General features: G+C 41.2%; 10 protein-coding genes and 1 long non-coding RNA gene across 18 annotated transcripts; 6 read left to right on the forward strand and 5 right to left on the reverse strand.

Annotated features, from left to right (window-relative positions):
• The first annotated feature begins 10704 nt into the window (after window positions 1–10704).
• skilb (SKI-like proto-oncogene b) lies at window positions 10705–19710 on the forward strand. 3 transcript variants are annotated; one of them, XM_058377093.1, is made up of 8 exons: window positions 10709–10956; window positions 12690–13963; window positions 16801–16878; window positions 16977–17074; window positions 17509–17669; window positions 17764–17966; window positions 18361–18546; window positions 19091–19710. In XM_058377093.1, exons 2-8 carry the CDS (start codon window positions 12833–12835, stop codon window positions 19298–19300), a joined length of 2067 nt encoding a protein of 688 aa, XP_058233076.1. In that variant the 5' UTR covers window positions 10709–10956; window positions 12690–12832; the 3' UTR covers window positions 19301–19710. The 3 variants fall into 3 exon arrangements, with proteins under 3 accessions (XP_058233079.1, XP_058233076.1, XP_058233077.1); XM_058377094.1 differs by having other exon boundaries at window positions 17509–17648; XM_058377096.1 differs by lacking the exon at window positions 16801–16878 and having other exon boundaries at window positions 10705–10956.
• A 1117-nt stretch (window positions 19711–20827) lies between these two features.
• LOC131344653 (uncharacterized) lies at window positions 20828–24582 on the reverse strand. Its single transcript, XR_009203351.1, has 3 exons — window positions 24447–24582; window positions 21931–21962; window positions 20828–21602 (listed from the first exon to the last, which is right to left on the reverse strand). It is a non-coding gene; the product is annotated as an uncharacterized LOC131344653 (long non-coding RNA).
• Window positions 21510–26510, forward strand: lrrc31 (leucine rich repeat containing 31). 3 transcript variants are annotated; one of them, XM_058377099.1, is made up of 11 exons: window positions 21510–21604; window positions 21883–21919; window positions 22194–22412; window positions 22515–22658; window positions 22741–22908; window positions 23567–23737; window positions 23817–23984; window positions 24468–24635; window positions 24980–25144; window positions 25285–25452; window positions 26167–26510. In XM_058377099.1, exons 2-11 carry the CDS (start codon window positions 21910–21912, stop codon window positions 26508–26510), a joined length of 1725 nt encoding a protein of 574 aa, XP_058233082.1. In that variant the 5' UTR covers window positions 21510–21604; window positions 21883–21909. The 3 variants fall into 3 exon arrangements, with proteins under 3 accessions (XP_058233082.1, XP_058233080.1, XP_058233081.1); XM_058377097.1 differs by lacking the exon at window positions 21510–21604 and having other exon boundaries at window positions 21616–21919; window positions 22267–22412; XM_058377098.1 differs by lacking the exon at window positions 21510–21604 and having other exon boundaries at window positions 21799–21919; window positions 22176–22412.
• A 557-nt stretch (window positions 26511–27067) lies between these two features.
• Window positions 27068–32606, reverse strand: lrrc34 (leucine rich repeat containing 34). Of its 2 annotated transcripts, XM_058377101.1 has the most exons (10): window positions 31923–32606; window positions 31727–31839; window positions 31406–31470; window positions 31228–31311; window positions 30415–30543; window positions 30018–30113; window positions 28481–28635; window positions 27896–28051; window positions 27688–27814; window positions 27068–27286 (listed from the first exon to the last, which is right to left on the reverse strand). In XM_058377101.1, exons 1-10 carry the CDS (start codon window positions 32192–32194, stop codon window positions 27068–27070), a joined length of 1416 nt encoding a protein of 471 aa, XP_058233084.1. In that variant the 5' UTR covers window positions 32195–32606. The 2 variants fall into 2 exon arrangements, with proteins under 2 accessions (XP_058233084.1, XP_058233083.1); XM_058377100.1 differs by having other exon boundaries at window positions 27688–28051.
• A 146-nt stretch (window positions 32607–32752) lies between these two features.
• mynn (myoneurin) lies at window positions 32753–38269 on the reverse strand. Of its 2 annotated transcripts, none has more exons than XM_058377092.1 (8): window positions 38174–38269; window positions 36868–37158; window positions 35288–36627; window positions 35043–35202; window positions 34559–34737; window positions 34377–34460; window positions 34186–34272; window positions 32753–34000 (listed from the first exon to the last, which is right to left on the reverse strand). In XM_058377092.1, exons 2-8 carry the CDS (start codon window positions 37137–37139, stop codon window positions 33258–33260), a joined length of 2865 nt encoding a protein of 954 aa, XP_058233075.1. In that variant the 5' UTR covers window positions 37140–37158; window positions 38174–38269; the 3' UTR covers window positions 32753–33257. The 2 variants fall into 2 exon arrangements, with proteins under 2 accessions (XP_058233075.1, XP_058233074.1); XM_058377091.1 differs by lacking the exon at window positions 38174–38269 and adding an exon at window positions 37552–37932.
• Window positions 38270–38591: 322 nt separating this feature from the next.
• On the reverse strand, window positions 38592–43040 carry LOC131344490 (interaptin-like). 2 transcript variants are annotated; one of them, XM_058376827.1, is made up of 12 exons: window positions 42939–43040; window positions 42463–42536; window positions 42219–42374; window positions 41777–41894; window positions 41620–41670; window positions 41456–41533; window positions 40993–41049; window positions 40324–40383; window positions 40190–40242; window positions 39997–40099; window positions 39106–39188; window positions 38592–39012 (listed from the first exon to the last, which is right to left on the reverse strand). In XM_058376827.1, the coding sequence occupies exons 2-12, from the start codon at window positions 42516–42518 to the stop codon at window positions 38841–38843; spliced, it is 987 nt and encodes a 328-aa protein (XP_058232810.1). In that variant the 5' UTR covers window positions 42519–42536; window positions 42939–43040; the 3' UTR covers window positions 38592–38840. The 2 variants fall into 2 exon arrangements, with proteins under 2 accessions (XP_058232810.1, XP_058232809.1); XM_058376826.1 differs by having other exon boundaries at window positions 39997–40242.
• Window positions 43041–43597: 557 nt separating this feature from the next.
• apodb (apolipoprotein Db) lies at window positions 43598–45507 on the forward strand. The gene is made up of 4 exons (XM_058376005.1): window positions 43598–43757; window positions 43847–43968; window positions 44062–44147; window positions 45055–45507. The coding sequence occupies exons 1-4, from the start codon at window positions 43599–43601 to the stop codon at window positions 45288–45290; spliced, it is 603 nt and encodes a 200-aa protein (XP_058231988.1). The 5' UTR covers window position 43598; the 3' UTR covers window positions 45291–45507.
• Window positions 45508–46075: 568 nt separating this feature from the next.
• Window positions 46076–47680, forward strand: otos (otospiralin). The gene is made up of 4 exons (XM_058376006.1): window positions 46076–46163; window positions 46349–46415; window positions 46764–46787; window positions 47264–47680. Exons 2-4 carry the CDS (start codon window positions 46355–46357, stop codon window positions 47449–47451), a joined length of 273 nt encoding a protein of 90 aa, XP_058231989.1. The 5' UTR covers window positions 46076–46163; window positions 46349–46354; the 3' UTR covers window positions 47452–47680.
• A 223-nt stretch (window positions 47681–47903) lies between these two features.
• Window positions 47904–49514, forward strand: cops9 (COP9 signalosome subunit 9). The gene is made up of 3 exons (XM_058375968.1): window positions 47904–48062; window positions 48322–48394; window positions 49351–49514. Exons 1-3 carry the CDS (start codon window positions 48000–48002, stop codon window positions 49386–49388), a joined length of 174 nt encoding a protein of 57 aa, XP_058231951.1. The 5' UTR covers window positions 47904–47999; the 3' UTR covers window positions 49389–49514.
• Window positions 49515–50814: 1300 nt separating this feature from the next.
• On the forward strand, window positions 50815–55891 carry and1 (actinodin1). Its single transcript, XM_058376016.1, has 5 exons — window positions 50815–50955; window positions 51706–51795; window positions 53274–53318; window positions 53402–53535; window positions 53899–55891. The coding sequence occupies exons 2-5, from the start codon at window positions 51723–51725 to the stop codon at window positions 55387–55389; spliced, it is 1743 nt and encodes a 580-aa protein (XP_058231999.1). The 5' UTR covers window positions 50815–50955; window positions 51706–51722; the 3' UTR covers window positions 55390–55891.
• A 2905-nt stretch (window positions 55892–58796) lies between these two features.
• tmtopsb (teleost multiple tissue opsin b) lies at window positions 58797–67105 on the reverse strand. The gene is made up of 4 exons (XM_058376738.1): window positions 66565–67105; window positions 64768–65096; window positions 60822–61055; window positions 58797–59248 (listed from the first exon to the last, which is right to left on the reverse strand). Exons 1-4 carry the CDS (start codon window positions 66920–66922, stop codon window positions 58997–58999), a joined length of 1173 nt encoding a protein of 390 aa, XP_058232721.1. The 5' UTR covers window positions 66923–67105; the 3' UTR covers window positions 58797–58996.
• Window positions 67106–68108: the final 1003 nt, after the last annotated feature.

Raw genomic sequence — 68108 nt, forward strand, 5'->3', positions numbered from 1 at the left:
GTGTATATAGAGTAATAGCGTATGTATATAGTGTATATAGAGTAATAGTGTATGTATATAGTGCATATAGAGTAATAGCGTATGTATATAGTGTATATAGAGTAATAGCGTATGTATATAGTGTATATAGAGTAATAGTGTATATAGAGTAATAGTGTATGTATATAGCGTATATAGCGTACGTATATAGTGTATATAGAATAATAGTGTATATAGAGTAATAGCGTATATAGAGTAATAGTGTATGTATATAGTGTATATAGAGTAATAGCGTATATAGAGTAACAGTGTCTGTATATAGTGTATATAGAATAGTAGTGTATATAGAATAATAGTGTATATAGAGTAATAGTGTATGTATATAGTGTATATAGAATAATAGTGTATGTATGTAGTGTATATAGAGTAATAGTGTATGTATATTACTCTATATATATATATATATATTACTCTACATAGAACCTTTATGGGTTATAAACACGACATCACTATTGTGTTGATATGATGATGTTTATGTGTAAAGAAACAAGATAATTATGATCAGTTTGAGGAGGAGGAATAAAGCTATGCTCCACACAGAGCTGTTATTACTGTGTTATAACAACTGCGCAATCTGCCTTTCATTCATTCCATTATATCATTCTGATCACTCACACTGTTGTGTTTCATCCGTTCCCTAGCAACAACATCTCCGTCTCCCACTTTGTTTAGTCCTCAGCGTGTATTCTGAGACCAGACAACTTTCCAAAAATACAGAGAGAGAGAGAGAGAGAGAGAGAGACAGAGAGAGAGAGAAAGAGGGCGAGAGAGAGAGAGAGAGAGAGAGAGAGAGAGAGAAAGTGTGTGTGTGTGTGTGAGGGAACACAGTATGATGGTCAGTTCCATTTTTCCTGTGTGTGGTTTGGACAGTTTCTCCGTTTCCATTCCCGCTGTTGGAGTTCTGCAGCTCTGTGGATGAGGAGGTTCTAACCATGAGTTTAGAGAAACATTTAGATGAATCACACGTCGCTTCTTACTGAGAAATCTCTCATTTATCACTATAAAAGTCACAGCTGGAAAAATCAAAGGACTCAGAGATCCAGAGGGAGAACTGAAGGGTTCTAGATGAACCTCGTTACCTGCACTTAGAGAGCAAGGGTTGTTTAAAGGTTCTTCTAATAAATTAAACACTGTTCACATCTATTGAGTCAGGATTAAACACTCTATACTACACTCTACTCTACACTACACTACACTCTACTCTACTCTACACTACACTCTATACTACACTACACTACACTCTACTCTACACTACACTACACTACACTCTATACTACACTACACTACACTCTACTCTACACTACACTACACTACACTCTATACTACACTACACTACACTCTACTCTACACTACACTACACTACACTCTATACTACACTACACTACACTCTACTCTACACTACACTACACTACACTACACTCTACACTACACTACACTACACTCTACTCTACACTACACTACACTACACTCTATACTACACTACACTACACTCTACTCTACTCTACACTACACTACACTACACTACACTACACTCTATACTACACTACACTACACTCTATACTACACTACACTACACTACACTCTACACTACACTACACTACACTACACTCTACACTACACTACACTACACTCTACTCTACACTACACTACACTACACTCTACTCTACACTACACTACACTACACTCTACTCTACACTACACTACACTACACTCTATACTACACTACACTACACTCTACTCTACACTACACTACACTACACTCTATACTACACTACACTACACTCTACTCTACACTACACTACACTACACTACACTACACTCTACACTACACTACACTACACTCTATACTACACTACACTACACTCTACTCTACACTACACTACACTACACTCTACTCTACACTACACTACACTACACTCTATACTACACTACACTACACTCTACTCTACACTATACTACACTACACTACACTCTACTCTACACTACACTACACTACACTACACTCTATACTACACTACAGTCTACACTACACTACACTACACTCTACTCTACACTATACTACACTACACTACACTCTACTCTACACTACACTACACTACACTCTACTCTACACTACACTACACTACACTCTATACTACACTACACTACACTCTACTCTACACTACACTACACTACACTACACTCGATACTACACTACACTACACTCTACTCTACACTATACTACACTACACTACACTCTACTCTACACTACACTACACTACACTCTATACTACACTACACTACACTCTACTCTACACTATACTACACTACACTACACTCTACTCTACACTACACTACACTACACTACACTCTATACTACACTACACTACACTCTACTCTACACTATACTACACTACACTACACTCTACTCTACACTACACTACACTACACTCTATACTACACTACACTACACTCTACTCTACACTACACTACACTACACTACACTACACTACACTCTATACTACACTACACTACACTCTACTCTACACTATACTACACTACACTACACTCTATACTACACTACACTACACTCTACTCTACACTATACTACACTACACTACACTCTACTCTACACTACACTACACTACACTACACTCTATACTACACTACACTACACTCTACTCTACACTACACTACACTACACTACACTCTATACTACACTACACTACACTCTACTCTACACTACACTACACTACACTACACTACACTCTATACTACACTACACTACACTCTATACTACACTACACTCTACACTACACTACACTACACTCTACTCTACACTATACTACACTACACTACACTCTACTCTACACTACACTACACTACACTCTACTCTACACTACACTACACTACACTCTATACTACACTACACTACACTCTACTCTACACTACACTACACTACACTACACTCTATACTACACTACACTACACTCTACTCTACACTACACTACACTACACTCTACACTACACTCTATACTACACTACACTACACTCTACTCTACACTACACTACACTACACTCTATACTACACTACACTCTACTCTACACTACACTACACTACACTCTATACTACACTACACTCTACTCTATACTACACTACACTACACTCTACTCTACACTACACTACACTACACTACACTCTACTCTACACTACACTCTACTCTACACTACACTCTACTCTACTCTACTCTACACTACACTACACTCTATACTACACTACACTACACTCTACTCTACACTACACTACACTACACTCTATACTACACTACACTACACTCTACTCTACACTACACTACACTACACTACACTACACTCGATACTACACTACACTACACTCTACTCTACACTATACTACACTACACTACACTCTACTCTACACTAGACTACACTACACTACACTACACTCTATACTACACTACACTACACTCTATTCTACACTACACTCTATACTACACTACACTCTACACTACACTCTATACTACACTACACTACACTCTACTCTACACTATACTACACTCTACTCTACACTACACTACACTCTATACTACACTACACTCTATACTACACTACACTACACTCTATACTACACTACACTACATTCTACTCTACACTATACTACACTCTACTCTACACTACACTACACTCTACTCTACACTATACTACACTCTACTCTACACTACACTACACTCTACTCTACACTACACTACACTCTACTCTACACTACACTACACTCTACTCTACTCTACTCTACTCTACTCTACTCTACTCTACTCTACTCTACACTACACTACACTACACTCTACTCTACACTACACTACACTAAACTCTACTCTACACTACACTACACTACACTACACTACACTACACTACACTCTACACTACACTACACTCTACTCTACTCTACACTACACTACACTACACTACACTCTACTCTACTCTACACTACACTACACTCTACTCTACACTACACTAAACTCTACTCTACACTACACTACACTACACTACACTCTACACTACACTACACTCTACTCTACTCTACTCTACACTACACTACACTACACTCTACTCTACTCTACACTACACTACACTCTACTCTACTCTACACTACACTACACTACACTACACTCTACTCTACTCTACACTACACTACACTACACTCTACTCTACCCTACACTCTACTCTACTCTACTCTACACTACACTACACTCTACTCTACTCTACACTACACTACACTACACTACACTCTACTCTACTCTACTCTACACTACACTACACTCTACTCTACACTACACTACACTACACTACACTCTATACTACTCTACACTACACTACACTCTACCTTACACTACACTACACTCTACTCTACACTACACTACACTCTACACTACACTACACTACACTACACTCTACTCTACACTACACTACACTCTACTCTACACTACAATACACTCTACTCTACACTACACTCTATACTACACTACACTACACTCCAAACTACACTCTACACTACACTACACTACACTCTACTCTACACTACACTACACTCTATACTACACTACACTCTACACTACACTACACTACACTCTACACTACAGTCTACACTACACTACACTCTACACTACACTCTACACTACACTACACTCTACACTACACTACACTACACTCTATACTACACTACACTCTATACTACACTACACTACACTCTACACTACAGTCTACACTACACTACACTCTACACTACACTCTACACTACACTACACTCTACACTACACTACACTACACTCTATACTACACTACACTCTATACTACACTACACTACACTCTACACTACACTCTACACTACACTACACTCTACACTACACTACACTACACTCTACACTACACTACACTCTATACTACACTACACTACACTCTACACTACACACTACACTACATTCTACACTACAGTCTACACTACACTACACTCTACACTACACTACATTCTACACTACAGTCTACATTACAGTACACTACACTACACTACATTCTACACTACAGTCTACACTACACTACACTACATTCTACACTACACTCTACACTACACTACATTCTACACTACAGTCTACACTACACTACATTCTACACTACAGTCTACACTACACTACACTACATTCTACACTACACACTACACTACATTCTACACTACAGTCTACACTACACTACACTACATTCTACACTACAGTCTACACTACACTACACTACATTCTACACTACAGTCTACACTACACTACATTCTACACTACAGTCTACAGTACACTACACTCTACACTACACTACACTACACTCTACACTACACTCTACTCTACACTACACTACACTCTATACTACACTACACTACAGTCTACACTACACAACACTCTATACTACACTCTACACTACACTACACTACACTCTACACTACACTACATTCTACACTACAGTCTACACTACACTACACTCTACACTACACTCTACACTACACTACACTCTATACTACACTACACTACACTACATTCTACACTACAGTCTACACTACACTACACTCTATACTACACTCTACACTACACTCTACACTACACTACACTATACTCTACACTACACTACATTACATTCTACACTACAGTCTACACTACACTACACTCTATACTACACTCTACAGTACACTCTATACTGCACTCTACACTACAGTCTACTCTACACTACACTCTACACTACACTCTACACTACACTACACTACATTCTACACTACAGTCTACACTACACTACACTCTATACTACACTCTACACCTCACTCTACACTACACTACATTACATTCTACACTACAGTCTACACTACACTACACTCTATAGTACACTCTATACTGCACTCTACACTACACTCTATACTACACTCTACAGTACACTCTACACTACACTACACTCTATACTACACTCTACACTACACTCGACAGTACACTCTATACTGCACTCTACACTACACTCTACAGTACACTCTACACTACACTCTATACTACACTCCACACTACACTACACTCGACAGTACACTCTATACTACACTCTACACTACACTCTACACTACACTACCCTCTATGCTACACTCTACACTAAACTACACTCTACACTACACTCTATACTACACTACACTCTACACTACACTACACTCTACACTACACTACACTTTACACTACCCTCTATACTACACTCTACACTACACTACACTCTACACTATACACTACACTCTATACTACACTACACTCTACACTACACTACACTACACTCTACACTACACTACATTCTACACTACACTCTACACTACACTCTACACTACACTCTATACTGCACTCTATACTACACTACACTCTATACTACACTCTATACTACACTACACTCTATACTACACTACACTCTACACTACACTCTACACTACACTACACTTTACACTACAATACCCTCTATACTACACTCTACACTACACTACACTGTACACTACACTGTACACTACACTCTACACTACACTACACTACACTCTACACTACACTCTACACTACACTACACTCTACACTACACTCTACACTACACTACACTACACTCTACACTACACTACAGTCTACACTACACTCTACACTACACTCTATACTAGACTCTACACTACACTCTATACTGCACTCTACACTACACTCTATACTACACTACACTATATACTACACTCTATACTACACTACACTCTATACTACACTCTACAATACACTCTACACTACACACCACACTCTATACTGCACTCTATAGTACACTACACTCTAAACTACACTCTGCAGTACACTCTACACTACCCTCTATACTACACTCTACACTACACTCTACACTATACACTATACTCTACACTACACTCTATACTACACTACACTCTACACTACACTCTATACTACACTACACTACACTCTACACTACACTACACTACACTCTACACTACACTCTATACTACACTACACTACACTCTACACTACACTACACTACACTCTACACTACACTCTATACTGCACTCTACACTACACTCTATACTACACTACACTCTATACTACACTCTACAATACACTCTACACTACACACTACACTCTATACTGCACTCTATACTACACTACACTCTATACTACACTCTGCAGTACACTCTACACTACCCTCTATACTACACTCTACACTATACTCTACACTACACTCTATACTACACTACACTCTACACTACACTCTACACTACACTCTATACTACACTACACTACACTCTACACTACACTCTACACTACACTACATTCTACACTACACTCTACACTACACTCTATACTACACTACACTCTACACTACACTCTACACTACACTCTATACTACACTACACTCTACGCTACACTACATTCTATACTACACTCTACAGTACACTCTACACTCCACTCTATACTACACTACACTCTATACTACACTCTACACTACACTCTACACTACACTCTATACTACACTCTACACTACACTCTATACTGCACTCTATACTACACTCTACACTACACTCTATACTGCACTCTACTCTACTCTCTACACTACACTACACTCTATACTACACTCTACACTACACTACACTCTACACTACACTCTATACTGCACTCTACTCTACACTCTATACCTCACTCTACAGTACACTCTACACTACACTCTATACTGCACTCTATACTGCACTCTACACTACACTCTATACTACATTCTACACTACACTCTACACTACACTCTATACTGCACTCTACTCTACACTCTATACTACACTCTACAGTACACCCTACACTACACTCTATACTACACTCTACACTACACTACACTCGACAGTACACTCTACACTACACTCTACAGTACACCCTACACTACACTCTATACTACACTCTACACTACACTACACTCGACAGTACACTCTACACTACACTCTATACTACTCTCTACACTACACTCTATACTACACTCTACACTACACGCTACACTACTCTCTATACTACACTCTATACTACACTACACTCTACACTACACTCTACAGTACACTGTACACTACACTCTACACTACACTACACTCTATACTACACTCTACACTACATTCTACACTACACTTTACACTACACTCTATACTAAACTCTATACTACACTCTACTACAGTTTCAGAAAAATTGTTTTGCAGTGGAATTAAAGGTTCTTGATCTCATATTTTCTCCTAAGTGTTTATATTATTGATTTAAATTATTGATGATTAGTTGATTTTTTTAATTATCTGTAAAATGATGATGGTGAAATAGACAGAACACACAGCTCGCTCCTGAACTTTCAGCTTCTCCTGCTCCTCTCTGTAAACCCTGTGTAATGTCCTACAGTAGAGGTGTGGTGTTTCCTCCTGAACCTCTCAAACTCTGCAGAGACTCTGTCACGACTGAGGCCTTTATTAGACGTGCGGCAGAGAAATGCAAAGTCTAATGCAAATGGCTGCTATTTGCACGATGCTAACAGCGAGATAGGATGAGGAGAACCAGACAATAAAGAATGCAAATGGATCGAGTTCAGGAGGCTGATACACACAGAGAGACTGAAAGAGAGAAAGACAAAGAGAGAGACAGAGTGAGAGAGAGAGAGAGAGAGAGAGAGAAAGAGGTGGGGGGGTACAAAAAACACTCAACACAATCTCCAACATGAAAAAGGAAGCTGGAGCTCTCCTGATCTCTGGAGCTCTCCTGATCTCTGGAGCTCTCCTGGTCTCTGGAGCTCTCCTGGTCTCTGGAGCTCTCCTGGTCTCTGTTTCTTCTCATATAAACATTGGTACCAAACCTTCTGAACAGTTTGAAAATCTTACTTGCTTCAGTCTGACTCACTCACGTGATCTGACTCGCTCACGTGAGAGAGTTGGACCACGTCACATTAGTCAAATTATCGCTACAAAAGCAGGCCAGTGTACAGGAAGTACCTTTATAAACACAGCAGGAGCTTTAACAGATTTAAATCACTGTCCAGTCTTCAGTGACTACTTTAGTTTAAACTTACGATAATTACCTGCTCTAAAGTCTGTGAATTGATCAATTAATATTAATATTAATAGTAATAATATTATTAATATGAATGAATAATATTAATATTAATATTTATAGTACATTCTTTCTAAATACACACTGCTCCTTAAAGTGCTGCTGAAATGAGTTTTTATACCTGGATCTGTTACACACCAGTACAACAGTGTAACTACAAAACATACAAAAAATATTTTGGCGATTTTAATTAAATGCATTTTAGACTGCACATGCCCCGCCCCTAGGGGTGTGTCCTTATATATAGTAATAGCTTTTTAGCAGTAAATGTGTTTCACCAGCACCATGTGTCCTCACACACACACACACACCACTTCCTTTTCCAACTGAGAATAAATGTTTGTTTACTCCTTTGGAAGTGGGTGGAGTTTGTCTGAGTTTTGGCACTTTTGTTTTCAGGTGAGAGTTTTACTGAAATGTACTGAGACTGATGAAGAAGTCCATCTTTCCCTGTGTCTCTTCATCACCATCAGCCACACTGACTCTTGACCTTGACTTTGACACGTACGCAATAACTCTAAACACACTGCACCTCGCTGTCCAGGGTCAGTGGTGTCCTGGCGAAAGTGGACACGCAGGGATGAGGTCAGCAATGAGAAATCATCCACAGTTGAAAAAACTCTCACATGAAAAACATTCTTCATGTTTAGCTAGCTCGCTAAGATCCGGTCAGCTGTGATTAGATTAGATTTATGTTCCTGAAACAGTGAGCTGGATGGTCAGTGCTCCAGGTTTAACAAACTAATGTGTCTGTGTTGATTGTCCTGAGGTGAAGATGACCACTGTAATGAAGTGATAGTTTATTTCATGTTGTTCCATGATGATATGAACTTGAGGTGGGGGAGAACCTCCTGACTTTTCAAGTAGGAATCCCTTGTAGGAAATAGGAAGCTTCCTATTTAGGTCAAATGCAACAAAATACATAAATGCAACATAAATACAGATACAGATTCAGATGGTGGTTATTACATGTTAATTACAGGTCTGATTTTTTTTCTTGGTTATAATAAAGTGAGAAGTGCAGAGAGTAAAAACATAAGAGTCATCTACATCATTTCAACTGTCTACTTTATTTATTCATGGTTTTATTTTATTTGAATGTTATTTAAGCCAGACTTGTAAAGGATCAGTATCTTCCCTCTGTCCACCCTCGCAGACTGACCGGGGAGATGTGTGTGTGAGGGTTGGTGGAGGTACATCCGGGGATGTTTCGCATTCTCTAACTCGGAGTGTTGGTTGACATGGCGACCGAAAGTGGAGCGCGAGGTGCCTACGCGTTTAGAAAAATAAGCAATTAAAAAACAGAGAAATGCAACATTAATGTTTAATAAAGGTTTCGATTTCAGATGTAAACTGAGTAAATAGATATTATTCAGTATTATGAAGCGGAGAGGAGAAGAGGAGGAAAAGAAAATCAAGGGGAGCTAAAAAAAAGGAAAGGAAAAAAAGAAGAAAAAAATCCTAGTCTAGTCTCGCGTCGGGGGGAAGCGCGCGCTGTCGTCGCCGGTGACGTATGCAGTCGGGTTGTGTGAGTGACGTCACCGGTCTATCACCATGAAGCTCGAGGCTCGGTAATTAGCAGAGAGAGAGAGAGAGAGAGAGAGAGAGAGACTGCGTCGCACAGTAAACACCCTGAGATCTGTGATATTTTTCGTGACTAAATCCGTTTAATCAGAGAGTATTTTTCACTCACAGATGAAGAACTGTGGTCCAGATTAAAACTCGGACTGGGTCCAGAGGCTTTCAGGCTCCGTTTGAACGGAAGGTAAGATACAATTTAAAGTCTTGAGGCTTTTCCTCACACGATAAAGGTAACGATTGTAATGTAAAGCTTATTTGTCAACACTGTGTAAAGATTCAGCCGTTCTGTGCATTTACTGTGGGATTTTTAACGGGGAATGTCGAACGTCAGTGGCAGAGAATAATGCCGTTTGATTTTAAAGCGTCTGATTTGTAAAACTAAGGTGTATAAACGGTGGTGTAAGATGGAAGATGGTTTTGTGTGGAGAATTTACAGCTAATGGAGTCGCTAATGGAGCCATTACGCTATCTGCCCTCAGCAAGTCATGTTTTAATAGCTGCAGTAACCGAGTAGAAAGGGGAAAAAACGAGCCTTCGTTCATATACGAAATACCAATCGATAGATTTATTTGTATTATCGAACCAGGATTGTGTTTTTTTCCCACAAAAGATTGTAGTCGACGGTGTTTTCCTGATTTGTTGTGAAATGCAGAAACGGGGGGGAGTCCCGCAGCGCGCGCGCCTCACTGCTGAATGTCATTACCACAGAACAGCACAGCGCGAGGAGGGGGGGGGGGTTCGTTCGCGGGAAAGGGGGAGGGGGCGCGAGCGAGCGGCTTTACTGACTGACTGTGAGAGGGAGTGAGTAAGATCCACTCGGCGGAGGAGGACGGGGGTGGCGTGTCTGTCACTTCCAGCTACGTTTCTCTGTGTGACTCATTTTAAAACGTTTGTAGGGAAACAGACACGTGAGAAATGTCGAAAGAAGACATGCTGACCTTTATGGTCCTAGATTACTGACACGACTTGGCGGCGTGTTTCCGTGTTCACCCCCTTGTTTCCCCCCGAAACTAATGGGTCGGCCTCGCTCGAAATCAGGTCTTCAGGGCGTTAAAGCGACTTCCGTTCTTCTGCTGGGCTTAATCCTTTTAAAATGTCTTCTTAGTTTAGAAATACTCATGTATAATGATCTTTTATTCCAAATACATTGCATATATATATATATATAGAGAGAGAGAGAGAGAGAGAGAGAGATAGGTCCAGGTTCTACAGGAATATAATAAAGCAGCCATGGAGGAAGAGTTGTGGGTGGTGGAGGGGCAGGATCTACACACACACACACACACACACACACACACTTTTCAGATTCCATCACTTTCATTTTAGTATCATTTCATCCAGACATCAGATAGACTTTAATCTTCACTCACATTTATCTAAATGTAAAGGAATGAAAACAGGCCATGACATGTTGAGGTTTATTTTTTGTTTTATTTGGAATGATGGAGTTTGTGACTAACGTGTTCTATTTAAACAATAACAGCAGGCTTTTGTGCATCACTATAAAGACAGAAATCTGTGTATTTTGCACTTTCCTTTTATTTTTCTATCAAATCTGCTAGGATGTATTATATAAGCTGTTATAGATAATTAATCAACACCTCCTGACCAATCAGAAGGTTGGGGGTGGGGGTCTGTCTGTGCAGTGTCAGGGTAAAGGTCATAGGTCACGTGTTGGAGAAATTCTGCAGTCACTGCACTAGTGAGGGTTTTATTCAGCAGCACTTCCGGGAACTCTGCTGTGATGTAGGTACAGGTAACATCACGGGTGGGGCGGTGTTGTAGTTACATAAGTATTAGCACCCTGTTACATGGCGTTTATTGGGAAATATGAGCAAAACAACACAGGTCCTAGAAAATCTATTTTTATTGGAGTAGATAAGTTTGATTTACACGCTGTTCCTCATTTATTTACAGTTTTCCAAGAAGCCGTGAAGTTGAGCACCAGTTACTACACAATGGTTCTTTAACACGTCTGTGATAAAAACACCTCTGAGTAGCTGTTAGTTCACCTGGAGTTACTGAAGATCACTCGTTATCACAATCACAGTCCTGGCAAGATGGCCATGGTGCAGAACAACCGTCCTCACCCTGAGAAGGATCAGGCTCTGCTCAGAGTCCCGGTGAAGAGGCTAATGCGAGAGAGGCAGATAGAAGCAGCGCCCATAAAGAAGCGCGTCATGGCGGCTCTTAATTTGTCATGCAAAAAGGCCTCAGAGTTGTCGTTATCATCGTCAAGGACTCCTGTTATAAAGACCGAACACGTAGAGAAGGACTCTGAGTTTTTTAACTATCAGCACGTCTCGAAGGGACAGGACGGACGAGATGGCGCTCTGGACCTAAGCCCGGCTTTGAGACACACTCTGGCCCAGTTTACTCTGAGCAGCCAGTGTTCTTTAGGAGGCCCTGCTGCTTTTTCTGGTCAGTACAGCCAGGAGAAGGTGGCTCCGTCTCACAGCCAGGCCAACGTGGCAGTTGGGCCCTTACTGGTGCCTCCCGACAGCTCCACAGAGCTTGTGTTGTGCACGCTGGAGGGCGAATCCATTTCCTGCTTCTCAGTGGGTGGTGAACTGCGCCTCTGCTTGCCTCAGGTGCTCAACACGGTGCTGCGAGACTTCTCCCTGCAGCAGATCAACTCTGTTTGCGATCAGCTCTACGTCTACTGCTCACGCTGCAACGCTTCCCAGCTGCACGTCCTTAAGGTGCTGGGCGTCCTTCCTGCTGGCGCGCCGTCCTGCGGCCTCATCACGCTCACTGACGCCCAGCGGCTCTGCAACACTTTGCTTCACCCAGGGGACAACGTCCCCGCCGGCCCGCATAAGGACCACCGGCTCGCCGAAGAAGAGGAGCGAGAGGCCGAGGAAGCCGGAGGGTTCTGGGTGGAGCATCAGTGTCTGGGCAAGTGCCAAGGCCTGTTCGTTCCTCGCCTCTACGCCACTCCGGGTGCTCAATGCATCAGATGCTCGCAGTGCCGGCGCCTTTTTTGTCCCGAACGCTTCGTAATGCACTCGCACCGGCAGCCAGACAAGCGGACGTGTCACTGGGGCTTCGACTCCGCCAAATGGGCATGTTACCTCCAACTGGGCCGACGGTACCAAGGCACGGCAGATGAGGGGAAACTGGAGCAGGTCCTGGAGACCATGAAACTGAAGTTCAGTGGGATTCGTCTGGACACGAAGACGTCACATTTGGTAAGAGTCACAACATGTTTATTCAGTAAATGTTTCAGCTTTGTTTTCAGTAACTACAGTGAAAATAATTTATAGTAATAAAAATAAGGACCTATGTGAGATTATTAACAACAATGCTTACTGAAAATAAACATTACATCCATAACTGTTTAGCTTAATATTCAGTCATTAGTATGAAGTGCTAGCTCTGTAAGGTTTTAAGAGAAGAACGTATGTATGTATATGTATACAAAACTCTGTATATATGTAGATAGATAGTAATAATCATGTTTTCGAGCTGATGCATGATGGAGATGTTTCGGAGGACAACATGTCCCTGTGGTAAGCTGTAAATATTTCAACACTGAAGTAAACAGTGAGCTGGAGTGGTGTTAGGAGAGCTGTGGGCTCGAGCAGGCGTTTCCCCTCTCCGGAGGAAGCTGTAGGACACTGACGGTTCGGTCAGGGTCGCCTGGCTTTCCTCAACGAGTCTGCACAAACAGCAGGAACCACGGCAACAGGGCAGAGAAACAGAGCGCGAGTAGGAGGGGAGTGGGCGAGAGAGAGAGAGAGAGAGAGAGAGAGTGGAAAAAGAGACAGTGAAAAAAAGAGGAAAGAGCTGGAGACACATACAGAGTGAGAGAGAGAGAGAGAGACGAGGATGGTCACATATGTCTCCAGCCTGCTGCTTTCCCCACCACGGCCCCTGCATTCAGCCTCACTTCCAGCCAATAGAAACACAGACCCCCAGCCCCGGCCTCCTTCACAGCCAATCAGCTTTCAAAACTCCCAGTCGATTCCAGACTCATTATATAACACTTATCCGGAGACTAAACAACACTGTCAGGCGACTGGAGTTCTGGGAAAAGCAGCCTCGGCTCTGCGAAGACACAGCGCTGTAATGAAAGTAGACAGACTCTGTGAGACAGACATAACACGTGTTACAGACATAACAGACGAAAGACACACAAAAGACACGGCAGTCGTCCGAGAGACGAGTGAAGCAGATTCTTCTTACAGTTGCACTTAAATCTCAGAGTTAAATCTCAGTGTAACAAACGATAAAGAGCAGACCACTGACCTTTGGACTTGGCCGGCTGCCGCGGCGTAGAAGGAACGGCCGAGCGGGCTTATTTCTGTCTGAGGCGTTATTAATGTTGTGATAGATAAGAAACACTATCGGCTCTGTTTGTCTGTTTCTGAAAGATAACGCTGTCGCAACTGTAATCGGGTTCTGTCCTGTTAGACACAACAAGGCAGTAAATATTTTTTAAAAAAGCTTTAAAAAATGTTCAGAAACGTTCACAGCTGGACCGTGACTGGTCAGAAAGTGTTGTTTGGTTTTCTGGAGTGCAGGTGTCCAGTTTGTTTGTGTAGTAACAGCTCATTCGCAGGGACTGAGGAAGTCTCCATGGTCAGAATGGTCATTACAGCACTTTTACATTTCTGCAATCATAAACTTCCAGAACCAGCTGAAGAAGTAAGACTGGTATGAAGAAATTCTGTGGAAGCCATTTTAAGAATGAAACAAACCAGTCAGACCAGATGTCCAGTCAGATTTTTGTAGATCTTTTTATAACGGATGAATTAAATAGGAATCAGTTGTTAGATGTTAATTATCGGGTTTATTATCCGAGCGTGACTTCAGTGTTGGTGCAATAATGATGACGTCTGGATTTTAAAAAAAAATTTGTTACTTTTTTATCCGTCTCGACATTTTAGACAGGGTTAAATCAGATAACCCAAACCGAGAAACAGATCTTTCATTAACGTCCGTGTGAGTCGGCTTTGGGTTCCTGATAAACGTCTGACCCGTGAGCAGGTCTGAGGTCAGTGATAAACCCCCGGCGTGGTTTTTAATGCTTGCTGAATGACTGGACTGCTTGCGTCAGATGTTGTCTGGAGCCTGCATGCCGCCAAGGGCCACGTGATGCGTCCCACACACACACACACACACACACACACACTCACAGAGCCAGACACGGGCAGGTTCATGCAGAGTCGTCTGGAGCTCTCATGCATGACTTCATGTCAGACCTGTTACGGCTGTGAGATATAAAAAGTAAATGGTCCTGTTTGTCTGTGAATGATAATCATCTGATTATCTGTGAGATCAGACAGACAGATAAAAACATCTTAAGGGCAAAACGTCAGCTGTTTTCATTCAGAGGAATTTTTCGTTTTAGGATCCGTCTCTGTGTGTGTGTGTGTGTATTTGTGTGGGAAAAAGAAATGATTATTGTGTAAGACATGTCTCAAGTTAAACAGCAGGACCACCAGGAAGCTAGACAGACAGAGAGAGACAGAGAGGAAAAAAAGAGAAAATGAGAGGGTGAAAAAGAGAGACAAAAATAGACCAAGAAAAGAGTGAGACAAACAGCAAGATTGAGACAGAGATAGAAAAGAAGAGAGAAAAAAAGATAAACGGAAGACAGAAAGACAGTGAGATCGAGAGAGAGATAGACAAAAATAGACACAGAGATAGAGAGAGAGAGAGAGAGAGAGAGAGAGAGAGAGACAGTAAGGGAGAAAAGGAATGTAAGACAAAGAGAGAACTAGACAGAGAGACGGCAACACAGTGAGAGAGACAGAGAGTGAGACAGCAGGGCCTCCTGGAACTTCAGTTGTCCAGAGAGAAAAATGATAGAGAAAGTGACAGAGAGAGAGAGCAAGACACAGAGTGAGACAGCAAGACACAGAGTGAGACAGCAAGACACAGAGTGAGACAGCAAGACACAGAGTGAGACAGCAGGGCCTCCTGGAACTCAGTGGCCCATAAAGAAGCATACAGAGTAAGTGAGTAAGTGTTAATCCATACTGATATACAATCTCTCTCTCTCTCTCCCTCTCTCCTGTAGGAGACTGCCCGAGTGGAGGTGGGGTTAAATCTGTGTTCTGGGAAAGAGAAAGTGTGTGAGAATGGTTCAGAGGGAAAGGTAAAACACTCAGTCTCTTGGAATCAACCTTTTCACTTCATTTCCTGTCACACACAAAGCCACACCCACACTCCTTTATGTCTGTCTTTCTCACACAGGTGGCAGCGGGGGCAGCGTTCCCAGCATATGTGTTTGACCCGTGTGTCCTCACCAACCTGAAGGAGGATCCCAGACACCTTGACTTCATGTGGCAAAGGTACACTATCAACACATTCAGTCTGTATTCTCTCTCTCTCTCTCTCTCTCTCTCTCTCATTCATTCACACACTCTCACCTTCTCTGTTTCACTCAAACTCTCACACACTGTCTCTCTCTCTGTCTCTTTCTCTCTCTTTTTTCTCATTCACACACTCTCATCTTCTCTCTCTCTCTCTCTCTCTCTCTCTCTCTTTCTCTCACATCCACTCAATTTATTCATGTACACACTTGCACATGGTGTGTGTTTGGGTTGAAAGTGTACAGGGTGTGTGTGAGGGGTCTTGAGTTTTTTTTTTATCATACAGTATATGTCATATTATAATGTAAATAAATTATAGTTTATAAATAAAAAAAGTAGAGAAGTCTCGTGTTTGTCCCGTGTGTGTATGTGTGTGTGTGTGAGGTGTTTAATACGCCCTGTTCTTCTTCCAGCTGGTATCTTTACATGCACGATAAGCTGACCGTCTCTGGCACGGCCCTGGACTCTGCACGAGCTGCTGATAAAGATGACGACACGCTGAGATCAGAGACGCTTAAGCCTGTGAGAAAGGCGCCTGAGGAAACGGAGGAAGGTGAGCGTAAAGCATCCGCAGGTATGACCCCTCCTCGGTGTCTGAGAGCAAAGCGTCATGACCGTGTGAGCAACACGACTTATTCTTCAAACACCGCTGTGCTCTGATTCCACAGGGGGCAAAAAAACAAGTCGCCTGGTGAGCCAATCGCAGCGCAGCGATCCAGACGAGCGGCCCAGGGTTTCCATAGAAACGCCGGCATGTGAGAAGGCTTCGGAGGAGAACAAGGACAGCATGGTGGTGGAGGTGCTTCAGATGTACAATGCTCAGCAGGAAAAGCTGCAGTCCACGCTACGCAAGCAGCAGCAGCTTGAAAAGGTTCTTACTCTTCATCTGTGTCACGTGTCTTGAGTCCCACAGGGGGATAAAAATTAGGGCTGATACCATTTCTTTCCACAGAAGATTAGAAATTAGATTATACCAGAGAATATATGTATTAAAATAGACAACACAAAATATAAACACACACACACCTGGGTGATAAAGAATGGGTGGGAATGGGTTGTCGTTAAATATAAATATTTTTTTAATCTGTAATTAAATAAACAGCAAATAAGGGGTTAAATCTGCACTGCATCGTGTGTGTGTGTGTGTGTGTGTGTGTGTGTGTGTGTGTGTGTGTCACTACCATGCTAACACACACCTCCTCTCGGCCATAATGCACCAAAGTTTGTCCTGACCTTCTCCTCTGCTTCTGGTCCTCGGGGATAAGGAGCTGCAGGCTCTGCGCAAGGCTGATGCAGACGAGCTGGGGGAGGTGCAGACGCAGCTGCAGACGGAGCATGCTCAGAAGAAGGAGGTGGAGCAGGAGGAGCAGAAGAGGCTTCAGTGCAGTGTGGAGCAGCAGCAGCAGAGCTGTAGGTGCCGAGAACAGCAGGAGAACCGTTACGCTGCACAGGTAGAACATGAGCACATGACCACACGCTACTCATTTAACCAATTAACCATCCTGAACAGATTAATAAAAAAAACGGAGCTGTAAAAAAAAAAAAAGGAGCTGAAGATACCTCGCTCTGTGAATATGAGCTGTTGCTATAGAAACGGTAACCTATTAAAACAAGCATTAATATAAAGAGCTGCTGTTCCAGAGAAAAAATCAATACCTTCTGACCAATCACAGTCCAGAGCGCAGCAGCTGAGTCTGGTTTAAGGCAAACTGGACAAACACAGACGCCATTATTTTAAAAGTAGCTTTATGATGATGATGTTTCACATACAGGATAATTTTCACGTATAAACCCTTTAAAAACCTTTAATTCCAAAATTAAAGCCTTCAGCAGCACCCAAGGAACATTACTACCCCCGTTCCCCCACCCACAGCTACCTTCCCCCCCACACTCCTGCCCCTGACACGCACACTGATGCCCCCTGCTGGTGTATTTCTCTCATTACCAGGAGATTATTATTAGTAAGTGTTCTGACTTCATCTTTCTTTGTGGTAGTTGTTGGAGCTGCGCCAGAGGCTGGACCGTGCTGAGGAGGACCGCGAGGAGCTGCAGGAGGAGCTGAGGCGTGAGCGAGAGGCTCGGGAGAAGCTGGAGAGGATCATCTCAGAGCTCAGACAGCAGATGAAGGAGTCGGTTCCTCCGTCTGCACTGGACAGCCCGCTCTCCAACTCGTCCGGCGATGTTCTGATGTCCCCTGCACCGTAACTCCGCTTTTCCTTCATTTCATATAACCTTTAGTTTTTTCCCACGGACAATGTTACGTTTTCATCTGCGCACTTCATTATTTCATCTGGACAAATGAAAACAAAACCAAACAAACAAACATATAAATATATATATATATCTCCTTTTTGTGATAAAGAGCATTACCTGCTTTTTTATGTCACTTTTTTTTGAGTATGCAAATTTTCATGCATGTGTATGAACCCTGAGTGTGTGTGTGTGTGTGTGTGTGTGTGTATGTGTGTGTGTGTGTATGTGTGTGTGAATCTCACGGTTTAATTCTCAGCGTTGATTATCCCGTGCGCTGACTACTGTTAGAAAAAAAAAGATTTCATTTTTTTAAAAAGTTGTAACGTGCTAATGTTTATTAAAATAAAGTATTTATTACATTGTTTTATTGCTAGATGTTATTGTGAGCAAACCTTTATTAAGAAAAAAAAATGACATGCTTATAGGTATAGGTACGCTAACGTTTAATTTCATCATGTTATCAGATCTTTTGTGCCATTTTTCACATTTAAAATTTTCCTGGGAATTTAACTCCAGTCTGACATTCCACATCCCGAGCCCACATCCCGAGCCCACGTCCCGAGCGCTAGCTCCTTCTCTTTACATCAACTTTTACATTTTTATCATTGCACCTCCTCCTGTAAGCCATGGATGCACAGTCTGAATGTAAGATATCGTATGTATGCATGTGTGCTGAAATATATCTGGATTATATTCACTGAGTTTACACCATCCTATACGATTTTAACAATAATTCTGTATAGAAATGTTTTGTAAAATGGTTCTATCTCTCTCTCTCTCTCTCTCTCTCTCTCACTCTCTCTCTCACTCTCTCTCTCGCTCTCTATAACTTTCTGTTTTGATATTTTTAACAAATTTCTGAAGTTGAAAACATTAAAGATATAAAAAATGGTTCTTTATTATTGTCAGATGACAGGAAGCGATATTAATGCCTGTGTGTTATCAGTTTAGATGAACAGGGTTTAATCTACAGAGATAAATATCTGAATAAAGAGGCGGGGCGGCGAGAGCGAGGGGCGGGGCGGACGTCCTTCTGCTCTCGGACCCGCGACTCGACACGACAATCAGACGGAATGGTGAATTCCCGGAAGAGAAAGACTTAATGACTGAGCTGATGACGTTGTTCCTACCTCAGATGAAAGGTGTATAAGCTGTGTGTGTATCTGTGTGTGTTCATGCAGTGTGTGGACTGATGATGGAGCTCTGAAATTACCTCTGTGCTGTTTCTATGCTGCTTTACAAGCGAAGTGTTACGGGCTTTTTCACGTGGCCTCACGCTGACTGGTGCATGTGGAATATAAAGAGATTTCTTTCCCTGCAGAGTATTTCTTCATTTCTTCTCTCTTTTTTTCATTTCTTTACTGTCATGTGTGCGGATGTTTTTCTTTGTGTCACTCTCACACACGAGAATCCATTAGATTATAATTTATCCTGGAGATTAACAATAAAAAAAAACAACAACTCTAAGTGATTTATTATTCCAGAGCATTAATAATCTACACCTCTAACCTTCTGTATGTTTTCTACACCGCTTTGTTATACAGTAGTGTATATTTTAGATTATTTATTAACCTATAAAAAATATAAAACATTATACACAATAAAATATAATTAAATAAAAAAAATACAGAGCATTTTTGTTTTAATTGTGTCCTTTGTTTATTTAATAAATGAGAATTTACTGTATTTATTCTTCACCGTTTAGCTCTCTGTTTATTTACTGGTTTATTTTTTTATACATAATATTGTGCAAAAGTAATGGCACCCGCAAAGACGTGTTTAGAAATAAATATTTATAAAAAAAATTAATGAACGCAGTTTAAAAAAAAAACACAGCAGTGAAGTGTAAAAGACTCCACAACCTCACGTGCATTTTGCAGAAAAAAGGTATTTAATCATACACAGGGATTTATATAGAAACTTTTTTAGTCATCAAAGTGTTTCTTAATAAGCACTAATTATTAATCATTATCATTAATGCATAAATGTGTTACAGAATGAGTTTTAGTGTAATATCCGATGTATACAGTTTGTAGAAAATCCCCGAGGAAAAGTGTATTGTTGTAAAGATGTTCACCTGAGCGCGTGACGCGCGTGTGGTGTTGTGATCACGTGACCCCGTGAGTTTTCCCCTCGCTCTCTCTCTCTCTCTCTCTCTCGCTCTCTCTCTCTCTCTCTCTCTCTCTCTCTCTCACTTCCGGAAGCAGCAGAAGCTCCAGCACTCTGATCATCTGATCATCTGCTCCTCAGCGCGCTGTACATTACACACACACACACACACACACACACACACACACACTGTACTGTGAGTTCACACAAAAATAATGCTTTTATCTGTAATACAGCGCACAGGTCACGCGCCAGTGCTCACGGATATCCGGTTCAGAGATTAGATTAAAAGATTAAAAGATAAATGTTCAAGTCGGTTTGCGGTAAAAGTCGGATTGTATTTGGGGCAAAGTCTTATTTTAGCACATTAAACTGTATAAATGATGTGTTTGTAATACTTAGTTCTAATCTTTACTTTTTCACAGTTTTATCACAGAGGACTTTCACAGATCATGGACTCAGGTAAACTTTACCTTTTAAAATTCTCTCTTCAGTCTGATGGTCACTGAAACAGATAAGTGTTTACTGTAAAAACAAACAAAAACAAAGCAGCAAAAGAAAAAAAAAACATTTACTGTAAAAACAGAAAAGTATTTAATGTACAAAAAAACCTTTATTGCAAAAAGAAAGGAAAAAAGAAATGTCCTGTAAGAAAAAAGAATGGTAAGAATTTGCACTGCATCTTGTCTGTAGTCATTAAAAAGAAGCTCGTTAGCAGGAAGTGTTTGTGTCTCAGCTGAGCAGCAGAAAGGACGCGAGACATCTCACAGAAGATCTCCGCTGGATCTGATCATCAATCCGTTCCGCAGGAAATCCTCCTTCACCGAGAGGAAGAAGGCGTCCGTGGGTCGTCTGTTCCGTCCGTCTGAGAGCAGTGACAGGAAGAGTGCAGGGATTCCCGAGGTCAGAGAGACGGAGAGCGGCAAGGAGAAGGACGGCGTGAAACCCGGGGCCGGTAAAAACATCAGGGTTTATGTAGATAACATGAGTGCAGTCAGTGGAGTCGAGATGAACGTGTCTCTGATTTTAAAATCTATTTAATAATCTTTATCCTCAGAGAGCGGCGATGATGCCGAGATCTCCTCCGTGGTGGGATGGGGTCGCGTCACGCGGTTCGTCCAGAAGCTCGGCAAAACTCCAGACAGCCAGAGCCTCGGTCTGAGCCACTGCGACCTGACCGCCACAGACGTGGTGGAGCTGGGTGAGTGATCAGACTGAGCCTCCACACTGCTGTTTCCCGTCTCTTCCTCATGCCATCACTGAAAGGTTCGTTCCTCCAACAGGAACCCTGCTGCCGTTCCTCACCCAGCTGGAGGTCCTGGATCTCTCCTGGAACGATCTGCTCGGTTCTTCTCTGAAAGCTCTGACCGTCCACATGCAGCACGTCAGCAAGCTGAAGGTTCTGAAACTGAGCGGCTGCAGGCTCGTGGCCGAAGACCTCCGAGATCTGGGTGAGAAAAGCTCTGAGAGCGGCATCTGATCAGGCTTCTGCCTCCAAAAGAGTTTCTCTGGAAATGTTCAGAGGAGACTTTACACAGGAAACACGCTGGTCATGAAAATCCAGCTGGGAAAGATGAATATATCCTGCAAGTTTGTGTAAAATTTCTGTAAAAAGTCATGAGCCGTATATCGATGACCCAAAAGAAAACCACTGTAATTTCAGTTAGGACAAAAGTAATGGCACCCTATAAAACACAGAAGTTGTGCTGCAGTACCTGAGCTGCCCTTAGGAGGCGCTCTTTCACCTTCTAGTCACCATTTCTTTCTTTTTCTGTGGGTGTGGCTAAATGTACACAAGCTTGTCCACGAGGATGTCCAGTAGTTTAAATCTGATTGGTGTTTATCAGCTTATGCATATGAGCTGAAGGAAAATCAGCTAAACTTTTGTAAACCTGGAGGGAATTTTTAGCTCGAGTTGGATATAAAAAATTACACACAACTTTACATAAAAGAATAATGATTGTCATGACAGATGAGGAACTGCTACGTTTTCACATGTATAAGAATCTCAGACAGGATGGGAATGTGGGATTTAGGAACGTTTGGAAAATATTGGAGACTTAAATGATTGGTTGTTGCTACACGTCACATTTATGAGAAATTTTTCAGGAGAGACTCTGGATCGTGTTCCTTTGTTGGAAATGTTGGATTTGTCCTGGAACGCTGGGATCGGAGGAGGAAATCTTCATCTACTCGCCGAACACCTCCACTTTACCGGCTCTCTGAGGGAGCTTCATCTGCTCGACTGCCAGCTTTCAGAGACGGACAGTGTGGCACTGGGTGAGAACCTGCCCCGGTCCTCCACCACGGCGCCGGACCTCCAGCTGCATGACCTTTACCCATGTTTGATATTTTTCAGCTGAGGCGCTTTTACTCTTGCCGTGTCTGGAGGTTTTGGATTTGTCTAATAACAAGCTGCTGGTGAGTGCCTTGGAGAACATCGGCTCTTCTCTGAGCTCCACTCCACAGCTGAAGACTCTGAAGATGAGCAGGTGTGGACTGAATCAGGAAAGCCTCTCTATCCTCGGTAGGTCTGGGTTTGTTCTGAATTTCTGGAACCAGGAAACGTTTACAGCCGTACGAGACGATGACGCGGGTCCAAGCACTACTTTGCAGTCTGTTGAACCACCTAAAACTTTATCACCACCAAAAACTAGAAAAGGGTTTCATTTCATTAACATGTTAACAATTGTTTTTCTGAACAAGATCAAAGCTTCTCTGTCCCTCAGGAGGTAAATGTCTTGTTCGATTTCACTCAGTTTAAAACAGCATGTAAGTAAACAAGCCAAAAAAAAACCCCCAGAGCAGTCTGACTGACCGCAGTGAGGTGCTGGTGGAGCAACAAGTGCTTGGACCCCTGCATTCGCTGCAGATGTTGTATTTAAATTTCTTTCTTGTTTTATTAGGTTTTTTTAAAAACCTAAATTATATTTAGAATTATAATTGTTTTACATTTCCTTTATCAGTTGTAGTGTATGTGGTAACTGACCAGCTCTGTTCATCACAACAGGAGAGAAGATGAAGTTCCTGGTGGGTTTGGAGCACCTGGACGTCTCGTGTAATAAAGAGTGTGGAGGTGGATTCGGCACCATGGCGTCCAGTTTGTCTTTCCTCACACATCTGAGATGTTTGGACCTGCACATGTGCTGTCTGACGGAGGAGGACGCTCGGACGCTGGGTGAGAAAACAGGGCGAGTTTGTATACTCAGCACAGAGTAATAAACACTGTGTAACATGATGTGATGAAGCAGAGGAACTCCTCAGAGTTTTATTCCTCTTATACCACAGCAGTTTTTTTTAGCAATTACAATATTTTATTAGTTAAAGAACTGTTTATGGCGCCGACACTGGAGACTCCTTCCCTGTATGTTCAGTAAACGTTTCCTTACGAGAGATTAATGTAAACCTGTGATGTTTAGCAGCTCTACTGTCCCAGCTGCTATTATAGAGAATAAATCAACATCTGGTGTCCAGTCACAATCCAGAACTCAGTATTAAGTAGTCTTATGTCTTATTTTTCAGTCCAGGTTATTCCTGCTCTCAGTGAACTCTCTGAACTTGATCTGTCTTGTAACAAAAGTATTGGCACCGTGCTCCGGTATCTCTTCCCTGTCCTTCCCCTCTACAAGCTGAAGACACTTCACCTGAGCGGCTGCAGTCTGAGTCCTGAGGCCTGTCCGGCTTTAGGTAGGAGAATCGTCCAGCTCAGTTTTATTACACTACACAAGAGTGTTGAGGTTAGAATCAAAATATTACAGTGTTGTAATGTTTAGACCTTAAACTGACCGTACGGTAAAACTGCAACAATAACCGTGTGTGTGTGTTAGCTGCCATCATGCCGTCACTCTCACAGCTGCAGAGTCTCAGTGTGTCGTGGAATAAAAGTGTTGGTGGAAGTCTGCAGCAGTTTGTGGAGCATCTCCAGGTGGACTGTAAACTGGAGGAACTGAAGCTGAGTAGCTGTGACCTGAACACTGAAGACCTGCTGCACTTACGTACGTGTGTTAGGGTGTGTTTAACACCGGGGTTAATATACAGCTTCATAAAATCTACTCAAAATGGCTGCTTTGTGTAACCAGCATGTGATAGTCCATGGCTCTGTGTGTGTGTGTTGGGTGTGTGTGTGTTTTGGGTGTGTGCAGAACACTGTGAAAAGTAGGAGGCTGGACAGTGTGACACAATACGTAGCTATGTAGGATATTCAGATATTTTGTGAACATTCTGACAGTATTTTCATTATTTTTAATAATTTCCATCGATTACAGTTTAAAAACTGGAACGTTCCTGGTCAGTGAGGTGGAACATGTGAAGTAGCCTGTAGTGGAGCTTCAATATTGAACTCCAAAAGCTCATTAAAAATAGAAGCGGTCATTAACATCTGCTCATCTACCTTAAATAATAAATAATGTCTGGGTGTCTTTTATAGTACAGTAATGAATTGAGTTCCCTGTTTCACCCTGAAGGAAATGATTTTCCTCTAACAGCACATCCCTGAGTGTTTTATTTCTCTTACACCACAGCAGTTCACCAACAATCACAATTTTTGACCCAATCATTTCTAGTTAAATTTTTAATTGTGTGGAACATTGGTGAAACTTTATAGCAGCTATAAACAGTCGTTCTTCACCAGCTTTTCTGTAGGATTATATAGGTTTGCAGTTTGTGCTACGCATGTTCAGTGTTTGTTGATCTTCATGTGTGTGTTACAGAATCAGCATGTAAACGTGGAGCTTTGTCGAATCTGAAGCTTTTAGACATTTCGTATAACGGCCATGTGGGAGACGCTGGCTGGGTCTCACTCTTCAGAGAAGCAGGAGCGCTGAAACACCTGCAGGAGCTGGACATCAGCCTGCGTCCTGGCGCCTGCATGTCTGCGTCTGTGTGGATTTCGGCTATGATGGACGCTCTTCCTCAGCTGTCGTCGCTCCGGCGTGTGTCTATACGGCGCTGGACTCTCGGCTCCGAGGAGAGACACAAACTGGAGAAGAGCCTGAAGAAGAGGAACACCGTGCTGGAGAGTGATAACATGAACACGCAGAACGTTGCAGGTTAACATTTTTACCCTGATGCCCTCACACTCCAGTCCCAATGCAGTGTGGACTCGGATTGTTATGGCTTGGTCACTACAGTGAAATCTACACTACTGTAAATCAACACATTTTTTCTAAACCATGATTGTTTCTATAGCAACAGCAACGTGTATAGTTGATGCACTACATAATCGCTGTCAGATAAAATCAGTTTAAATGAACGCAATTAAAAATATGATCTGGTGATTTTTCTGTACAGTGATGTTTATGTAACATGTATGGAAGGAGTGTCTAGTGTCAGCGCTTTGTAACAGTCAGAAGTAGAACTGAACCCTTCTGTTTATAGCTGCTATAAGTGACAACGCTGATATTCAAATAGATAAAACAACTCGAAGTCGATAAAACATGTAGGGATGTACTGTTGAAATAACCAGCTCTTTGGAGTAACTTCATCAGTCAGGATTTTACAGTACCTGCACCACACACAGCATTTATTACTTACTAACTAACTGAGTGTGATGAGCTCACAGCAGGCGAGTCACATGCTTTAACCTCACACTAACACATATGGTGTGTTTATTTACGGGTTGTTGAGCTCAGTAAGGCTGTGGAGTGATGTGTTTAGAGTCAGAGCGGTGTTACTGGCAGCGTCTCCGTCCTCGTAGCTCGGGGTCCAGTAATAATGCCCGTGTAACCCGTTGGACACTTCGGCCAGGTGAACACGCCCGTCCACCGTGTACGGCGTCATGTCCGTGTGCCGTTCTGACAGACGGCCCGATGACATGAGCTGTGAGAACGCCTGAGTGTGAGAGGACAAGAATGAACACGGTGTTCGTTATCCACACAAAAAATGTCATCTATGCAAAAGATTTCCTATCTAACTCTATTATTTATCTTACAGAGGTTACAGAGGTTATTGTGCTGATGCTGAAAAATTTAGGCTGTGTTTAAAAAAATCAAGAGAAAATGAAGATGTAAATGAAGACTAACCTGATGGGTGATGTGTCCAAATTAGCATATTTACACATATTCATGAACTCTAATATCTAAAGATGTAGAGATGTTCCACTGCTTTTTTTAGTTTTAAGACTTTAAGACAAGGTGAAATGTGTAAGACTTGACATGATCCTTACTCATGTGATGAAATGACAGGATTTTTAAGTGTCAGTGTGTATAGAAGAGCTGCAGTAATGATCTCACCACACACGCCGGCTCCTCCAGTCTGTTCCCCCAGATGTAAATGTGTGTCAGATGAGGATTAGTGTTGACGGCTTTGCTGAGAGAAAGCAGGCCGACGGTGGACACGTTGTTGCTCTGGATGGAGAGACTGATGGAGGAAGACAAAGTGAATAAAATGCATGCAGTAATTACAAAAAAGTCAGAGCTGGAGACAGGAAGTGACACTGACGCTGTGAGTTTGGTGTGTTTAAGCATGATGGCGTCACTCAGACACACTGCGCCGTCATCCTCGATACGATTGAAAGACAGGTCCAGAATCTTCAGTGTGTTGTTTTGTTTCAGGAGTCCAGCCAGCTGTCTTGCACCGTCCCTCGTTATCCTATTGCTGTGCGAGTAGAAATGCACAAGTTTGGTCTGGACTTTTCAGTTCATGTTATAGACACGCCCCTCGACTCTGTCTCCATCTTTACAACTCACAAACAACCATTGCTGACTTCAGTGAAGAAGAGCAACGTCACTGAATACTAATTTTGTTTAGCTGCAAAAAATGTGGAATGACACTGAATAAATAAAACTAATAATCATCTGGAGGTTTAGCGCAGTTCCTTATGAACAGGTAACTATAACGAGATCGTTATTATTACAAGCTGATAAATCAACAATCCAGGTATTGCTTTATCAGTTTATTAGTATATGACATTTTATATACACCACTTTAACTTTATTCATAACTGAATGACTAGAACGAGAAGATGGGTGTGGCTGAGAGGCACAAATAGTGTGTGTGTGTGTGTGTGTGTGTGTGTGTATATACCAGCGCAAGTCGAGGTAACACAGGCTGTGGTTGGATATTAATGCCTCACACAGTCTCTGAAGTCCCCAGTCTGTCATGCCATGTTTGCCCATGTGAAGTTCCTTCAAACTGTGATTGACCTCTAGCATGCGAGCTGTGTGCACTGTAGTCTCCTCCTGTAACATTCACCAAAAACTGCACTTAATCCTCTCATACACACAGAAACATCAGCTGCTGTGTTCACGCCACACACCCAAGTGTTCACATCTGCGTTTTCTCTGAAGCCTTTCAAGTTTTTTTTAAATGTAGCATATATATGTGACGGTCATAATGCGCCCCCTGGTGGTGACTTATAACGTGTTTAAATTTTATACTCAATACAGTGGTACCTCTGTGTTCGACCTTAATTCGTTCCAAAAGTCTTGTTGAATGCCGAATTATTTTTCCCCATAGGAAATAATGTAAAACGAATTAATCTGTTTCAACTTGATGGTTGATCTCACAACGTTCCTCTCGGCAACACTGATGCCTGATTTCCCCTTTTGCGGAGACATGGCTACTGAAATTATACCACAAAAGATAGTGTGGGGTTCTAACACAAGCACTCACAGATGATGCTTTCAGAAGAGATGACCCGCGTAAACTGCTTTATCTCTGTTGTCTACACCAGGGTACGCTGCATGGAAAGCGTGTATGGCATGGGCGTTGCTAGGCCATTTTTAGGGGGGCTTTAACATTTCTATTCAGCCCCCCCTAAAAATTCTGTGATTCTCCATAAACTCTACACAAATTGGTGATCTCCTCAGTCCCCTTTAAACTTCATATGAAAACGGCGGCAGACTTTGGCTCCTCCCCGTCTTTCAGCGCGTTCTTCAATCCACAGACCGCGGCGTCGCAGAGCGAGGATCAGAGGACAAGTGTGTGTGTGTGTGTGTGTGTGTGTGAGATCAGGAATCAGTGACTCGTATTTGTCTTGTTCAGTACTCAAATGTTATACACATCTATGCAATACAGAGGGATGCTATAATAAGTTTACCATCCTACCCTGTTAATCAAACCTTTTACTATTATAACCTCATTGGGGGCTGAGCCCCCCTTAAATGAAAATTCGTTATTCGATATTTGTTGCAATCCTGTATGAAACAAGAACCGGTATTCCTGACGGTCGAGTCGTACACCGAGGTCAAACTGACTTGAAAATTCGAATTGAATACCAAAAATTCGAACACGGGTGGTCGAGGACCGAGGTACCACTGTATTAACCTCTTTAGTCTCAAGTCATAAGAACCGTCTTTGCTAAGAGGTTATAACTCAGTTCTGCTGCTAACATCTGTTACTAAAATATGCAGTAATATATAAATATTTACACTTTAATGCATTTTAATCTTTAGCCTTAACAATGTGCTCAAAAATGTATTCGTATCCGTCATGCTGAGAATTCACTTTGACTCATAATACTTCAATCATAGAGGCTAAAGTTCAAGTTCAGTCTGAAACTATTTAAATTTCTGACCTGGTGTCTAAGCCATGTGACTCAAGACCACACCCAGGGTGTTACCTGCAGACTGAAGAGGAGGGGACGACTGACGTTGACTGAGACGAGGCTTCTGTTGTTGGTAAGAACGATTGCAAATGTGATCAGACTCTGAGTGTCCTGTAGTGTCAAATAAAATATAAACAAAAATGCATGTAATGAGTAAAGGGTTAAACATCTCAAGTGTAACCGGAGCCTTATATTTTTATAAGCCTCCTGTTATGTTTGTTTTATAAAATCCTCAGCTCTACTCACAGCCTAGGCATGTCGAAGATTCTACAGTAGTATTTAAAATGTTTTCTCTTTACAAGATGTATGAATACACAGTATATTTATACAACATTATATCTGGCATCTCTCACATTTCTGACTGCCTGAATATTAATTCCAGACATTACAGAGCCAGGTTTCTCCACATTACCAGGTCACAGTCTGACATATCCAGCTCTTCTAAAGTGCTGTTGATTTGCAGCATGCTGGCGAAGTGCATGGCACCTTTGTTCCCCATCTTATTTCCCGTCATTCTCAATCTCTTCAGGGTTATGTTGTGCTGTAACGAACACATCAGTCAATTAATCAAACCTCCATAAAGCACCAAAACCAAAGGCAGAGTTTCGATACACGATGATATAATCTTCCCAAATTCTCATTCCTATCTCAGTCCTTTCCCACAGCTGTGTAGAATACTGGTCTGTGATTGGTGAGATCTGACAGTAGGACAGGTTTATACTAATGCACTCCAAATCTTATGGTTTCTATAGCAACACTCATTCACAGAGACTCGTCCAGCTCCACGTGTGCAAATTGTTGATATGGTGAAAGTTTCTGAATGGAGGTGGTTATGTAATGTGTGGAAGGAGTCTCCAGTGTCAGTGCTGTGGAACAGTCAGAGGTAAAGCTGTAACTTTCACTTACATCCTCACTACAGAGGAGCTGACGGTTTCTCCTTTATGTGATCTGGATATTTTAGTCTTATCATCTTCACTGTAAGTGTGAACAGGAACTGCTTTCACTGATGTTCCACAATATTACTGTAACTATAAATAGATGAATGTGTTGTACTTTACTAAATACAATAATGTTAATATTTGGCAAACGGGTATGTTACAGTGGACAATAATAAACCTGTAACCGTGCTGGTTTCAGTAACCTGTCCATCACACACCCTGTCACTCAGCAGGGACAATACAACCCTTAACAACAGATCCTTTAACATGAACTAGAAAGATCTTACATGCAAACTTTTGGCAATTCTCTCTGCACCTTCAGCTTCAATGTGGTTGCACATCAGATCGATCTCCTGCAGAGCCACGTTCTCCTGAAAGAGTTCAGATCAGATCTCAATGCTTTAAACTGAATTTTTTTTTTTTTTGGGTGGGTGGGGGGATATTTTGTTTAGATATGTAAAATACCTGGATCAGATCTGCAAGATGAGCTGCTCCTTCATCCGAGATCCTGTTGTAGCTCAGGTCTAAAGCTGAACAGCAGGAAAAATCAGTTACACTGAAGAAACTACCAGTCATCATCTTTATTTATGTGGTGTGTGGTAGCTTAAATTGCTGCAACCGAATGACCAAGAATAAAACATTAAACAAAAGATCGAGTACAACCTAAATGTAAATGAAATAGAACATAAACAAATACCTTCAGTTAAACGGTCAATGAAAATGTTACGTCACAATGTCTGTAAATAACTTTAAGATGATTGTACTGAGTGTTGAACTGAGACTCACCTCTGAGGTGTAGATGATTCCGGAGTGTTTTAGACAAGGCTTTAACATCTTCATCCGTTAACCTGCTGGTTTCCTCCACTCGGTTGTTGCCCCTCAGTCCGAGAGACACATCTCTGAGGGGGAAAAGCTGTCAGATTATCATCCTACTTTCATATCATCCGTTATAACGAGAGAAAACCGAGTGTGATGAACAAACCTGATGCACTTCTCCGTGTCTTTCAGCTCTTGAGAAATGTATTTATTCGGAGACAGTTGAAGATCTGAGCAGATTGACGAATAAAGTTCATTTAGACTCTCCATGCTAATGACGCCACGGAAGTCACTGAGGTAAAACGCGCCACTTTGGTTGTTGTGTGTTCCCATAGCAACAGGACTGCCTCGCGCGAGCTCCACAAACGACGCCCTCCCGAAGTTGTTTCTCACGTTTAAAACGTTTACACCTCCGACAAAGTGATAGAGATTAAGCATTAAGCATAAACTAAACTAACAAACAAAAACAGACAACTCCAAAATCTGTTTACTGTCTCGCTTTTACTCTTTTACCAATCATGAATTAACTCTCCAAACATTTCCCGCAGAGGTGTCGGGAATTCTGAGGGAATGAGCATGTGGGCGGGAATCATCCTCTTGGTTAGCACTTAGCATCTTTTCAGGATGGAGTTTTCCCCTAATTCTTCTCAGATTTTAACTAATTTCACCTCATTGAACATGGTTAAAGGTTACCCTGCATTATATTAACTACAATTATTTAACAAAACCTTTAAACTGAACAACTGTGGTGTGTAATGACCACAACAGAATATTTATTGATTGCTTGGAGGCTCATTAGCATAGCATAGCTTTGGTACAGACCAGTACTGCATGATGGAGGTTGAGGTACTGACCAATGTCAGAAATGGAGCAGTAATTTCTCTTAATCTCTTTGTGTAAAAATGAATTTTATCAGTAGAAGTGATTATCATTTTCATTTTGAGGTAACGAGGCTGAAATAGCTCGTCATAAAAATGTCAGATATTAACAAACCTGTCCACATCAAAAAGGAAATTTAATTTGTCAAAACATAGGTTTTTGTTTTAAGAGTCAGTGTTGTTTTTAAAAATCCACAGACTTTATGAAAAATAACACCAAGCCAGACAATTGATCATTTGTCATGTTTTTTCCCCCAAAAACAAAAAACAAAAAATTAGTAGCAATATCACACAATATCAGGTTAAGAGCAAAACTCAAGCGTTCCTCCATTCTGCTTTTATGCAAAAAGCGACTGTTTAATCCATACAATTATAAAATGACACTGAGCAGAAGAACAGCACTGTTGACATGATCGTCTGATCAATTCTTTAAATCTTTTTTTTTTCCAGATACTTAAAGCTTAAATAAAAAAAAAAAAACTACCTAAAAAGGACATCCTGGTGCAGCAGTCTCTGAAACACACTGAAGATTGTCTCCATCTTACAAAGACTAGAACCACTCTAAAACTAATCTGTACTGCAACAGATACACTGTGGAGGCCAGATGTTCTCCAGATGTGATCTTAATCGATAGTCTGTACGATGACGATCTGAGCATGTTCAATGTCTGAGGAACCAGGGATTTCATACTGCTCCACAACATAACTCACTTGCTCCCCAGAATCTCCATGCTGAATGAGCACTGGGGTTTCTGAGGACTCGTCATGTTGGATGATCATCGGCGATCCTGTAGCTTCCGAATGCTGGATGATCATGGGGGTCTCGGAGGGATCCGCATGTTGGATGATCATTGGCGATCCTGAGATCATTTGTGCTCCTGAGGAATCGGCATGTTGGATAATCAGTGGTGTCTCCGAACCTTCCGAATGCTGGATGATCATTGGAGTTCCTCCTGCTTCCGAATGCTGGATGATCATTGGTGTTCCTCCTGCTTCCGAATGCTGGATGATCATTGGTGTTCCTCCTGCTTCCGTGTGCTGGATGATCATAGGAGCCTCAGAGGACTCTGCGTGTTGGATGATCATTGGGGATCCTGAGATCATTTGGGTTCCTGAACCGTCCGCATGCTGGATGATCATCGGTGCTTCTGCAGCTTCAGAATGTTTGATGATCATTGGGGTTTCAGGCTGATGGATGATCATGGAGGCCTCAGAAGTGAGAGGGGATTCATCTGGGAAGCTTGGCTCTGGGGATTCCGATAGAACGGACCTCACTCGGGCTATCAGACCCTGGTGATCGATCGGGATGTTGATCGGACACTCGACGGATTCGGATTTCTTTGGCTCGTTGTCTTGCTCCGGAGGGGCTGAACGGGTGAAAAATGGTTAGTTAGAAATAATTTTAAAAGCATGCTGTATGCTGTATCCTGAATGCTGTAAGTGATGTTAAACTTCCATACACCACATACACTACGGCTAAGATAACGTGCATAGTGTGCACCCTAGTGAAAACAGTACACTACAGGACAGACACACAAAATAAAACACATACCTTTGTGTTTTAGAGCCTGGTGCTTCTTTAGGCTATAAATATCAGAGAGAGTGCTTCCACATATATTACAGATCACTCTTCTTGAACCTGAATTAACAAATACATCAGTCAGCCCAGAAAATACTTTCACATCATCATCATCATCATCATCATCTTTAGGAAATATGGTAGAATATTTTGCTCCAATTCACCATTATGGATGTCCATGTGCTTCCTGAGCTCGCCAGATGTTAAGCAGGGTTTCCCACAGTCCAGGCAGATGTAAGGAGTCACTCCTGGTAAATAATTTAATTACAAAAGTGTAGAATACTTTTACACTATAAAACTCCTCCTGAAAAGGTCTATCTTGTGTTTTACAGTTTTGGTGTCTCACCTGTGTGCTTCCTGGTGTGTGAGATGAGGGAGCTGGACACAGCAAAGGCCATACCACAGGTGTCACAGACGTAGGGTTTCTCCCCCGTGTGTCGGCGCTTGTGGTACATCAGCGTGCTCGCCTGAGTGAAACGCTTCCCGCATTCCCCACATTCATATGGCTTTTCCCCGCTGTGTGTCCTGTGGGGAGAGAGGAAATGTGTTATACATCATAACTCTAAGAAAGATGTAGTGAATAAGTTGAGTAGTGGGCGCTATGATCCCATTGTAATGACAGATCTTTTATTTTCTCTGTACGTGTATTACACCAAGCTGTGTTTCAGCCACGAGAGAAAATGGATGAGATTGTTTTATGTAAATTGACACGATAAAGTTACAAATCCAAATAATTTCTTGAACCATTTCACAGACCAATCCTTCAACATGTATTAATTTTATTCTTCACTTACTGCACTATATTTAACCTAGGTAACGAAGCAACACACCTCATGTGGATTTTAAGATTGCTGGACGTAGCGAAAGCTGCAGGACACACGTCACACTTGTGAGGCTTTTCCTCTCCATGATGCATACGGCAGTGATACACCAACTGACATTTCTGTGCAAAGGAGGCATCACAGCGGCTGCAGGAGAATGGCTTTTCACCTGCGTGCACAGGAAGTTGTGCAAATGTTAATAAAGCAATTTGTAAATCTTAAGAAGAGAATTCTCCACCGAGTAAAGTTATTACCTGTGTGAATCCGCAGGTGCGTCTTGAGCTGGTTTCCCTGCCTGAAGCAGCGTCCACACAGCTGGCACTGATAGGGTTTAAGCCCCTTGTGTATGCGCATGTGTCTGCGCAGGCTGCTCATTTCAGAGAACAGGTTCCCGCAGATGTTGCAGATGGGCCGCAGCTTGTTTTGCGACACCTTGACATCCTTTTCCTCCTCCCACTCTTCGCTGCCTTCCTCCTCCGCCGCCTCATCCTGCTCGTTTTCATCGTTGCTGGCTTGGCTCTCTCTCAGCTTTCGGCTCAGGCTCCGCTTCCTGGTGCTCGTCCGGAGCTTCTTGGAGTTTTCTGGAAGTTCCCGTTTGTCATCGAGGGGCTCGGACGAGGACGCTTTTGGCTGGTTGTTCTCCTGATCCGGTCCCTCGTCCTGTTCCGTTCCTCCCTCCGTGTTGTCGGATTCTGGCATTTCAGACGGCGGAGGTTTGGAACGCGGCCTGCCTCTCTTACGCACACCTTCTTTTTGTATGATCTGCGAGAACGTCTCCTCTGGGTTCTGGATGTCCGTGGCCTCAGAAGGCAGAGATTTGGTTCGTGGTCGACCCCTTCCTCGCTTTGTGACCACAGCCTCTTTAGGATTCTCAGCGTCCGATGGCGTTTTGTTTTCTACTTCCTCGTTGTTTATGCTTACTCCCTGTGTGTCTCCTTGTGGATTTACAGACTTGGACGGTTCTGACTGCTCTGTCTCGGTTTCGATTTCTTCATTGTTCGCCACTGTGCTGTTTTCTTCAGCACTGACAGAGTCTACCGCTTCAGAAGACAGTGGTCTTGTACGTGGACGCCCTCTCGGTCTTCCAGTTCCTCTCCGCGCTACAGCAGTCTCTGTCACTGGACTCTTGTCCATCACCATAGGGTCCACTTTATCAGAATCTAATGGTCTCGTCCGAGGCCGTCCTCTCGGCCTTCCCCTTCCTCTGCCTCGTCCTCTCGGTGTAAGCGGGCTTTCCTTCCTCGTGAAGTCATCGTCCTCTTCATAAAGACGAGTCCTGGGCTTCCGTATCCTCTTCTCTGTGCCCTGTGGAGTTTGCTCACTGGATAACTGAGAATCATCAACTGGCGCTGCTTTTTCCTGAAACATTCCCGATTTCTTCTCTTCCTCCTTCCTCAGCATTTCCCTTTCCTCCACTTCCTCAAGTGGCTCCAGCGGTTCGTAGTCGTCCGGGCTGAGTGGAGAACGAGGATCGGCAAAGAGAGTGTCCGTCACAGGGACAGTGCTTTCTGTGTCAGCGGTGGAAGAACAGAGAGCCAGGACCTCCTGTATCCCAAGGTAGGATGCTGCGTTTTGAACGTTTGGGATTTCATCCCTGCAGAACACACAAGGAGACAGAGACCCTACTGCATATGTATTTAAGCAACTCTTTCTCAGGCATTTTCATTTTGTTTACATTTTTTGGAAAATCAATTATATTTCTGTGACTTAAAAGGATTTGACTAGATAACAGGTGTATACATTTCCATCATGTGCAGGAACCCTGCTGTGCAATCAAAAATACCTCAACACACTCTCAATCTAATCTCTAATAGTCTCTGACTCTTGTCCTCACCCGTCCATCTCCAAGTTCCCCGTGTACATGTAATCCAGCAGTTTCTCGAACATGGCACTGTTAACCCACTCAGGGTCCAGTGTAATGGTGGAGTCTTCTCTTCGGGCATCGATGCACTGTGTGGAGAAATATTCGCTGAAGGCCGCCAGGACATTATGGTGAGCTTCGTAGCGAGCCTGGCCGATGACCACGGTGCAGTCACACAGGAAACCTCGCTCCCTCTGCTTCCTCAGCTGCTCCAGGAGGAACTCGCCGTGAGGGATACGGGCCATGGTGTGGAACACGACGGATCTCCAGGGGAGAAAACAAGAAAGATTAAAACATGTAGTGAATATTCAGCTGTCAGAATGTCTGCTTCCCGGAAAAATTAGAGAAGAAACCATTTATTAGAAACAATTCTCACATCCTTTTGTGCACAAATAACATAATTTTATCCTGGTACACATTACTGGTAACCTGAATTTCAGAGGATTTTTCCTTTTGTGCTTTTCCACACAGAACGAATGAATCATGTGAATCAAATGAATGAATCATAATGAGTCAGGATGTAAATCATTGTAGTTTTTAAGGCATTTGGACTAAAATGCCTTCGGTATGTTACAAAATAAAGCCAAAACGCTGAAGGACGGAATATATCTGATGGAAATTCAACATTTAGTTGTTGTATCTCTTTATTGTGCTCACCTTGACATTATAAACAATATATAACCGCATTATAACATTACACTCCATTAAAATGAAGCTCTACAGCAGATTCGTACAAGGACTCGGTGCTGTGATAAAAACTGCCAAAACGTCACCAGCGTTATCACTTTAATCCCGCTTTACACCGTATTTAAAAGATTCGCGTCTTTATGTTCACATGAGGTAATAAATAATTTGCTAGCTAGCGAACTTTCACAGCTCTGACAGCAGAGCGACTCTGAATAAAAATAAAAGTTCCCGCCGTTTAAAAGTTGCTAGCTAACGTTAACTTCTTTGCTAACGCGCGAGGATTAGCCACCGACTAGGCCTCACGTGAGATTCAAATATTTTCAATAAATCTATTTTTAATTTGTAGTCTTTATACTAAAACAAACAAGTTATTCCTACATGATCTGTGGAAAGAATGGTACAAGTTTTGACATTCAAAACAAAGGGCTCTTATTTCGAAAACGGCTCAATCCGGTGCAGCGCGAGCTGCGGCTCGTGGATTTTACCTCAAAACAGCCTGAAGGCAGATTAAACCGCAGAATAAATATAGAAATGATTCTAGAATAAAACACTAATATTTGAAATATTTTCATGTGGAATATGTAGACCTTACATTTATGCAAGCGTAGATTAAAACCCTTCGCTATGGTCGGCCATTTTTAGGCTAGTCCAGCAGGCGCTATAACATGACGTAATATCCGGGTCGAAGCTCCTGATTTTTTAAGCAGGTTCCTGGTTCCTCCTGCAGGTGGCGCCAGAGAGACTGAGGCGCATTTCATGAAGATACTAGTGAAGATGTGAAAAAGTTTTTACCCCCTGGGGTTCTTCAAAGAACTGCTTTCTCAAAATCTGTTGTAAAAATGAGTAAAGAATAATCATTCACACACTTCTGCAGGTTCACATTTATCCTTTTCCCCAACTGGTAGAGTATGACATAAATGTTTTTCTTTTCAGAGAATCTTTACAGTGGAAAAAAATCAAACATCAAAAGAGTAGAATTTTCTTTTTATTAATAAATTAAAGGTCTTTACACATTTGGTGTATTATCATGTCGAATGCTTATCGAATGATTTAACATGAAAACTAAAAGGGTTTTATTTGAGACTGGAGCAGTTTTAGTAAAAAGTCAATCAGGTGAGAATGAGGAAAACAAACAAACTAAATCTCACAAAGTTGGAGAAGTTATATTTAATTGTTTAAGGGGAACACTCTTACATTATCAGAGTGTGGAAAAAGAACAGCTGTAATATGAACAGAAGTCTTGAGAGAGGCGTTTGTGTTTAAACAGGAGGAAGGCCGGTGTGATGTACTCGAGAGTAGGGTTGGATCAGAAGACGGACGGTGTCCAGTAGGTCCGCGAGCACGGTGGGACCCAACGCTCCAAACACACCCAGCACACTGAAACACAGCGCCACGGCAGCACAGACTCCTGTCCCTATAGATCTCACACAGCTGTGTGTCACAGTTTTAATAAATAAAGAGCAGAATATCGTTAGTCTGCACATGGTGTACCAAAAACAAGATACTAAGATAAATATAACTCACCTTTTTGAGATGTAAAGTGCTGCATGCTCCTCCAGAGTCTCTGCATTTTCTTCCTCCTCTTTCTGTTCCTCCTCAGGGTTCATCTATTTCATCAGCAGAATATTAAGTAAGAAATAATCCACTAGGTGTGGTGGTGTGAGGTGGAGTTACAGTTACACAGCACCTGAAATGTTTAGTCCTCTTACAGCGCAGTGAAATAGCCATCGATTTTTTTTCTTTCCAATTCAATTTATTTGTACAACACCTTTAACACTGGACATTGTCTCAAAGCAGCTTTACAGAAATACAGAAACATATTAAAAAATGATAAAGTTTAAAGTTACTATTTTATCCCTAATGAGAAGCCTGAGGAGACGGCGGTGAGGAAAAACGGTGAGATGATCTGAGGAAGAAACCTTGAGAGGAACCTCATCCTCATCTGAGAGACACTGGACAGGAAATAATAGAAATATTGATAATGTGCTTTCTACAACAGGAACTAGTAGGTTAGTGTAGTTTCTGAGGTCATTACAGACTCAGTGCTAGTCCTTCCTGCTGACAGCTGACCGATGCAATGGCAGTTCAGAGACAGTGTGATAGTCTCCAAGTGGTTTTATCCACAGCAGTCTCCTGGGTCACAGGCTGTCCACTCATATCTATCCCCAGCAGTGACCACCACCAAGCCACGAGACATTTACAGTTACGTTTAATGTTCTTTTTTCATTTAATGTTAATAAACACCCATGAAAAAAGTAAAGCAGCTATAAACCTTCGTTCCTTCACCAGACTCTCATTTTCCTCTCTCTCTTACTATACAAACCATAAAATAAACCATACAAACGATCATGAGTCTGAGCCACTGCATTGAGGACGCACTGGTCAGCAGTGAGTTAGTGATCATCAGAACCCTACCTGATCCTCAGACAGAATTCTGAGCTCTTCCCTGAGTGAAACAGCTTGCTCAGGAGCGAGTGCCAGTGTCATATCCACCTTCATAAAGCTCCCTTCACCGCTACTGTTAAATACATATTTTAAAAAAAACGTGGATTTACTAAGACGTGGCATCTTGCATGTAATGAGAGAATAATTCTGAGAATGTACATACACTAAAGCCAAAGCCAACTGTTCTTCTAAATCCTTTAGCTTCTCCTTCATGACCTAGATAATAAAACACACCTTTTAATATTTTTACAGTAGTACAAAAAAAATCTATCACCATGAATGATCACAGCAGTGTACCTGGTTAATGGTGATGTATTCTGACACTGAGTCTTTCAGTTGTTCGATGACAAAATCCCTCTGAGAGAAAATGATCAGGATTATTCTACACCTTAAAGTTATAATCTAATCTCTGACTATTAACACAGAGCCTGTTTACTCCGAAACTGAATTAAGGCGTAAAGTCAGCTCTTAAACACTATCATTCAACATGAAACACCTCCAATTAAAGTGTGTGTTAAATGTGTTCAAGCATTTCAGAGATGGAACTACTTTCTCAGAGGGAAGGACCTGGGATTCATGTGTGTCTGATGGTGTATGGATTCCACAAAACCTTCAGGAAAGTGTAAAGGAACTGGAACTACTTTTTATCTCCATGACTCCAGTGTTGGGAAACTGGATAAGATCAGATTTGGAAGTTTTCCTGACGCATTAGTCTCACACTCACATGTTTATAGATTAGAATTTGTGTTTTCTCGTTTCGTAGTCTGAACAGTTAATGACACAACAGCTGCTTTTAGATTTCTATTATCAGTGATTTCCTTTAACAGGTTATCTGTTCTCTGCGGTGAAGGAAAACGTGAATAAATTCATGTTTCTCACAAGCAGCTGAAAGACAGTTTAACTACATTAAAGTCTGCACTGCTTATTTTACACTGAACTGAAATCACTGTAAATTATTTTTGGTACCTGATGTATGAGTTCATCTTTCTGTTCCAGATGAAGCCTGTTCTCCTCTAGCTGTTGCTGAAACATAAAACATATAAACTGATTGGTTAAATACGTAATAAAGTGTGTGTAACACGGTGTGTGTATTGAGTAATGACAATGCTGGGGTGGTGTGATGAAGCTGAAGTGATGAAGCATGTGCCCACATGTTTTATTCCTCTTATACCACAACTCATTTATTAATGATTACAATCTTTTTTACAAAATTAAAGTATGTTTCAAACATTATTTTAAAAAAAATCCATTTATAGTTACATTTAATGTTGTGGAAGAACCACAAAACAAGTTATCACAAGTTACTCAAGCAGTCATGTTACAGAGAACCGTTACAGCGTAAATCCTGAAGATGTCTGATGAAGTTTCAGCTTCACCTCTGACCCTTACAAAGCACTGTATATATATATTTAAAACCCAAATATATCACCTGTAAAGCTCTTAGGACACAGCTGAGATTGGAGAGCTCCTTCTCCTGCTGCTCTCTCTTCAGGATGAAACTGGACGTCTGTAAGAAAAGTGCACGATCACGTTAATTTAACCAATCAAATAAAACCGATAAGAAAGAGAGAAAGGGCTCTGACCTGCACATACCTCGCAGGTAAGTGTTTCTATCTGCTGTCTGAGTGTTTCGTTTTCCTTCGCCTGTCACAAGTTCACAACAATATACTGTGATTTGTAGAACAGACGGTCACTAAAGCACAAAGCTGAGTGAGAAATTCACAGGTCAAATTCTATCCTCTGTACGCACAAGTTCTTTGCGGCTGGCCTCGACGGCGTCACAGATCTGATCTTTCTCTGCCTTCGCAGCTTGAATGTCCTCCAGTTCATTCAGAAGAGGCTGGACGTTCCGAATTGACCGCTTCATGCTTCACAAACACACATTTGAATGTTAGTATCTAGCAGGAAAAGTCTGAATGAAACCTATTACTATTGCTACGGGATAAGGGCAGCTTATCCAGGAATTTTAATAGCTTCTGGTTCCTTAAGTGCTATATAACAGCTGAAACAATTTCTTAATTGTGATTGGTCAGAAGGTGTTTATTAAAATTCTATAACAGCAGCTATAACAGACAGTAGTGCAGGAGTCTCCAGAGTCAGCGCTTTGTTAGAATCAGAACTAAAACTGACAACATGCTGTGAGATGAAGCGTGTCTGGCTATAGACTACACCATGTCTGTGATGTCTGCTACCTTCTGATTTGGTTCTTCAGGTCGTTGTTCTCGGTCCTGAGAAGCATGTTGCTGTCCTCCGTCATCTCCACCACTTTCTGCAGGTCAGTGTATAAGGTCCTCAAGCAGCTGTTGGAGTGAAGGAGCTTGGCTTTATCCGGATCCTCATAGGAATCCCTGTGCAGAAATAAATACGTTACACAAGGGAGAAATCTGTTTCCTTTAGTGTCTTTTATAACTAAATCAGAATATTATGCACACTCACTCATCCTGCTGTCCCTCTGGAGTGTAGAGAGAGTCAAACTCCTCCACAACCTGCATCTTCTAACACCTCAACATCTTAACAAACATTACACCAAGATTTAGTGGTGTTTAAGTAGTACACGCTTCAGTATTTCACATCAGAATGAATACCTTCAGTATCGTGCACACTTCAGTCTAATGAAGGGGAAAAATAGTTCTTAAAAGTACTTTATAGTTATTTGTGTTCACTTTTCTCGGCTAATTCAGTTTAGCTAGCTAGCTTGTGCGCTAACGCTCTCGACGACAGACTCGTTAAAGCACATTTCGTAAAGTTTCCCTGAACGATTAAATAGGAAAGAAACCTATAACTACGGAAATTTAAAGTCTCTGCTAACCAAACATTGTTTGTAAAGCTGCTTTGAGACAATGCTCTTTGTTAAAAGCGCTATACAAATAAAATTGAATTGAATTGTTTAGTTTATTTTTCTCATGTCTTACCGTCTTGTTTACTTGGTGACTGTAACGGACAAGCGCTAATATGAACGGCTCGCGCTTTTTCCTGTTATCATCACGAGGGAATCATTTCGAACGAGTCTTTAATAATGTATACTCTTCTGAATCACCTGTCTAAATGATTAGACCAGTTATCGTTATCTCTTTCAAAATCAACCAATAACATATAATTTTGTGTTATAACACGGCCACGTAAGTCTGTACAAATCAGTAAATGGGTTGTACTGAACTAAATGACTCGAGTGAAAAAAGAATCATTTTCCACGAGTCAACTTCACGATCTCCTCAGTTGTGAATCAGTTTCCTTACATTCAGTCTGTTAATTTGATTAATTTGATATCAATTCTATTTTTTATACCGAATATGCACTTTAGATGAAGTTTCCACTTCACATTTTGCAGATTATTTCTTTTAAAATAATGTGGAAATGAGGTAAAAATGCAGGATGTAGAATTTCTACTTCTCAGAATGGGACATATGAGTCTCAGTAGGAGTTTCCTGCTTAACAATAAATGTAATTGAATTCAAGTGAATTAAATAACATTCCCCAGATCATCAGAGCACAACAGTTATTGTTTAACAGCACAATAGGAAGCTGTACACCAGTCTGAGACCACATGACCACATGCATTATAACTGCTAACGATGCGTCTCACCGGCTCACAGACAGACACAGTGTCCACCATGAAGACACTCTGCGTGTGGACCATCTCTCTGACGCTGGTCATCGTGGTGTCGTCTCAGGTCTTCCACTGGGGTCCGTGTCCGACGCCGATGGTCCAGCCGAACTTTGACCTGAACAGGGTTAGGAGAAGCTTTCTTGTCCTTTATTTCTCAAATCTCACTCATTTACTGTAACTGGGTTCATCCTTTCTATTCTGGTTTTAATGCAGTATCAGGGAAAGTGGTATGAAATCGAGAAACTCCCAGCAACCTATGAGAAAGGCACGTGCATCGAAACCAACTACTCTCTCAGGCCTGACAAGACCATCAGAGTGGTTTATGTTCGGACACGGTGAGTGAATTCTGTTAGAATGTTTTGTATATTATTACATAAAGATGTATAAGATCTGATTTCTAAATATTTGTAATGATGTGCTGTTTACAGTAAGGGGAAAGTGAGGACCGCTGAGGGAACAGCCGTCATACAGAACCAGAGAGAAGCGGCTAAACTCGGGGTCAGCTTCTCATACTGTGAGTGTTTAATGGTGCAATGGTCAATTTTTTGTATTCCCTAAAGATCTGATAAGTCATTGTCTCAGCAAAACCTTTCTTTTTTGGAAAACGTTTCCCATCCAGAACACTTGTTTATGTTTGGACACGTCTTCTGTCAATCATTTTGAGGGCGGAGCTTGGTGATCCTGGAGTCATTCAGATGTTGAACCTACCTGACTTTTAGAGTGCATCTTTGTGCATGTGATGGAAGGAAACTCTGTGACAATAAATACAGCCGTGTTAATCTTCAGCATTGACTGAAAAGACTCAAATCCAAGAAATCTAGCTGGTGTCCTCTTTTCAGAACAATCCACTCAATTCACTCAGTAAAAAGAGCTGACTCCCAAACTGATTCATTAGCACCCGTGAATCTGCTAAACACCGAATTAAATTAAAGTGCTTACAAATAACTGTAATCTAATTTCTGTAATCTAATCTGATTACAGAGTGACTCGTGTAAAGATCAGGATTTCTTAAAATCATGGAAATGACCAGAATTTTGCTGTTATTAGATTTGACAGACGTACAGACGTAATGTTTTTGTATTTTATTAATAATCTTCCATGTAGCTTACACTGTGGATTTATTTTCTATAGCAAAAGAGAGAATATGACGATTCATAAAATAAATAAATAATGATGAAGAACTTCAAACAGCTTCTATTTGAATAAAAATGTCAAAATGAATAAATATAAATGTAGAAGGATAAGGATGAGATACACTGTTCTGATTTATTGACTCTCTCTCTCTCGGTGTCTCTCTCTCTCTGTTGTCTCTCTCTCTCTCTGTGTGTGTCTCTCTCTCAATCTGTGTGTGTCTCTCTCTCTCTCTGTCTCTCTCTGTCTCTCTCTCTCTCTCTCTCTCTCTCTCTCTCTCGTGGTGTTAGTCACTCCGTACAGCCCATATTGGGTTTTATCCACTGATTATGACTCCGTGGCTCTCCTTTACTCCTGCACTGATGTTCTCCGGCTCTTCCACGTGGATTATGCTTGGATTCTGTCCCGCAGTCGTTCTCTCCCTCCTGAGACCGTCTACCACGCCAAGGAGGTCTTCTCTCGGGAACACATCGACATCAGTCGAATGGTTCCTACCGACCAGCACGGCTGTGAGGGCGGGGCTTAAAACAACCACCATGCCCATGAATTTACATATACAGATATGACGGATGAATATCTCTTAGCATAAAATCCTTAATCAGCAAAGTACTTATTATGGAAAGTACTTACAATTTTATTCATAATCTCACTTGGAATTGTATGCATTGACTTTACGCCTAATCAATATGAATATGGAGCAATTATTATTATTATTATTATTATTATTACTTTAAATAAAAATAGCTCAATTGCATAAAAACAGTGTGAGTGATGGTGATGTGGTCATTTCATAGATTTTTATCTCAGTGAAGTCTTTAAAAAACTGCCTAAATGCTAGGCCCCCCACCCCCCACAATTGTTATGTAAATAAATTCCTGGTAATTATAGTAGATTATAATGTGCATCCTTTTTAAAACAATTTTGGTAATAATTATTATTTAATCATTTAATTTTTATTATTTAGTCCATATTGTTTGATTTATAGATATATTAGAGATATTACAACATAATTAAAAAAAAAAAATTGTGCTGTAATTCTGAATCACATCTCATCGGCCAAATACTTCATTTTATAAATTTGTTTATTTCTCGCCACTTGAATGCCTGAGATGTGTCTGTGTTTTTTGCCTACATGAATACTTCCTGTGATGATTATAATGAATGAATGAATGAATGAATGAATGAGTAAATAAATGAATGAATGAATGGATAAATAAATAAATAAATAAATAAATAAGCTCTAAATGGTTCTCTGGAAAAATCTGAGCAAACAAACTGATTTTGGGGATGGAGGAGTTTTTGGGGAGGAGACACACACACACACACGATTCAGAAACCCTGAACATTTCCAGCAGCTCCCAGCAGCAGCTCAGGATCATACAGAGAACACTTAAAACAGGTAAAAGATTTAAAATAATAATAATGATATATTTATATTTTATATATAATATTAATAAGATTAAACATTAGATGAAACTGGAAGACTGATAAACTTTGTTGTTTTTTAATTCTTGCACTAATTTGATTCCTCTCTCTCTCTCTCTCTCTCTGTGTGTGTGTGTGTGTGTGTGTGTGTGTGTGTAGTGGAAGATGAAGTGGTGTGTCCTGTTCTGTTTGTTCTTCCTGTGTTTTGCTGCCGATCGTCTCACCGGTGAGGAACTTTTACCTTTTATTACATCAGACATGATTTTATCGATTCTTCTTATTACAGTATAAAATTTTTAATAATCAGATTTATGAATTCAAGAACAGGTTTAAATTTCACAAAATTTCACATCTTCACGTCAGGTTGTGTGATGGTATAACACTGTGAACTCAGTTTTAGATTTTACTTAAAAATAAAACTTGGCACAGAACTCCTCACATTTCCTGAGTCCAGCAGCGACCGTCTGAATCAACTCTTTGTGAGCTGTTTATCCTGCTGATAGACCTGTCTATCTCTCTCTGTCTCTCTCTCTCTCTCTCTCTCTCTCTCTCGCCCAACCCCCCCCCCCCTCAGGGGCTCGAGTCATTACTGAAGATGGTAAGGTTTTATTTCAACTATACAATGTCTTATTTGAGCCATAAGAAATTTTTCTTAGGATAATTTTTTCCTTCTTTGCTCCTACACAAACCATGTCTTCATATGAATTATAAATATTATAAAAATGATACATGATATAAAATCCAGGTTGCTGTTAAAACCCAGCTCTGTTAGCTCCTTGTGGTTCTGTGGTATTGGAATTTAAGTTTCTATACATAAGGTTCTACAGGAGTTTAATGGTCTCTGAAGATCACTTGTTTAAAGGTGTTCCCATGGACATAATGGATGTTTTGGTGATATTGCATCCACATTAAGCATTTCCTGAATTTGTAACTAAGACAGGAAACACTGGAATCTTTATGTTTTTAAAATCAATAATCACTAAAGATATATTTTAATAGAAACCGGTGAAAGCAAAGATTTTTAAAAAAACATTTTTAACATAAGACCCTGCTCATCTGTATATTTATATTCAGTTCCCTATGACGAGCCTCTGGCCAGACCCTACTGGCCGTACTCTACCTCTGATTTCTGGAACTACATCGAGTATTTTCGGAGCATTGGAGCCTACAACCAGATCAACGACATGGCCAAGACTTTCTTCGCCCACCAGAATCTTGGGGACACTTTGGGATACGAAGTGGCCGAGCCAGAAGGACGCTAAACGGGCAGTCAGACAGATCTCTGCTGGAGGATTTAATGAATAATGGCAGATATATATTGTTTATTTTGTTTTAGTTAAATAATCAAGTTTTAACCTTAAATTTTATAAACATTAGATGTTTCGAAGTTTTGATGTGTGTTAAGTGTGATCTATAAAATGTGAAAAATATTTTGTAATCAGTTATTCTTGTAACAAGTCATGTATTAAAGACTTACTTATCACCTGTTTATTAAACACTTGGTGGAGTTAATCAGCTCGCAGAAAAAGTTGTTTATGCAACAATTAATGAATTATAACAAGATCATTAAAATAAATAAAAGTATAAAATGCAAACAATACACAATACCAAAAAAACGTAATAAATAAAAGAAATTAAAGGCTGTTGGTATTGCACGGTTCAGGACCCGTTCTCCAACAGCGCCAGTGGGTCCTGCTTCCAGTCGGTTGCATTTAAATGTGACACCACAGGAAGTTGCTGTACTAGCCTAGCTTGGTGCACTGTTTTTAAAGCTCTCGCTAGCTGGTTTTCAAACATTCACTCTGAAGACATGAAGCCGGCAGTGGATGAAATGTTCCCTGAGGGAGCAGGACCGTATGTGGATCTGGATGAGGTAACCCTAGGGGGGAGAGAGAGATGCACAGTAAAGTTAATCTAGTTCTTTAATAAATGTGTGATTTGATGGAAAGTATATATTTCTATATCTCTAGCACAAATCTAGCTAATATTGCTAAAATTATCAGCTCAATTGTTGATTATTTATTTTCTGTTGTTGTAGTTCGAGTGATTGTTCGAGTAGTTCAGTCATTATTGTGTGTGTGTGTGTGTGTGTGTGTGTGTGTGTGTGTGTGTGTGTGTGTGTGTGTGTACAGGCAGGGGGCAGTACTGGGCTGCTGATGGACTTGGCTGCTAATGAGAAGGCCGTGCACTCAGACTTCTTCAACGGTGAGACACGCGACAGGATGGAAAGATGGATTGTTTCTGTCTACTGACTATTTCTCTTTCCCTTAACTACTTTCCTTACTTTCTCTCTTCCTCCCTTCATTTGTTCTTCCCTCTCATTCGTCTTTCTTTTACTCCTTCTTTCTATGCTGCTTCCTCTTGTTTTTACTTCCATCCGCTCCTCCTCTCCTCTCTCATTCCTGTTATTGTCATGACTGAATTCAGCACAAAACGAGTAATTACTACATATTTTAATCTCTTTCTCTCTCACTTTAATAAGAATCTACAATGTTTTCAGGTCATAAAAACCACAGAAGGTTTTATCACAATATATTTTACACACACACACACACACACTCTCTCTCTCTCTCTCTCTCTCTCTCTCTCTCTCTCTCTCTCTCTCTCTCTCTCTCTCTCTCTCTGTAGTGCTGTAGAAGTAGAACAATTTTTTTTTTTTTTTTTTTTTAAATAAAAACATTTTTTATAATTATTATTTAAAAATTCTGTAATTACTTCCTGTGCCCCTTATAATAAATAAGACTTAATTGCACTTTGGGTAGCTCAGTCCACAGAGTCTGTGTTGTATGTATTTAATTTTTATCTGATTACGGCTACACAGTGGCAGTAAATGAGCTTTATCCTGGCCTCAGGATGGAGTCAGAGACGCAGGCTGTAAAGAGTAAAGCAGAGGCAGAACCCCGGCGTGTAAAGGCATTTTTACGGGGCCTGGTCGGCTCCAGCGCAGCAGGACTCCGGGGTTTAAAGCCGTGTTTCCATCAGCAGCAGCTGAAAAGACCTGAACACGTGTCACACCAAGCGGCTTCATCCGCAGAGCAAATAGGAACAAGGCCCAAAAAACTGCACACACGTCTTTAATGAAGAAAAGTCCTGCAGATGTAGAAGCTCAGGAAAATGACCGTTTGTGTGTGTTTCTCTTCCTGTGTTTTTTTTGCTCTCAGATTTTGAAGACCTCTTCGATGACGATGACATCCAGTGATGAAAATTGTGTCCTGTGAAGCTCTACATGTCGTGTTCTTCGCTATTTTTCTCCTCTGTATAAAGTCCGCTTTATGATGTCGGGTTTATTTTGTTGTCAATAAAATGTTTTGTGAAAAATGAAAAAGAGCAACAGTGTTTAAAGTTCCAGATGTTTCCAGATGTTAAAGCGCCGACACATTCCACTCCATGAGCTGAAGCGGTCCGGATTCTTCTGTCTTCGTGTCGAAATCTGCTCTGGCTCAGATTGCAGGTTTTTGTAAATTCCTGAACACCTGTATCTGTGTATAATTACACCTTCCATCTGACTTTAACACAAAGACGCAGATGTTCCTCAATTCATGTCTTGTCAAAACCCTTGGGGAAACGAACAGGAAACCATCATAGCGCCTGTGTCTCTGCCACAAACAGACATTTTATTTGTAACTCATTTCACTGCTAGTGCCGTCACCATGCCCTGGTTTAGTCGCCTAAAAGCAGAGATCAAATGATATTTAAGTTAAATGTTTGTCATGTCAGGAACAGACACTCTGTGTTGCTCTAATAATAAAATACTGAGGGATTATCAGCATAAAGTTGATTATTTCCCCATAGCAGCATGTTCCCCAAATGTTTTATCTCTCTTAAATCACATCAAGTCACAACAATCATTTATTTATTAAAGAATGACACAGAACTTTTATCCATTTATAGAGAATCATGAACAAGTCAGTTCCTGTAGTTGCTTCTGTTACAGCAGCTATAAACACTCTTCTCTCACCAGATGAACTTTATTCTATTTCCTCAAGATAATAAGGTTTATTAAGTGTCCACGTGAGATCGGACCCTGTGGTCCACAGAAGTGAAGCTGGTTTATTTAAGATAAGATAAGATAAGATAGAACTTTATTAATCCCGCAGGAAATTCTTTTGCCAGAGACTGCTTCAGAAGAAGAAGAAAAATAATCTATGCATACAAATGTATTCAAAAATATAAATATAAATGTGATATATAAATTAAATGAAATATTCTATATATACAAAATGTATTTACATTGAAATCTATTATGGCATATAATATGTGACTTATGAAGCTGCTTCATCAGCAACATTTTAAGGATTTAAACCCAATCTAATAAAGTGTTTATTTTTATATAAATACACAGAGTGACGTAAACTGATCATCTGTGTTGTTCTGATAGAGCGGATGAAGAAAGTCTGTAGAATGAAGTAAATTCGATGTTTATCATCATCTCAGCTTTACACAGTGTGCAGAACTCAGCAAGTTATTTTTTTAAAGTAAACCTGAGCTTCTTCTCCTTCTCCTCTCTCCTCCTCTCTTCTGCCATGTCTGACCTCTGATTGGTCAGACGAGAGGAAACCAATGGCTGTGTCTCCTGCAGTCTGCTCATGACCCCACAGGATGCTGCATTTTGTTTTTAATGATCAAGGTGGTGTTTAAAACGTGCCTGAACCCTCACTGGGGCACAAACAGCACTGGAGCCTCTGCAGAACCGCTGCAGAACCACAGAGCCAGATCTTCAGATTCAGCCTCTGCTCAGAGGCCAACTTCATCCACACCTATCACAGGTAAGTCAGGTCTCCCGAACCTCCATCATCTCCATTCAGCTTCAAACTTCCAGCGCTGTTTAATCTCTTGGACACCACAAACCTCCCGGGTTTATTCTTCATCCAGAGCCAGCAGAACCCGGGACGGATATCCTGAACAGGACAGCGAGGTCCAGAGCAGTTATATTCATATTTTATATTCAGTCCAAGTGCATTTTCTCACTGCAGATTTAAATCAAGCCAAATGAATAAACAGTAAAAGCAGCTTGTTGTGAACGTGTGTATGGTTTGATTTGGAGATAAAAAATTATTCATTAAAATAAACAAAGTTCTGTCAGTGCAGTAAAAGTGTGTGAAAAGAAAAAGGCTTTTAATGCTGAACTCTATTAAGCTATAATCTATTAATATAGACATTCTGTATATTTATAATGAGAGAATTATATATGATATATATTTGATATATTTATATATGATGTTAAATCCTACATGATATATTTACTGGCCATGATTCTGAAGTTTATTTCAGTTTTTGGAGTTTTTTTCAAGTTTGAAAAGATAGCTGTGATCTGGCAACCCTGATACTACAAAGTGTTTTATTTAAATAAAAAAAATTCTGTCACATTTTTATTATTGTAGAAATACATTAGAGATTTAAAGCATGGATCTGAATTCTGTTAAATTGTTGGGATTAAAGTAACTGATTAATTCATTCAAAATAAAAAGTGGACATCAATTAACTTCAGTGAGTTTCATTTCTTTTCTCTTCTTCAGGAACCAATAGCTGAAGAATGGCAGGTCTGAGGAGATCCTCCTTCTCTCACATGTTCACAGGATGTTTGCTGACTACAGCGATATTTGCAGGTGAGATCAGCACTCTGGTCCTGTAGGATCATAGAATTATTAGAGAATAAATCTCAGCCGATGTCTTGCAGTATGGAGCAGGTTGACATAATTCTATAATTGTAAAAAATCAGAATATAGCAAATAAACAGAGACTAAAAACATCAGCACTCAGAATAAGGAACAGAGGAACAGCAGGAGATGAGCTGCAGACTGATGAGATGTTGATGATTTTCAGATGATTACAGATCTTCAGAATAATTCAGTCCCTAAAACTAAAAACTGCAGTAAACACACCTCAGTGTTGGATATAATTAATACCAGCAGTATGTGATGTTCAGATATGGTATAAAATAAAATCTGCTCTATAAAACAGTTAAGCAGATTCTCCTCAGTTTTATTTTATGAACAGAATTAAAGGTTCAGCTCAAGTGGAGGCAATTTTTTTCATTTTTATTTATTAAAGACACATTTTTAATAAAACTGTCATTTAGTGACATCAATGTTGAAAGTTTGATTAAAATTAAACGTAATAGTAAGTCCTGTTTATTTTCATTAAAAGTTTTTAATGTGTAAATGATTTGGCAGAGGTTTCGTCACTGAAACACTAAGATGAGGTCATTATACTGAAGACAGAGAGAATCTCTGCAGGTCAATCATCTCCAAAAATAATCTAGCAGCAAATTATCTTCATTTCATTAACAGATTTAATGAATAAATACACAATAAATCAGCATATATATCAAAATAATAAGACAATTTCAAGTAAATTGAATAGGAAAGATTAATTATTTCCTAATAATCCAGTAATAAAACTGTTATATACAGAGTACCACAGTCCAGCTTCATCAGCGCCGTGTCTGGAGAACTGGTGTGGACTGGTTCCAGCTAAACCAGTAAATGATTAGTGAAGAGCAGCAGATGAAATTGTGTTTATTTTCAGGTTTTTGATGCCAGGTTTATAATCTTGTGCTGTAAAGCTCTTTTTAAAGAAGAAAAATAAAAATAATATTTTATAAAGATCGTGAATAAAATTTTATTATATTATTAGTGCATTCTTCTTGAGACGTTGCTCTGTCCTAGCTCTAGTGTTTGATGAATTGTGATGGCACCAGCAGAGGTGAAGGTCATGGAGGAGAACGTTCCTCTCTAAAATAAAAGTCGGAAAACACACTTGGTATTTTTTCCAGAGATAATGAGAGCCGCCTGTGGCCATCACAGCTCCTGTTCTTTGTAGATTTTATAGCTTTTGCTCTGAAAGACCCTCTAAAGTGCAACCTCCTGCCGATCCACCTAAAAGTGCTGATGTGTTCTGTTTGAACATTAATCTCATCCAGTGGCACCTGTACATTAACCACCACCTCCTCCCTGCAACCATAAAACCACAGGCTGCTACACCGTGGGCTATTACACCTCCGCTTATCTCAGCTTTTTCTGCTTTACCTTTGAATCGTGCAACATCTGGTTCTTTTCCTTTTCTTCCCCTTCCTCTTTTACAGAGTTCCTCCTGGCCGTCCCACTGGCCCAGCCCTCCAGGGAACATGGTAACTTCTCCTACTTTTACAGATTTCTGAAAGTACCCGCTGTACAGAACAGTGCTGTGTTTAACCTTCCTGTTCTAATGCAGATACAGAGAAGATCCATGCCGAGATCTCCTCCAAGAGACTCAGCCGTAACCGGAGGAACATCAGCTGGTACAAACAACACTCTGACTTCTGGAACTGGTACAAGTTTTTCACCGACACGGGCAACCAGCAGGGAGTGAGTACCACGAACACAAAGCAGAGAAGAACCTGTTGTCATTACCAATCTGAACTTTACACTGTTGCTTAAACTCATTCTGAACACCTGAAGGCTTTTCACCTGGTTCCTCTGGTTCCGCTGTTAGTGAGTCCTAAATAAAACCTTTAGCAAGCAAACAACACTTAAGTATCCAAAGACCAACAGAGGAACTTAAGTGTGGAACTTAAGTGTGAACAGTCAGATCAGAGGCACGTAGAATGTTTTTGCATAGGTTCTAGCACCATGAAGGTCTCTTTGCTAGCTCACCAAAGTATCACAAAGTGATCAAAGATGTAACCTAACACATCTGGATACTTGTTCTTGCTCTCGATTGCCTCCCAGGTTGCAGATCTGGACCGTGTGTATCTGGCCTACCTGCAGAACAAGAACCGTGCTGAATCCCAGCGCTCCTACAAGGTCTATCTTCAGCATCTGGGTGAGATCTACAAGTCCTGCTCTGAGTCTGACGACCCAAACTGTGTGGCCTCATACTTCAGCAGGTCCAAGCCCAAGGCTGAGCCCCAGAGACCAGCAGAGGTTAAGTCCTGTGATCCTTTCCGGGATCCTCAATGTCTCTATGCTCTGGGATACTCCGCTTATCCGTATGTGGCCTCTGTAAAGTCTCCAGCTCCTCCTCCTGCTCCTGCTCCTGCTCCAGTTAAAACTCCGGCCTACATCCGAACCCCTGTGGTGAAGGACCCAAGTTCTGGTCAGTACTATTATGCCCCCGTAGCCCAGTCCTTCCTGTCTGCTGAGCAGAAAGCTGAGCTGCTGCGAATTTGTGGTGCTGAAGATGTCGAGTGTCTGCAGTTCCACTTCCGTGGTGCTTACGGCTACAAACCCGCCGGAGTCCCCGCTCCATCCTACGCCCATCTAGGCTCCTCCACACAGAAGGTGCAGAAAGCTCCAGCTGGCTTGTACCTTCACTATCCCAACTGCGATCCCCGTGTTGACCCGTATTGTGCCTACGGTGCAGTAGCGGCGTCTCAGAAATCAGACGCACCATCTTCTCCGGCATCCCTTGAGAGATGTAACCCTCTGTATGAAGAAAACTGCAACCCGCTGACATCCACCAGGTATGGGGTCGTAGCCCCTCATGCAGAGGATCCCAAAGATGATCCAGCTTCTGTTGCAGGCCCTATCCAGGAGCTCCAAAACCCCCGTTACGATCCCTATGCCATGTTCCAGGATGCTACTCCTTCTTCTGCCATGCGCAGATTTCCATCTGGTCCACGCCAAATTCCACAACACCCTCAACCACCCACGATGGAGGAGAACTCCCAATCATTTGGACCTCCAGGAAAGACCAAGGAGGGCTATGATTGCTTTATTGGCTACGATGAAGAGTGCTACCCAGTTGGAACCCAGAATGTCCCCAGTACAGTCCCACAAAGGCAGCTTCCACATTCGATGGACAGTTACGAGCCACACCTGAACACAGATGGCACCAGAAAGGGCGTGATTGAACCCGATCCTCACTGCGACCCCGAATATGACAGAAATTGCCGTCTGCAGCGCTACGAGCCTGAAGCTGAAGAACCAGAGATGCACAATTCCCCCAAGGAGGAACATGACCATCAGGAACACAGAGAGGAACCGGTTCACCATGAGGAACAGAGGGAGGAGGTCTACCCCGAACAGCAGCCAGACAACCAGGGCTACGAGCAGCAGCAGTACGACCGCTACATGAGTGGCCAGGAGGATCCCTACGCCTCTTACGATCAACCAAATCAAGGTTCCTTCAACTTCCAGGACATCCTGAAGGCATATGCAAGCCACTTCCCAAACCAGGAGCACCAGCGCGCCTACACTGGAGACTACAAGAAGAAGTAAGAAGCTGAAAGAAGCAGCGTAACGAATGATGATGAGGGAATCGGGACAATGTGTGGGGCGTGAACGATGTTCACTGATTTAAAAATTTCACATCAGGTGTAAAAATGTTTGAATTAAATGGAGCGTCTCTTCAGCTCCATGGTGCGAGGTGCAGACGTGTGAAGGCACTTGTACAGGATTTCATTACTTTAGCTTATGAAACTAGTTTGTTGCTTTAACTCCATCTCATGTCAGTAATCAGTCGAATTGATTTAGATGGTTTAGAGAAGATTCCTGGTGCAACTTCTTGACTAATGGATCGTCTGAAATCTTTTGGTATCACTTGATATATAAATAAAATATGTTGAGTATTAAATTTTCCAGAGGTGGTAGAATGCAAGTTTCTGAATATACAGCAACCTTTTTCTTTTTGTCCTTTTTTTTCTTTTTCTTTCTTCTTTGCTGATGTCTGCCTAGAGGAATATTTAATATCTCTTCCAAAACGGTGCTTTTTCTTTCATTTAATGTGTTTAATGTGTTTATATAAAACATTTCTCTCTTAAATGTCTTGAATAAAAAGCTTTTAAGTAAAATCTTAAATTGTTGACGTGTCTGCTTAATAAAAAAAATAAAACAAATCAATCGGCAGTGAAATGTGCCACAGAACGAATGAAGGGTCAGAAATAAAGAATAAATATTTAAATATTAAAAATAAATATATAAAATAACATGCAGTAACACTGTTCCTATCTCAGTGCATTTTCCCAGTGCAGGACATTTATTAGCACTTATAATATTAATATAGTGGATAAGACTGGGCTTCTGCATGTGACGAGATTAAAGACGAAACTAACTTTGTGTCCTGCAGAATGTACTGGAATGAATTTCTAGGTGTGTTTTGGGTCATGTGGCGAGTCATAACCTCCTAGCAGAGGCAGCTAAGTGTGTTATTTTACCTCTGAAAGTTCACAGAAAGTTCTGATCATGTCACATATCCATACTGCTTTAGCGCTTAAGTAGCTATCTTACGTTTTGATAGAAACTCTTTATTTCTAATAGGCCTATTATTAATATTTAATGCATGAAAGCAGTACTATAGATGGAGTGTGAACAGAAGAAATGACCCTGACCCCTGCAGAACCAGCAATCTAGAACCTGGAGGAATTTAAAATAAAGTAAGTACAATAAATAAAGTCAAGTAGAGTGAGACGATACTAGAGTCTCCCTCTAGTGGCCACATGTGGAATAGAACGTGACAGACAATCGATTCAGCTTCTGAGTAATAACACAAACTATTATATATATTAAAAAGCAGAATAATAATAATAGATTTAAAAAAAATGAAAGATTTAATCTGCAACAGAGGGATAAAAATGTTATTTCATACTTATGGTGAGTAAATCTGTGTTTTCCTCCAGAAGGTTCCTGTAGTTTTATACTCAATATATATGTTTACATCACTCATCTATTTTAATTATACATTATCAGTTTGTTCTTCTCTTTCTTCACTTAATCACTGAAGAGAATGGGCAAAAAACAGGAAGTTACTGTGGAACACTATTAAAACCTCAGTGTGATCGAATACACAGCTTTTCAGTTTGTTTTGAATGATTGTTGAAACTTTTAGCCCACAAACCCACCAGAACTCACACAATCTCCTCAGTCTAAATACTTCTGAGTCTCTGCCTTGTTCTTATTGTGGTTCCTGCATCCTAAAAGCTTGGGTGGGTTTTTTTTTCAGAAGCTGTCCAGTGGCCCTCAGAGAGCCAGCACATGATGGATGATTCTCACTTCACTGTGGACCTTGAGCTGGTTTGGTGCTGATCTTTAATCTGTATTGTGGGCCATTAAAACTGTGCAGAAAAATCATTCGGGCTTCTTTAAAATGGACTAATCGAAGAGAAAAGAGACGGACATCGCTGTAAAGATTTTCATTTACTGCCGATCGTCCCAGACGCACTCTCACTATCCAGCCGGTCACCATGACAACAGGCTTTGTCTTCTGCTGAAGGGTTGAAATGGACTCTAGAAGTGACCGCAGGTTAGAGAAGAAGTCATGATGAACTCACAAACCCTCTAAACCCTTCTAACAGCATCAGTGTGATGGATTCACCTCCTGCTCAGAACTTTACACAACAACCTTAAGTCTTTAAACAATGATTTCTTAATTAATTCAAAAATTCTTATCATTTCAAGATTTCAGTCTCTGAAGGAGTCTATATTAAAAAATCAATACATTTTTAGTGATGTTTTTCATGATAGAAAAATGATAACTAAATGAAAGTTCACTTGTACTTAAAAAAGTTCAGAAAAATGTCAGAACTGATGGACATGATAAAACTTGATGTTTTCTCACTAATCCTATCCACAAAGTGTTCTTCTATGTCCACAGAAGGAAAAATGTACCTCTTCATTACCAGCTATGAAACTATTGGCACCCTTCAGGAAAATAATGCAAAAACAAGCTGATGTAGATTAAATAATAAATGCAGTAGACACTGTACAGAGACACCATAAGTTTGCAGTTTACACTTCTGAACAGTTTCTCCTGCATATTGGGTGTAAGAGTTGAATAGACCTTGCACATTCTTTTGAGGGGTGCCAATATTTTTGGAGCTTTATGCAAACATGTTATTGACCTTAGCATCCTGTGAGTATGATTTATAATCCCTCATAAATAAGTTCACTGAAGCAGAACCAGATTCAGAAATGTGATAAATATACATTCATTTCCTTGACATTCGAGGACAAAAGTGTGTGTGTGTGTGTGTGTGTGTGTGTTGTGTCCCTGAGCTCTGTACTCAGACGTGTTTCTGTGCTCCTGTATTTCTGTATCCTTCAGCTCAAAATTCATCTCTTCTATTCCTCCATGTGAATTAAGCAGTCCTTTAGTCTGCAGATCTAAAGCCCTCTGGTCAACACATCAGTGGTCAGATCCAGATCTGAAATTCAATCTTTAATTCTGATGTAAATGGTTTAAATCTCAGACCTGTAGATTTCTCCATTTTAATACAATAAAAGGCTGAAACAGGAGTCAGTGTTTATTCTGCTCTCATCCCTGAAAGCAAGAAAAATAGATTATTTTATTTTATAATAATTTTCCCAAAGCAGTCAAAGATCATAATGATTATAACCGATTATAACCCTCTGTATCCAGTCCTAATCGTAATTTTTATTCTAGTTTGCAGTCAAATAAATGTAGAATAATTAAACGAGCATGATTTATTTTTTATCTAATATTATTATTAAATCTTAAATTATGTATATAAATAATTATTAATTATTAATTAAATTATTCATATATATATATATATATATATATATATATATATATATATATATATATATAATATTTAATTTAGATTCAAATATTAATATAATAAAAAATATTATTATTATTATTATTATTATTTTAATGTGACACTGAGACTAAATGAAGGTTATAAAATTTCCAAGCTGCTGTGTGTTTAAGCTCGTGTCACTCTTCTCTGGATAATAAAGATCCACTCCAACTGAGAAGCTTTAAAAAGTGCGACACATGAACATTAACTGGTTTTATTGTTTTTTTTCTCCTGTATGCAGCAGCAGCAGCAGCATGGAGTCGAGACCCGGTGCTCTGTCCATCTCCTTATCCGTTGTAGTAGATCACCAGAGAGACGGCAGGCTTCACGGGAGCTGCAGGAGAACAGGTCTCAGGCTCCGAGCCGCTCTTCAGCTTGCAGTCCTCCGGATTGGGCCCGGCGTCTCGGCACGGAGCCGCATCAGGAGCGTCAGCGCATCTAAAGATCCCGAGTGACTTTGTGACCTTAGAGGAGGTTTTGTAGTGGGATCCTCGATCTGGAGACCTGCACATGAGCAGATCTCTGAAGCATCTGTAGAACTGACACAACATAAAACAAACCCGGAAGAAAAGAGTGAAAATAATCTTAAAGTGCAAAGGTGCTTCAGATCATCAGCTATTATTATTATTAGTAGTAGTACTATTATTTATTTATTTGTTTATTTATTTATGTGGAACAGAAAGTCAGAAACTGATTATATAAATATCATATAAAATAATCAAAATGTTCCAGAGAAACCTTGAAGGTTAAACTAAAAAGCATTTCAACATGAAGACCTGCAGCTCAATATTCCATCAGAAGATCCTCTAAGATCATGTCGCATGTTGTTCCATAGTTTTTAATGAAGTTTTATGTACATAAAGACTTGGAGACCTTCTCGGTATCAATGCACTTAAAAAAAAACCCCGAAAAGAATAAACGTGTGATCTTAAAATCTCGTGTGAAAACATAGTGAACTTAGTATACGCCCAGAGCCCAGGTATACCTAGAGTTCCTACATCTCCTCAAGAGACACAGCACATTACTCACCAGGACGTTCCTCCACTTTTACTGATGTTCTGTCATCATGATGAGGACCAATAATGCTCAAAAATAATACATGACAGCTCGATGGACACTGTGGTCAGCGCAAGGATTAACATAATGGCACCCTCAGTGTCTGAGAAGCTCCTTGTTCTGTGATGTGTAACAGACTCGAGAAAGTCCTGCATTCTTCTAAATCTAATCTAAATAAATTTTTCAGTGACAGGACAGGAGGCTTCAGTGTTGATGGACATGATGGAGAAACTCCTGTGTGCTGACCGACACCATGACGCCTCCTGGCTGCAGATTTACTCACCAGCTCTTTCCTACAGTTAACTCTGTACTTTTTTCTTCCTCGTCTCATTCCACCTTTCCTCTCTGAAGCGGAGAAGCTGACACTCGAATCTGTACAGCACTTTAAGTCTTCAACTCGCCTCAACTCGCGGTTACCAAGGTTACGGGCTGGGAGGAATTGAAGACTGAAAATGACATACAGTGGACTTCCAGGTGGACTTCAGACAAACGTCTTACTGTCCAGAGCGGAGCTACAGCACAGGACGCGAGGACGCTTTCACTCGTCTGTTTCAGCAAATTGACCTTCGTTATGTCCAGTTGTAAAAATTCATCTGAAATTTAAACTTTTGGTAAACCACAGAGGAGAAAACACTACAGACCTGAAGAACTGTTTCTGCAAAATTCTATTTTAAAGGCAAAGTTAGGTTTAAAATACAGAAATAAACAATAAATAATCAGTAATCATCACACAGACGTATTCCCAGAGCCTCGGCTAGGACCAGAAACCCGGTCTAGGTTTTTTTTTAAGTGGTCACATGACCAAAGTTCCTTCAGACTGAGAAAGAAGAAATGCTGTATCTGATCTCTAAAGTCTTCCATGTTCACAGTGTAGACTCTTTAACAGATGAATTCTTCACATTTTCTGGTTAATTAATACAGTAAGGACCGGAGGAACCAGAGCACAAACGTCAGTTTGGTGAGGGATTCTGGGAAAGGCCTAGGTGCAGTGTTTATAAAGAAGGTTTTTACTCAGAAACACACGATGATGTAGAAGGTTTTGGTGATGGCCCTCACCTGCTTGTTCATGAAGATGTAGATGATGGGGTTGATCACGGTGCTCATTTTGGCTAACAGAGACGGCACGATGCTGGCCTCGGGCGTGACCAGTCCGGGTTCTCCGAACGTCACCACAAGGGCCATGATACCGTACGGCAGCCAGCACAACAGATAACACACCACCATGGTGACCACCAGAAGGAGAACCCGCCGTTCACGCTTACGACTCAGCACCGTGTTGATCCTCGTCACCTTCATCACCAGGACAGATGAGACACAACAAACAGGAGGGTTAAGTAAAGAAGAACGAGTGAGGAACATCACACAGGAAGGACGAGCTGCTCCTCATGGGTTCCATCATCATAACTAACGTTCTCCAAACCCACCAGGCCAAAAAGCTGACACTGGAGACTCCTTCCATAAATTAGGAGTTAATTAAACATCTGTTTATAACAGCTGTACACGTCCCCTGTTAGTGAGCTGTTGCTATGGAAACGATAAGGTATCAGAGTGAGTGCATTAATATAAAGCTGAGCTCCAGTCAGAGCTGCTGTTAGAGAGAATTAATCACCACCTGATCCACCAATCAGACCAAATCTCTCTCTCTCTCTCTCTTTCTGTCTGTCTCTCTCTCTCTCTCTCTCTCTGTCTGTCTGTCTGTCTCTCTGTCTCTCTCTCTCTTTCTGTCTGTCTCTGTCTCTCTCTCTCTCTCTCTCTCTCTCTCACTCTCTCTCTCTCTCTCCACCTATGGTGTGATGATTCTGATATTTGACAATGTGAGACTTAACACTGTTTCTTGATGGACATGGGATTAATTGGCACCCTGTTGTTCTGAATCACTCTGAACCCGTCTGTCTTTGTGTTTTCTCCTCGTTTGTGTTTCAGGTTAAAACAAAGCCCACAGGGAGCTGAGAGACTGGAGGCGTTGGGGGTGGGGGTCAGGTGACGTGGAACTGTGGTGAGATGTGGAGGAAGTGAACATCTGGAGAAAGCTTGTGCTTGTGCCTCAGCTGTGACTGCACTTCCAATTAAGGGTGATATCTCTCCAGGAGACGGACCGAATGGATGAAGGAAGGACAGGGTGGAAATTTCACTGCTTTCAGCCTCTGAGGCTGAGGAAGTAAATGAATAACAGCAATAATAATAATAATAATAATAATAATAATAATAATAATAATAATAATAATAATAATAATAATAATAATAAAATCAGCCACTTGAACAGGATTACAGAATAGAAACGAGGGAATCACACGAGTTCTCTGTATTTTTAAATATTCAGCACTCCAAACATGTGAGCAGGTGAGAGACTGGACCACAGAATAAATACAAAACATGAGGCAATAACACAATTTATTATCCTTTAACCTTTTTATATCTTCAGCCTTTATTGTTAGACGAAAAGGTCAGCAAAGTTCTGGCTGTGGAGGAAACCACTGTCTAAACACTAAGGAATATTTTTAAGTCTTTGCATTCATTTTATAGAAACACTTTTACATGAACTAGACTAAAACACAAAGATGAAGTGTGTACATTACACCAATCCCACAGTAATTAATTCATTAACTAATTATCTAACAGACTGCCTGATTCTGTTCTGTATTCCACACTCTCATCACACATCATCATCCAGGAAGCAGCAGAAGCTCGGAGTTAATCTGATCACACGCTAGATTTTTGCTGTAATTGGATCGGATCAAACGCAGACTCCTTCAGAGATTCCTCAGAGAGCCGTTAGTTCGAGGAATTAAAGGCTGAAACACCACGAGTCTGTCCTCTCTAGACTTTCAGGATGCGGAGCTGTAACGGCTACAAGGATGGAGTTTTCTGACCGACAGGAAACACACACCGGTCTGTAGTCTCCTCCTCACCTCCTGTGTACGGCTGAAAGAAATCACCGGCCTTCACCGGCGCTCATCCTCCTTTTGTCTTCTGTCTCATTGCACCATCACAGGCAACGTTCTGCCCATAAACCTTTCGAGTGACCGTGAGGAGCAATAAAGAGACGACATCCTCCTCTTTATTCACTTCTCTGCATCAGGTCAGATACGAGAGATTCTGCTTCTGTGGTCCAAAATGAGGATTTCTTTCTCATGAACAGAAACACAAGCTGCTTTTCATGCACCAGTGAGCTCCAGTAATGACCAGCAGAGGAGAAAAACCCAGCGGTCAACTGAAAGATCTGCATTAAGAGCTGATTTTTTTTTCTGTTTACTTTTCTGTCACTTTAATCCACTGCTTGGAGAAAATGCATGGCTTCTTATTTCATTCTGCAGCAATTCAGTATGTAATGGACTCCCTGTGATGTTCTCACAGCGGGCGGTGTTCCACTCTGTGCCTCACAGGTGCAAACTTCCAGCTTAAAGCTACACAGAATTTTGAGGTCATGCGTCTGAATGAAAGCTTCACTCCACAGCTTCCACCTTCTCCTTTCCTTTAAATCAGAGACACGCTGAAGATCACCAGTCTGAAATGCTGCACTTCCTCCACAACTTCAAATCTTTCCTTCCTCCTTTTTTAAAAAAAGAAGTGTTTCACTGTTCCAGCACACTCTGAAGAGAAGCTTAGAGGGGTTTTTGTCATGTATTTTATTTTTTTTCAAGTTCTTTTTATTCTCTAAAAAGGTCCTATTTTTATTTGTGTAAACTCCACTTTGCTCAGATGTGTGTGTGTGTGTGTGTAACCTGAACAGCACTGTTACTGCTTCTGTCTTTGATTAAACTGCGTCACGTGCACACGTCTCAACAATGCTCACGAGAGAGCTACAGCATTCAACGTGTAAGAAAGTGTGTAAGTGTCTGAGAGAAATTTGAGCATATTTCACATGGTTGGTGTCCAAACAGACCTCTAGCATACACACTGAGTTATTTTACTGTTTCTATTCGTTTTATTTCTGTTTATCTGTTAATATTCTAAGTGTTATCATTGTGGCAAAAGTAAAACTAGAATATAAATGTAATTAGGAGTATGGTATATTATACTTTTGTTCTTTTAAAACCTAGTCATTTATTTACACTGTAAAATACTCAGGATGCTCCACTGACTCATACAGACTGGGTTTCTTCTTACTGGAGGTCTGCGTTAATGGCGCCAGTAAATGAAGTCCATTAGTGACATTAACCCTCTACACCACTAGGGGGAGCTCTCTCGGCGATCTGCCCAAAGGCGCACTCGCTATTGAAGATACGATTCCGACAGCACATGCAGGAGATTCGAGACTCTGTTCCTATTTGTTTTATTATAGTGAAATATTTTTATTTACACATCTTTACTAAACATGTTCCATTATCAGTTTTATTCATACTTTAGGAAATTAAAAGAGGTTAGGCTTAGGTTTAAGGTGCGACTCTCAGCCTGCATTAACCTCAAACAACAAACACACACGACGGTGCCAATGAGAGCGAGAACGAAGGAGAAGCTAAAGGCACACACATCAGGGGATAAAACCTCTGACTCTCTGCTACAGAAAGTTAACCAGAAAATAAAAGCCTTTTCCTTTGTTTTTCTTTTCCCAAGAGAAGGAAATTGAAGATTGATAGCAAGGCTAGGATGATGTGGCAAAGCCAACCCAGTGCAGAGGAAAGGCTAGAGAACAGCACTGAATTTCACATACACCAACAGCGGTTTAGTCTCATCCTCACAGAGTGAGTTCTGGACTGAGAGTGTGAGTGACCTGTGAGCAGATTTTCAGCACACCAGGCACAGGTGTATCGAGTGAGCACTAATTAGAGAGAATCAACTCTCTGTCGCCCTCTGGTTGTGATCTAGGGATGTAGCAGTCTGCCCTTTACACTTAAAGACTCGAATTATTTTATTTATTTATATTTTTTTCATTTGTACCAAAAATTTCTGATCTACTACAGGCAAAATCGTTTAAAAAATAAGTCCCTGCATATTAAATATTAATGAGATCTAGTTTTTACAATCATAATTTCAATCCTAAAAGAAATGTTAGACATCTCACCTGCTTGATGGCCTGCAGCAGTTTTCCGTAGCTGTACACAATCACCACAAACGGAAGAATGAGGCAGAAAAAGAAAAGACAGACTATATAGGACACGTTGTTTGCTGTTTTAGCAGTCCAGTTGACGCTGCAGGTCGTACCGGGACCCTCTGGGACATAGCGGCTCCACCCGAACAGCGGAGGCACCACCCACACCAACGAGTAGATCCAGGAGAAAGTGATGCCCATGAAGACCTTCCTGTAGCTGGTGATGTCGACCTGCGTGGCCCCCATCATGGTGCAGTAACGTTCATATGACAGAGCAGCCAACGAGATCAGAGACACGATACCTACACCACCAAGAGAGAGAGAGAAAGAGAGAAAGATGGGGGGGTTGTGATGTTATCAGTGTGCACCTCCACAACAATCCTTTACATCTTTGTGCTTTATAAAATTTATTTAAATTTATTTATTGAAACATTTTCTACACTGTGAGGTGAAAGGACTTGCTGTAGGAAAGGAAACCCTAACCCATTACAGAACCTCATGTCATTTATTAGATATTTTGTTCCTGTTTATAGATGCAAAGAAGGAGCTCATCTCCAGCTGAAGGAGAATCAGGTGTAGGATTGAGAAGAGCGATGAGCAGAATGGAGCAGAGAGCTTCCTAACACCCTCACATCACGTTTTACACACGTGTTCACATGAAGAAACTGCAGAAAAAACTGCCCTATTCTCCCCAAAATGTAAATCTATAAACAGTCAGTTTACACTCAGGACAGTTTACATTGTTTATGATCGTGTAGATTAATGACACAGGAGTGTGTGTGATGCGCTTGGATTAGTCCGTGTCTGTTCATGTTCATACCACACACTGAGGAACACATCAACAGCCGTGAAAACAAACCTTCATCATCTGTCCACAAACACCAGAGTAAAAACAGTGAAGACTCCTTAATGCTCATTAACATCTCACTGATGTCTGATCTACAGAACACCTTCAGCCTCTGAATCTACTTCAGCATTAACAAAGTGAAAGTTCCTGGTCTTCAGAGTCAGGTTGCTGAAGAAGATCAGATCTCCACATTCACACCATTACAAGCTCTTGCAGGTGGACCACACCTCTGAGCTGAACAGATCTTTCTCAAGTAGAAGTGTTAGAGTGAGAGTCAAAAACTTTTAGAGCACATCTCACACAGCCGACAAAGAACCACTTACTACACTGACCTGCTCGCTGTTCACAGCACCGTGTTCGGACGAACATCACCGGATCTTCAGTGGCTGCTGTTTTCATCCTCGACGCAACTGAACTGTTCATTTTCATAAAGCTACATGACACTTACATAAGCCCTTCATAACACTGTAGAAACCTTAACAGTTCTGCTGTCCCTCTGAGGGAACCCTTACAGGATGGACATAGAACCCTAACGCTGGAACCCTAAAGTTTTCCATGAATAAGTGTGAGGTTCCATACAGGGTTCTTCAAGGAAGGACTAGAAAACCTGCTGTTCTTAGCTTTCTAAAAGGTTTTCCTTCTTAGCCTTTTGACAGGTTGCAGTGTTCCTCTGGATGGACAATTAAACTTTAACTTATATTTATAAATTATTTCCTGACTTTATAATTTCTTCTGAAGCTGTTAATGTCGCTATACAAATCAAACTGAATTGAAATTAAATAGAATTAAAGATCCCCAGAGGGTTCTGAGCAGTTCCAGACATGAAGAAGGAAATAATGATAAATATAATACATATTTAAAACATATTAAATAAATATTTACCGGAGGAGAGACTTAACTGAGATCTTCAGGTGAGATCTTACCGAGGAAGGAGTTGATGAAGCCGTACCACACGCAGCCGCGCGCACCGATCAGCCACCGTCCACGCGTGCTCGCGGCGAAGCTGAACGGGGTTCCGAGAACGCACACGAGCAGGTCGCTCACCGAGATGCTCACGAGCATGCAGTTGATCGGCGAGCGCAGCGGCTTGTGACGACAGAACAGCAGCAGCACAATCGCGTTGTTCACGAAACCGAACGCGCCGATGAAGCCGAGACACACGGCGACCACCACGTGACCGGCGGGACTCAGATCCCGCTCCGGGTGCGCGTGACTGCCGCTGGCGTGTATGCACGAGGCGCAGATCCAGTTGGACGCGTTGACTGCACTCGAGTAATCCATGAATCATCAAGTAGACCATAAGTGACCGAATAAATGAAAACAAACAAAAAAAACAAATAAATAACTCCAGAAGCACAAGCTGTGGAGTTACACTACCTGTGGAATACTTTACATTCACCTGAATTTAACTGCACTTTAATTCATCACTTTATTTATTTGATCATATGAAATATGCATGATGGAGCTCATGATGGTGGTCAGTCTCCTTATACCCCATTTGTCGGACCGAAACGGATTTTATTGGCCCCCAGCGCGCGCCCACCCACCTGACGTGTGCGCGCTCAAGAACGCACACACACACACGCGCGCACGCGCACACACACACACACTCCGGGGTGTCTAGGCATTAAAATTAACTTGCAATTAAGCGCGTGACCTTTATACATATGCGCTCGGGTTTGATCACGCCGTTTTAAAGAAAGAAACTTCTTCTAATGACCACTGTGATGTCCAAGGACACGGAGCGAGTCTCTCCTACACAGTGCAGATGTACACACTCTCATCTGGGAAACACTTCATCCCACACCACACGCGCTGACAGAGATATCTTCATTACACAGTCTTTTGCCCGTAGGTTGGTCAGAAGGTGTTGCTTAGTTTTCTATGAAACATCACAGCTGTGAATCCCAGGTTTATATGAACACATTCCTACAATAATATCACACTCTGTGCTATACTATAAACATATCATAAACACACTATAAACTCTCTCTCTTACCTGGGGAACACATGGCACCAGGATGCACTACTGCTTTGGGCAATGTTCTTCTGGGAAACCTTGGGTCCTGCATCCATGTGGATGTTACTTTGACACGTACCACCTACCTAAGCATTGCTGCAGACCATCTACACCCTTTTATGGAAACGGTATTCCCTGATGGCTGTGGCCTCTTTCAGCAGGATAATGCTCCGTGTCACAAAGCAGAAATGGTTCAGGAATGGTTTGATGACCACAACAACCAGTTTGAGGTGTTGACTCGGCCTCCAAATTCCCCAGATCTCAATCCAATCCGGCATCTGTGGGAAGTCCCATCCATGGAGGTCCCACATCACAACTTACAGGACTTAAAGAATCTGCTGCTAACATCTTGATGCTAGATCCCACAGCACACCTTCAGGGATCTAGTGGAGTCCATGCCTCGACGGGTCAGGGCTGTTTTGGCAGCAAAAGGGGGGCAGACAGAAT

The sequence above is a fragment of the Hemibagrus wyckioides genome, linkage group LG23 (assembly GCF_019097595.1).
Source record: "Hemibagrus wyckioides isolate EC202008001 linkage group LG23, SWU_Hwy_1.0, whole genome shotgun sequence".
NCBI classification, from domain to species: domain Eukaryota; kingdom Metazoa; phylum Chordata; class Actinopteri; order Siluriformes; family Bagridae; genus Hemibagrus; species Hemibagrus wyckioides.

What these genes read in the sequence shown, in the direction of transcription:
- skilb (XM_058377093.1), top strand. Translation starts at nt 12,833, where the DNA reads ATGGCCATGGTGCAGAACAACCGTCCTCACCCTGAGAAGGATCAGGCT. An exon ending in ACACGAAGACGTCACATTTG is followed by an intron (nt 13,964 to 16,800) that starts GTAAGAGTCACA and finishes TCTCTCCTGTAG; the next exon opens with GAGACTGCCCGAGTGGAGGT. An exon ending in CTTGACTTCATGTGGCAAAG is followed by an intron (nt 17,075 to 17,508) that starts GTACACTATCAA and finishes TTCTTCTTCCAG; the next exon opens with CTGGTATCTTTACATGCACG.
- lrrc31 (XM_058377097.1), top strand. Translation starts at nt 21,762, where the DNA reads ATGTTCAAGTCGGTTTGCGGTAAAAGTCGGATTGTATTTGGGGCAAAG. An exon ending in CGGCGTGAAACCCGGGGCCG is followed by an intron (nt 22,413 to 22,514) that starts GTAAAAACATCA and finishes CTTTATCCTCAG; the next exon opens with AGAGCGGCGATGATGCCGAG. An exon ending in GGAGGACGCTCGGACGCTGG is followed by an intron (nt 24,636 to 24,979) that starts GTGAGAAAACAG and finishes CTTATTTTTCAG; the next exon opens with TCCAGGTTATTCCTGCTCTC.
- lrrc34 (XM_058377100.1), bottom strand. Translation starts at nt 32,194, where the DNA reads ATGCTTAATCTCTATCACTTTGTCGGAGGTGTAAACGTTTTAAACGTG. An exon ending in GACACGGAGAAGTGCATCAG is followed by an intron (nt 31,840 to 31,922) that starts GTTTGTTCATCA and finishes TTTCCCCCTCAG; the next exon opens with AGATGTGTCTCTCGGACTGA. An exon ending in ATCTTGCAGATCTGATCCAG is followed by an intron (nt 31,312 to 31,405) that starts GTATTTTACATA and finishes GAACTCTTTCAG; the next exon opens with GAGAACGTGGCTCTGCAGGA.
- mynn (XM_058377091.1), bottom strand. An exon ending in GCACCTGCGGATTCACACAG is followed by an intron (nt 35,203 to 35,287) that starts GTAATAACTTTA and finishes CTGTGCACGCAG; the next exon opens with GTGAAAAGCCATTCTCCTGC. An exon ending in GCACATGGACATCCATAATG is followed by an intron (nt 34,273 to 34,376) that starts GTGAATTGGAGC and finishes TTGTTAATTCAG; the next exon opens with GTTCAAGAAGAGTGATCTGT.
- LOC131344490 (XM_058376826.1), bottom strand. Translation starts at nt 42,518, where the DNA reads ATGCAGGTTGTGGAGGAGTTTGACTCTCTCTACACTCCAGAGGGACAG. An exon ending in CTGAAGAACCAAATCAGAAG is followed by an intron (nt 41,895 to 42,218) that starts GTAGCAGACATC and finishes GTGTTTGTGAAG; the next exon opens with CATGAAGCGGTCAATTCGGA. An exon ending in AATACATCACCATTAACCAG is followed by an intron (nt 40,243 to 40,323) that starts GTACACTGCTGT and finishes TTTATTATCTAG; the next exon opens with GTCATGAAGGAGAAGCTAAA.
- apodb (XM_058376005.1), top strand. Translation starts at nt 43,599, where the DNA reads ATGCGTCTCACCGGCTCACAGACAGACACAGTGTCCACCATGAAGACA. An exon ending in GTGGTTTATGTTCGGACACG is followed by an intron (nt 43,969 to 44,061) that starts GTGAGTGAATTC and finishes TGCTGTTTACAG; the next exon opens with TAAGGGGAAAGTGAGGACCG. An exon ending in CGGGGTCAGCTTCTCATACT is followed by an intron (nt 44,148 to 45,054) that starts GTGAGTGTTTAA and finishes TCGTGGTGTTAG; the next exon opens with TCACTCCGTACAGCCCATAT.
- otos (XM_058376006.1), top strand. Translation starts at nt 46,355, where the DNA reads ATGAAGTGGTGTGTCCTGTTCTGTTTGTTCTTCCTGTGTTTTGCTGCC. An exon ending in TGCTGCCGATCGTCTCACCG is followed by an intron (nt 46,416 to 46,763) that starts GTGAGGAACTTT and finishes CCCCCCCCTCAG; the next exon opens with GGGCTCGAGTCATTACTGAA. An exon ending in TCGAGTCATTACTGAAGATG is followed by an intron (nt 46,788 to 47,263) that starts GTAAGGTTTTAT and finishes ATTTATATTCAG; the next exon opens with TTCCCTATGACGAGCCTCTG.
- cops9 (XM_058375968.1), top strand. Translation starts at nt 48,000, where the DNA reads ATGAAGCCGGCAGTGGATGAAATGTTCCCTGAGGGAGCAGGACCGTAT. An exon ending in CGTATGTGGATCTGGATGAG is followed by an intron (nt 48,063 to 48,321) that starts GTAACCCTAGGG and finishes GTGTGTGTACAG; the next exon opens with GCAGGGGGCAGTACTGGGCT. An exon ending in GCACTCAGACTTCTTCAACG is followed by an intron (nt 48,395 to 49,350) that starts GTGAGACACGCG and finishes TTTTGCTCTCAG; the next exon opens with ATTTTGAAGACCTCTTCGAT.
- and1 (XM_058376016.1), top strand. Translation starts at nt 51,723, where the DNA reads ATGGCAGGTCTGAGGAGATCCTCCTTCTCTCACATGTTCACAGGATGT. An exon ending in GACTACAGCGATATTTGCAG is followed by an intron (nt 51,796 to 53,273) that starts GTGAGATCAGCA and finishes CCTCTTTTACAG; the next exon opens with AGTTCCTCCTGGCCGTCCCA. An exon ending in CCAGCCCTCCAGGGAACATG is followed by an intron (nt 53,319 to 53,401) that starts GTAACTTCTCCT and finishes GTTCTAATGCAG; the next exon opens with ATACAGAGAAGATCCATGCC.
- tmtopsb (XM_058376738.1), bottom strand. Translation starts at nt 66,922, where the DNA reads ATGGATTACTCGAGTGCAGTCAACGCGTCCAACTGGATCTGCGCCTCG. An exon ending in CTTCATCAACTCCTTCCTCG is followed by an intron (nt 65,097 to 66,564) that starts GTAAGATCTCAC and finishes TTGGTGGTGTAG; the next exon opens with GTATCGTGTCTCTGATCTCG. An exon ending in ACATCTTCATGAACAAGCAG is followed by an intron (nt 59,249 to 60,821) that starts GTGAGGGCCATC and finishes ATGTTGTGTCAG; the next exon opens with TTCTACAGATGCTTCAGAGA.